Source organism: Plecotus auritus (genome assembly GCF_963455305.1).
Source record: "Plecotus auritus genome assembly, chromosome: 2".
NCBI lineage: Eukaryota > Metazoa > Chordata > Mammalia > Chiroptera > Vespertilionidae > Plecotus > Plecotus auritus.
This window is the reverse complement of record NC_137771.1, coordinates 217,993,419-218,065,507: the sequence shown is the minus strand read 5'-3', so window position 1 is coordinate 218,065,507 and position 72,089 is coordinate 217,993,419. Positions and strand designations below refer to the sequence as shown.

Below are 72,089 nucleotides of genomic sequence, written 5' to 3'. Positions count from 1 at the left end.
ACACGTATCCTTACAAGAGGGAGATGGAGAGAGATTTGACACAATCAGAAGAGAAGGCAAGGTAAGTAAGAAGGCGAGAGATGGGTGATGCAGCCGCAAAACAAGAAATGCTGACAACCACCAGAAGCTGGAGGAGACAATGACAGATGACCTCCTCATGTCCCCAGGGGAAACACAGCCACACTGACACCTGGATTTTGGCCTCGTTGTACTAATTTGGGACTTTCCTCCTTTAGAACTGGGAGGAAACAGTTCATTTGTTTTAAGCTATCAAGTTTGTGATTATTTGTTAAAGAAGCCACAGGAAACTAGTGTAGGTAGAGAGAAGAGTAAAATGAGGTTTCATCCAGAGAGTTTATCACAGTCTCAGGGGGGCAGAGACCTGTCATGAGTAATTATAAGCCTTGGCAACGACAGTTTATCTGAATAAGAAAAGTCCAACCCTGTAGTTTATTTGAACGAAGATGATGACATATGTCAGGGAACAAGATCTCAAATGCTCTGGAGAATAACCATTTGCAGTTTCTTTCAGGCATTTAAAATGAAGGAGGTAATGTAAGAAAGTTTACGAGAAGGTGGGAGAAGGTAAGGTGGGGATTGGGTTACAGGATGGTTAAGATTATGTGCTCCCTTGAGGGTGGTCACCCTTTCAAAGGAAATCTCTGAAAAGGGACATTTCAAAGGTGTGTTAACCTAGATGCACAAGAACAATGGACAGGGCTGGCTTACAAGCCTTTCACTAAGGCCTGGGTGTAACTGTCCACCATGGCCTGCCCGGTGAGGAACGTATGATTTATTAAAGCACCGCTTTATTGTCCACAGTAGGTAGGTTCACAATAGAAGAAAGGTCAGTTTCTCCTTGAGTCAAGGTACACATCACAAAGTGCTTGCTATAATTACAGGTTACATGCATATTGTCCGGATAAATAAAAGAAAGGGGGTCATTATACTAGCAGGGATAAGAAATAAAGGGTGTTTGGGAAAAGACAATAGTGTGGTGAAGGCCTGGGAGAGGCGGGTGCAGGGTGGAGGGGGTCAATGTGGAAAAAAAGGGGGGTGGGAGGGGATATTTGTAATGCTTTCAACAATAAAGTTAAATTTATTAAAGAAAAAAAAGAATGGAAGGAAATTCTATTTGACCAGCATCTGGAATGAATGAAAGAAAGGGTAGTAATAAAGGAGAAGTGATCTGGGACCTTGTTGTGCGGCCTAAAGATTATCGATTTATTCATGTAAGAAATGGGGAGCTCTCAATAGTTAATGTAGTATATTATCAAGGGTTCCTGAGACACGTATTTGTTTTTTTGTTTTTGTTTTTTACTGTATATGTATGTATTTTAATCTGTTCACCCTAGAAGCTATGGAGAAAACTAGGGTGGGGTGAGACAGAAAAGAGATCAGTTAAAAAAACAATGGCAACACCCCGGTGAGATAACATGACAAAAGTGAACAGGAAGGAGGGAGGAGACGGATTTAGAATTATTTTTTAGGTCCAATTGCCAAAACTTGCTGACCAAATAAATGTCAGGAATGAGGAAGAATCCACAGGGTTTTTTTCTGCAACAGATGAATGAATGCCAATGCCATTAACTGAAAACAAATGATAGGGGGGACTCCTGGTCTGTTGACACAATTCATTCATTCACCTAATAAATATTTACTCGTCCACCTACTTTGTCCAGGCTCTCGGGTAGTGATGTTCAGCTTGGGGTGATTCCAGGACCTTAAGAAGGTCAAGCAATACAAGAAGGGTGAGGAGGGAAGTAAGTCACACAGGGAGTGTTAATTCTATTTTATTTTGTTCTGTGTTTTTAGTGGCTTGGCAGAGTGGCAAGGGGAGATAGGAGAAGAGGTGTGGTTTGGGAGGGTGGTACATGTGCAAGTGAGGAATGTGAAGAGTCGTTAAAACAAGGAGTAAATCAGCTGTCAATAAGAATGTTCCTTCTCCTTGGATACAAACGAAAACTGGAAACTTTTCAATGATTGATTGACTTCGGCATGTTTTGGCTTTAAATATAAGTGATATGCCATATGCATCTCCTCCTCCTGCTATATATGCATTTTTTGGACTTTATCAATGTCTAAAAATGTACAGTGGTTCATTGACATGTACATTTCATTATATTTACAGCTGTAAGATAACCACTCAGTACTGCACTTCATTTAAATGTCAGGCTCAAACTTAACCTAGAAGTTAAAAAAAAACACACACACACACACAAAAAAAAACTCCTGCATTTTTAATTCAGTGATTCTTATACAGGACAAGCATTGCTATCTTTGTGTACTGTGAGATATTTATTACATTTATATGTCATCCAAACACAATTTAAAAAAATAACGGCCGAGGAAATAAACCAGAATAGTCTTTTTATTCCCACCTATGCTGCAATTGTATGAAAAGACAGGATACAATAAACAATGATTATTTTTCTTTTTTTGTTTGAAAGCCGGCATCATTCTTAGTTCATAGGCATGGTGATTCCTTTATATCCATTACTAGGCGCCCAGTGCACGAATTTGTGCACCTTAAAAGGAACTGTGGGCCGCGAGGCTGCGGTGGGCAAAGGGGCAGGTCTCAGCCCATCCTCCGTGCCCCCTCCTGGCCCCTCCTGCCACAGCACCTGGTCCCCTGTCTGCTGGCAGCCCTGCTCCACTGCCACCACTCCCACATGCTGACGCCAGCCCCGCTCGCACCAGCTGATGGCACGGAGTCATTGGGGCCAGCACCGTCAGCAGGTACGAGCGGTAGCTGCTGCCCCGATTGCCCCTCAGGAGCAGGGGGAGTGGAGAAGCCCTCAGGGGCGATAGGGGCCAGCAGCCACGGCTTGCACCTGCTGACAGCACCGAGCGATCAGGACCAGTGCCAGGCACCAGCAGCAGGTATGAATGGCAGCTCCAGTGCCAGCTGTGGGTGTGAGTGGGGGCCAGTGCCGGCAGCAGGTGCAAGCACCAGGTGGGAGCGCAGTGCATGGGAGCAAAGAATTTTCAGTAACCACCAGAGGCTCACCCCAATGACAGCAACCTGCCTTGGTCTGGCGCCCCTGCTTATCTGCTCCATCATCCCGCCGTGGCCGACACTCGCCATGTTCTGCACTCTGCTGCCTGCTGCCGATGCCCACCATATTCCACACATGCACCCTGGTGGTCAGTGCATGTCATAGCGACTGGTTGTTTGGTTGTTCCGCCATTCAGTATATTTGCATATTAAGGTATATATATATATATATATATATATATATATATATATATTAATGAACACCCATTAATAGGCCAATAAAGGTAGTGGCCACATGCAAACACCTCACAAACTTGATACCTTAGTTCAAAAGAAGATAAACCAAAATAATGGGAAACTTTCTGTAGCAAGAATTACATGGTATTTGGCCTCCTTCATGCACTGGGAATGCTTCATTTCATGGGTATAAAATGTTCCTGTTCTTAACCTGAGAGAAGTTTACACTTCACTATAACCTCTTGGAGAAGACTCTGCAGCATAGCTAATCTGTAATTCTGCAGCAAAGCTATTTCTAATAATTAAAGGCCTCCAAAGTACCCGGTACTATATAAAAAAGACTTCTACTCCACCCTACATTGCTGAAACGGCAATGTTATTGTAATAGATGTGGAAACTGGTCATTTTCTCACTTTAATAGATGAGGAAAATATTATTTGGGATATTTTATTGGATGAGGAAATTTACCTGGCAGAGTTGAGATTCAAACTAAACACGTGATTCTTCAACCCAAAAGCCATGCTATTTCTAGCACAGTCAGCTACCTCATAAAAACACTACTTAAGATCCCTAAATATTCAAAATATTTACTTTGGGGAGGTGGGTTTGAGCCAAATTTAGTTCTTTGGAGAAAACATAATTTTTCTATTATAAGTCAGCTTTAGCATACATATGGGTACTGCCTTTAGTTGGCTAGAAGGAGGTAAGTAGAGAACATGCTTACTTTAACTAGAGATGCCCCCACGTCTTTGGAATTCAATATATATTTATTTATAAACCAAGGTATACAATTTTCCCTAATCTTTAAGCCAACTGAAAGCTCACTGCATAGTCATATGCATTTTTAAAATAATAGACTCTATCCTTTTAAAAATTATTTCTGTTGTTCTTATAAGCATGCAAAATTGACAGCAAGAATTGATATCTTCACCTTACCTTCTCAAGAACACGCTGAAATGGAATGATTAACCAATTTATTCTCCTAATTTTCTAGATCGCTCTCTCATATTCTTCTCTCTCCTCTAACTTCCAACATCTTCTTCTTTTTCTTTACTCTCAGCCAACAAACTTGCTTCCTATATATTGGGGAAATAAAACCTTCACAAGCTACTGATTTTATCTAAAATTTTTGTTTAATCCTATTTGGCACATATAGGGAGAAAAAAATGGATAAGAGGGCTATATAAAAGATCAATCTTTAGCTAGCATGGGAAGTTATTGGGTAGTGATTAAAATTGGTAAGTCAAAAAAATAACATTGTCCTGGCCAGGTTGCTCAGCTGGTTGGAGTGTCGTCCCATACACCAAAAGGTTGTGGGTTCGATTCCCACATACCAGTCAGGGCACATACCTAGATTGCAGATTTGGTTGGGTCGGGTACAGGAGGCAACTGATCAGTGTTTCTCCCTCACATCAATGTTTCTCTCTCTCTTTCTCTCTGTTTCTTCCTTACTCTCTATAAAATCAATAAACATATAATCAGGTAAGGATTAAAAATATAATAATAACATTAACATACTATCTAGCAATATGGAAGTAAATATCAAAAGCAACAGCTAAATATTTTGAAAGAGTTGCTTCGGAGGACAAGAACTAGTGGGTCTGAAATCATAGCCATACTATTTTTAACTCTAAGCCTTTTTGCACTTAAAAAAAAAATCTATGTAATAAGAAATACAATTGATAAAATTATGAAATTAAAGACTGGAATAAGATACAGAAAAATTATAATTGCCTGACTGTTAAGATATTCTTTGGGGTGATAATTTCATCATGTTTTTCTCAACATTTTTAAATGTTGCATAATTCAAATAATTTACCATTACATCTTTATGAAGAATAATTTGGGGGTTTTTTGGTTTGTTTTTTTAAAATATGTTTTTATTGATTTCAGAGAGGAAGGGATAGGGAGAGAGGGATAGAAACATTAATGATGAGAGAGAATCATTGATCAGCTGCCTCCTGCATGCCCTACATTGGGAATCAAACCCTCAACCAGGACTTAGGCTATGACCAGAGGCCTAAGCCACCAGTCGGACATCCCCTGAGGGCTCCCAGGCTTCCAGAGGGATGTCTGACTGCCAGCTTAGGCCAGATCCCCTGTGGGGTCCTGGACTGCAAGAGGGCATAGGCCGGGCTGAGGGACCCCCCCCCACCCACCCGAGTGCACGAATTTTTGTGCACCCTGCCTCTAGTATTTTATAAGTAGGAATGAGATATGGATCAGAAAACTTGGATTAGTGCCAGCTCTGCCACATACTAGCTCTTTGGTTTTGCCTAAATTACACATTATTTCCAAAACTTTAATGTACGTATAAGCACACTACAACTTATATACAATTTATAACGTCCTTGTCATAAGATTGTTAAAGAATTAAATACAGTCATCTATCCAAAGTGACTACTCTAGTAACTGTCACATAGTAAGTGCTCAGTAGATATTTGGTTATTGGCCCCAACTGGTACAAAATGAAAGAATATATGCAGAAAAGGGAATAACAAGGACTTACGTATGTGTTCTACATTATTGTTATTAATTTTTGACAGGGAATGTTTGATTCTGAGAGCCAAAGAGAACCCCAGGCAGAGAGAGCTGTACAGGCTGCCAGGAAGCCATCTGAAGTCAAGGACCCAGGTGATAGGGTCCCAAGTATGCATGCATCTCTGAAAGTGGACAGGGCCAATGTGTGGCCTCCTGCCAGGACTCTGAGTCACTGGCAGAGCACTGAGCAAGTGAATCATTATAAGTCAAATTGCTGTAAGTGAGGAAACCACTTGTAGTTAAAACAAGTGCCTCATTGAATTTTTTTAGAGCATAAGAAAACTCAGGGAAAGAGTGATGTCTTTGATACAAAATATGTAGACCTCAACTCTGACTTGCAGTACTTTCTAGGAATTCCCTCTTGACACACCTATATCTGTTTAAAACATCTCTTCTAAGCTTTCTTTTGGAAGCTGGGATCTGAGGTCCCCATGTCACACACACACACACACACACACACACACACACACATATATGTGTGTGTGTGTATATATATATATGTATGTAGAGAGAGAGAGAGAGAGAGAGAGAGAGAGATTTTAAAAGGGAGTTATTTCCTTTTAGCATCATGTATGAACCTTCTTAGAAAGCCCCATCTTACTTACTTTGAGTTTTGGTCCACATAAACACACTCAAATTTTAATTCAGTTTCCTAAACCAAAACTTCATCACCATTCACAAAATCCGTTTATTTTCACTTTCCCTTCAGCTTTGCCAGAGCAATTTTCTCTTTTTAACATTAAAGTTAAGTCCTACCTGGATATTGCCACACATTAACTAATCTTCTGTCTCTTCTCTCTTCACTATTAAAGCTTCAGAAGCCCACTAGTCCGCTTCATCCCTCTAACTGGGCCCAAATCAACCTTCATTTTCTCTCATTTTTTTCCCTATACTTATATTTCTGTTTCACTATTGAGCCTTCTGGGCTGCTTAGAACTCCCCTTTCTTTCCTTTGCGCTCTATGTTCTTAGCAACATTAGTCCCCCGTTTTCCAAATGTGTTTTTCCAAATGTGGTTCACTGAGGTTGTAGGTGTTTGGAAGGAAGACTATGGAGATAAAAGATTAATCGTCATTCTCATCACATCACATCAAGGGTACATGTTACCAACATTACTTATCACTGGCATTGCTAACCTCGATCATCTGGCAGGGTAGTGTTTGTAGGATTTCTCTACTATCAAGGTATTTTCCCCCTCTCTAAACTCTATTCATTGGATTCAAGTCACACAGTGTATCACATACTCAAGGGATACAGAACTAAGCTTCATCTCGTTAAGGGAGAAAGTATTGACACATTATGTGAAATTCTATATGGAAATTTGCTCCATTGTATTTATTTATTCAATAATATAATTATATTAGTATATACTCTTAGATAATTATTATATGCTTTGAGTTATAATCCAATAATACTTTATTTATTTTGTTGCTCAAATTATTCCATCTTTGGCCACTGAGCACTCTTTCAGGTTGGCTTCTATATTAAAGTTATAGTAACCTCCCCCATTTTGTTATTTTAGACAAATGCTTTAGCAAAAAGCATGCAAAATGTTGTTTTTCATTTATGTTGAAATTCAAAATATTGATCAACATATCATATCAGTCTTGCATTCATTGTTTTATCTTGTATCCTAAGCCTTTCCTCTATGTTGCCCTTCCTTCTTGCTAATTTTCATTTTTTAACAGTTTGTATATAAGGGCCTGTTGGTTGATGGTAAAATTTCTTAGTCTTGGAAATTTTGTTTAAATATCTATTTTGACCTCATTCTTAGAAAATAATATAGCTGGGAATAAAATTCTAGGCTTACAATGATTTTCCCTCAGTTCTTTAAAAATATTAACCCAATATTTTCTGTTAATTTTTTTTTCTGACAAAATGTTTACTAACTCTGGGTTTGCCCCACTCTGGTGATCGTTAAGATAAACTAATATCCTTCATATTAGAAAGATTCAACCTGATTAATCTAAATTGAAATTATTTATAGTAAAGTTTTGATGTGATGAAGTCTGAAAACATATCAAATATTTTCTCTTCATAGAATTCTTTACCATTTTTTTTATTCACTATTCTCTTAGACCTTCCCTGACTAAAACTCACAACTCTCACCAGCTCTTTTATTTTGTCTCTCTGTGATGCTGCTATGGTCTGCATGAATGTGTCCTCCCCAAATTCATATGTGGAAGTCCTAATGCCCTACATGCTGATATTAGGAGATGGGGGTCTTTGGGAAGTGATTAGGTCATGAGGATGGAGCCCTAATAAATGGGATGTGCCCTAGTAAAAGATACCCCACAGATCTCCTTAGCACCTTCCAGCATATGAGGACACAATAAAAAGTCAGTGACTCAGAAGAGGGCCCTTATTCAACTATGCTGGCATGCTTTGGGTCAGCAGAACTGTGAGAAATAAGTGTTTGGTGTTTATAAGCCACCCAGTTTATGGTATCCTATCTAATAAAGAGGGAATATGCTAATTGACCCTCATGCCATCGCAAAGATGGAAGTGCCCACAGCCAATAAGGAGGGAATATGCTAATTGACTGCCACACCCTCAAATATGGCAGTGCCCATAGCCAATAAGGAGATAATATGCTAATTGACTGCCCTGCCCTCAAAGATGGCAGTGCCCACAACCAATAAGGAGAGAATATGCTAATTGATTGCCCCACCCTCAAAGACGGCGGTGCCCACAGCCAATAAGAAGAGAATATGCTAATTGACTGCCCCACCCTCAAAGATGGTGGCGCCCACAGCCAATAAGGAAGGAATATGCTAATTGACTGTCATGCCCTCAAAGATGGCGGTGCTCACAGCCACAAGATGGTGGCACCCAGTCCCCTCAGCTGCCCACAGTTGGCCCAAGGCACAGGCAAGCCTCGGATGGCAGCTGCCCAGCCGCCCAGGGCTGCCCAAGGCTCAGGTAACCAGGGCTGGCCGAGGCTTGCGCTGCCAGCAGTGGCTAGCAGCAGAGGTGTGATGGGGTGTCACCTTCCCCTGATCGCTGGGTCGCCTCCTGCCCCTGAGGGATCCTGGACTGTGAGAGGGGGCAGGCCAGGCTGAGGGACTCCCCCAACACCAGTGCATGAATTTTCATGCACCGGGCCTCTAGTCTATAATAATAAAAGGGTAATATGCTAATTAGACTAGACGTCTTCTGGATGTCATTCTGAACATCTTTTCTGATGAAGCCCAGGCCGGAGGGAAGCCAGCCTGGGTCCTGGGTGCCAGAGGGAAGCCGGTGCTGGCAGCCAGGGGAAGGAAGACCTACTCTTGCACAAATTTTCATACATTGGGCCTCTAGTTCTGTTATGATAGCCCAAATGAACCAAGACAGATGCTCTCTAGATAAATTCTTCAATACTTTCTTCCAAATTACTATCTCCAAATGTATGCATTTTATTGAATGTATTGCCTATATTTTTCATTTACTGTATATTATGATGTTTTGACATCTTAAAAAACCTTTCTGGTTGAGGAAAAACTGCTCCTTCCAGGGCTAGCCAATTCTTGAAGCTATAAAGGGATTCAGCTGGGAACATGCCTTTAACATGCAAACTAGCCAACCCAAAGCCATACCGCCTCTGTCTGTCCTACGCACCACAGATGACAATATTCCTCTTCCTTACTCATTCCAGGGCCGGATGTGAGGCAACTAGGAACCACATCTACATCCCTAAATCCACCAAAATTATTCAAACTAGACAGTCCTAAACTGTTTACCCCACACTGTCTTGCCTCTTTCCTGTAAATAGCCCAATAAAAGCCAGGGCCTTCGCTTCCAGCTGTGCCTCTGCTTCCTGACTGGAACCTATGTTCCTCCTGTGGACCAATGATGTCATTTCTAGGGGACCTGTGAGTGAATCAAACATTTTTGTTCAATGGCAGTGACCTTTCTGTGACATCACTTATTCCCCTTTATTAATTAAGACCAAAGCATAGAACAATAGAATTAATTAAAATAGTTTTATATTTTAAAAATAGTTTTATTTTTATGATTTCTAATTTCTCAGTAATCTACTGCCTACATTAACATGTAAAAGATTATGATTACCAAATAAATAAATATTTATTTTTGAGTTCTATTTTTCTATTAGGGTAGCTATCAATATATATGGTCACATATTGAGGACCCCACATAAACCAGAGTTTTTTGGCATCCTCACTAATTTTTAAAGGGATAAACATATCGCAACATATTTGTATAGAGGACGAAAGTTTATTTTTACTGTTTCAGCAGAAACATGAAGAAAAAGTATAAAGTGTTCTACCCTCTATAGATGTCAAGAAAACATTGACAACCCACACATTTTAAAATATCATCTTAGCACAAAGTATTTGCGAACATTTTTTAAAGAAAAAATAAAAGAATTGGCCATGCCTCATATTCTTTTTAATGGAATGTCAATAAACATTAAAGGAGTTCTTATTCAAGCTCCTTAATGTTCGGAAATGACAGAACAGAAAAACAAGTGAGTCTTAATCCCAAAATGTGCTACATTGCCACAAAAGTAGATGAGTCAGTTTATCCTTGGCCTCCTTAAATCCTCATGTTTGCTTACCCATCTCATGGATGAATGAATATTTTGGAAGGCATTTTCATTTATTGAGCATGTTATTTCCCCTCTATGAACTTCATTTCTTCAAGAGAACTCTTCTGAAGCAATGAGCCAAATAATGCATTTGTTGACTTCCCTTGTGTCAAAAAATAAAATGCTCTGGATATTCCAAACCAACATTTGCTCCATGCATGCTCAGTCCAACTGCCTCTCCTTGCCTTCACTGCCTATAGCTTTGTAGAAATGTTTGCACTCTTGACTTTCTCTTCAACCTAATGTCCATGGGAATTCACAGTTGGTGCTTTTTGTGTGTAACAGCACATTTCATCATCTTGCAACTTTTCCAAACGTTTATCTCTTTGGTGAGCAAGCTCTGCACTGCATGAACCACTTGGAGTCGCCATCCCTTTTACCTCCTTTTCTCATACCTCTGGGCAGCATAAGTAAAATGGTCCACATGGTAGATCTGCGCCATCACTGAGTTCCCTTTTGAAATATATCCAATTTCTTTTCTGCCTTAAAATACAAGTGTCATACACTTTCACTTCTACACCAACAAAATACTTACCTACTCTGCAGAAATGTCTCTTTTAAAGAAGAAGAAAAAAAACTTTAGCTTTATGGGTTTTATTGTATGGCTCAAAACCTCAGAAATTCATTCTCTCATATCTTGGAGGCCAAAAGCCCGAAAGCAACGTGTCACTAAGGTTGCACTCCCTCCGAGGGCACCAGGGAAGGATCCTTTCTTGTCTCTTCTAGAGTCTGGTGGCTGCCAGCAATCCTTGGCCTTCCTTGGTTTACAGCCGCTGCATTGCTCAGATCTCCATCTTCACGTGCCCATCTCCTGCGTGTGTGCATGTGTGCGTGTGTGCGTGAGTGCGTGTGTGTATCTGTCTTGTAAGGCCACCAGTTATTGAATTTAGGGCCCACCCTAATCCTGGATGACCTCATCTTAACTAAACACATCTGCAACAAGCCTGTTTCCAAATAAGGTCATATTCTGTGGTTTGTGATGGTCTCTTTTAAAGAAACAAAGAATTGTGATTTTAGGTTTTGCTTAATCTCTTTATCTTAGCTGCTTGTTATGTGATAATGGGTATTCAAAACAAAACAAAACAAACAGAACCCAGAACCAGAAATGCCAGGCAACTGCGCAGGCAGACACATTTCAAATTACACATTGCTGTGTCCTATACGTCTAAGTTCTTCAGGAGCCACCCAACAACTGGCAATGGGGATTGGACCATACCCACTAATCCTGAGGGCTGAATATCTTACATCATGTGGTTGGAAAGATAAGAGTTACTGAGTCTTCAAGTGCCAACAACCAATATCTTATCACCACCTGAATTCTCTTCTTGACATGGGCCTCTAGAATACAAAAGTTTCTATCAAGCAGTTACAGATAGTCATGATTACTGTCATAAGCCAGAATTCTTTCTCATTTTCTTCAATTCAGACCAAGATCATAAAAAATAAACAGAAATTGAATAGTTTTTGTTTTGTCTCTCCTCACCCTAAACTTCTGAGATTAGAGGAAGTTGATTTAATTGGAATTAATTAAGCAAAGTTTTGTTGTGAGGCAGTGCCCTCGGCGGTCCCAGATCTGTCTCCTGCTTCAAAAGTGTTGGGACGGAACAGACCCAGGGGCGCCCCTTCTCCCAGCCTCCGGCCTCCCTCCTGCGTCTCATCCAGTCACCACCTGCAGAACCACCTCAGGGACCAGCCAACACACTGGCTTCTTTTCTACCTTAACTCCTCATTGCTGAACAACCATGAGCTCCCAAATTCATCAGAATTATTCCACCGAGGTGGAGGCTGCGGCCAACCGCCTGTCCCCCCTGCCTCTGCAGGCTCCACACCTACCTCCCTCGGGGCTTCTATTGTGACCATGAAGATGTGGCTCTCGAGGGGATGGGCCACTTCTTCTGTGAGTTGGCGGAGAAGAAGTGGAAGGCACTGAGTGTCTCTTAAAGTTGCAAAACCAGCGCGGTGGCCGCATCCCCTTCCAGGACGTGCTGAAGCCTCCCAAGGTGAGTGGGCAGAACTCAGGGCCCATGGACGCCGCCCTGGCCTTGGAGGGGAACCTCACCCAGGCCCTCTTGGAGCTGCAGGCCCTGGGTTCTACCCGCAGGCCCTCAGCTCTGGGACTTCCTGGAGAACCACTTCCGGGGTGAAGAGGTGAAACTCATTAAGAACATGGGCGACACCTGACTCACCTCCGCAGGCTGCCGGCCCCAGGCTGGGCTGGGCGATTATCTCTTCCAAAGGCTCAGCCTCAAGCTCAGCTAGGAGCCTTTGGAGCCCAGAGGCCTTTGAGGGGCCCCGCTGCATCCCCCTGGTGTGTGGCTTTTGCCTGAGCCTCTCCCCGAACTACTAGCCATTCTTTTAACCACCCTGAAGCCCTCTCCCATGCATTGGACCAAATGAAACAATAAAGCTTTTTGCAGCAAAAAAATTTTTGTTGTTGTTGCAAGACCATAAGATCTGATGTGCTGGATGCTGGAGGCCTGTGCGGAAGCAGGTAGAGTCCTCACACTCTGCGATAGCAGGAGGGAGAAAAAGACAAACACATAAATGACTTTACTTCTACCCGGGAGTATAAGCACCAGAGGACATGACTGGGACAAATAAAATGGTTTTTAACATTCCTCTTTACCGTTCACATAGACATCAGAGGTTATGACCATTAGAAGGTGCATCTCTCTAAACCCTTTTGAAGTTTCTACTTTGCATCAAGCTTCTCTCCAACTTTAGCATCTGGGATGTCTCAAATATCTTTATTCTTCACAGCCGGAGTGATTCTCTTTCTAAACCTCCTATCAGAACAAAGTCCAAGATACACTCTTCGAGCCAAAATATAAGTGGACATGAAAGAGTTAAAATGAAGTCTTCGGCTGCTAACATGGAATCATCATCATCATCATCATCATCACCATCATCATTGTAATAACACATTTGTTATTTCTTTGCTAAGTACCAAGCACTTCATACATATTTAAACTCATAATCTTAATAAAAACCCTACTGGGTATGAGAGGCCAACCCTACTAATCTGACCAGTAAGGTAGGTGTTACAATTGTCACTCTTTTGCAGATGAGGATACGGGTGCACAAAGGGTCTACATAACTTCCTCAGGATTACAGACAGTAGTAGGTCGGTGTATAAACTTGGGCATTTTGATTTGTTGCCATGACTGTTCTTGGATGGGTGTGCCCAACCAGATAAGAAGTTAGCACAATGTGCATCTTTTGCTCCTCTCATGCCTTCCTGTTTGGTGGGCGGGTTTTGTTATAATGTTCGGCTCTGGCTGTCTGCTTTAGCTACTAAGAGCTATGTGATCAGCATCTTTGTGCCCCGCTGGGTTAGGCCCAGAGAGGAGGCAGGTGAGCCACTTTTCTCCTCAGAGCACCCTGGAAAGTTGTTATGTCCCAGAATTTCACATATTTGTGGTATTTAATTTAATAAGATTAAACAAACTCAGAATAACAAATACAATGGAAATCTCCGTTTTAACTGATCATAAATATAAAAATTCTGTTATAAGTACATCAACTCAGAGAAAACGTGTTGGCAATTTTGATATAAACCAGCATGAGACATGCACAGGTGAGGCACATAGAACAAAATAACAGAATATGCAATAATATTTGGTGTGCATTTATTAATTACTTGAGAATAAAATTTTTAGGAAAAATGTATGAGATAAGCTTATTAGCTAATATCAGACCAACATATTAATAATGAGTATTTTTATAATCTTTGATTCAAAAATTTTTTTTAGCCTGGCCAGGGTGGCTCAGTTGGTTGAGCATTGTCCCATGCCTCAGGAGGTTGCTGGTTCAGTTCCGGGTCAGACACATACCCAGGTTGTGGGCTCTATCCCCAGTGGGGAGCATGCAGGTGGCAGCCCACTGATGTTTCTCCCTCAAAGATGTTTCTCTCTCTGTCCCTTCCTCTCTCTGAAATCAATATTTTTTTAAAAAATTATTTAGACTATCTACCATATGCAAAGCATCGAGCTTGAGACTAGACATAATATGGCAAACGCAACAGGAATGTGTTCATCCAAATCCTATCCATTTTTGCTGACAAAACTCCTAATTAAACCAGCATAAACAAAAATGAGGATTTTATTGACATTGCTGACTCAAGAGTTTTAATGGTGTTCTCTCTCTTTATTTGTTCTTTTTTTCTTTCTCCCTCTTCCTTACTTTCTCCCTCTTGTTCTCTTTCTCACCACTGCTTGGCTTTGCTCTTAGTCTTTTTTCTATTTGGTGACATCACTAAGGTAAATAAATGGTAATCAGCAGAGACTAATGAGGTGGGGTTTTTTATCCCCCTTTTCTTCTTGAGCTAACATCTGTTCTGCATTCCCCAGATGCCTACCTACACCTTGCATCTTGGTGGGGCCATTTGGCTAGGTTAGCCAATGGGCTGCAAACAGAAATGAAGTATGCCACTTGTAGAATGAGGCAAGTAAGAGAAGGTGACTAGTCTACTTTCCCTTTCTAAGTCTGCCTTCGAGGAAACAGGTAGAGGATGGAGTAGGACCACAGAATGAAACAAGCTTGAATTCCTGAATGATTGCATAGAGTGCTATCACCCCACAAAGAAGTGTAATATGAGCAAAGAATAAAATTTGATTATGTAAAGCCACTGAGAATTTCATGGTGTTTATTACAGCAATTAACAAAACTTCGGTTGTGTGAGATCTTTGAGGATTTACGGGTGTTTATTATAGCAGTTAGATTTCTGTTTTAATGCATGGTCATATATCTGCTGATCATGGAGAAAGAGTACCTTTGGCTATTGACTTGGGGAAATGTCCCAAGTGGGACTCCAGTGGGCAGAGCTTTTCCTGGAAACAACAGCCATGGCCAAATCTATGGGACATTCGGGGTTGCCAGGTTTGGTATCAAGTGCCCAGACTTATGGGAAGGGGAAAGGAATGGAATCAGCTTTATTCAAATCCGTGGGTTGGATTTCCCTGAAGAGGTATGGCTTTCTTATTAGAGAAAGAGTGGTTAAGAGTGACAAATATCAACAAACTTTAAAAAAAAAAAATTAACCTAAATGTTTTACCTTCTATTTGCCAATTACTGAGCTGGAAACTGGAGCTACACTGGTGACAAAGACAAGCATTGTTGCTGTTCTCCACCTGGGGCATGAATTCTGGTGGGAAGAACAGATATAAAAGAAAGGGAGAGGGAGGAGAATAAAAAAAGAGTGTGGAAAGAAGGAAGAGAGGGAGGCCAAGGATAATTCTGAAACATTATTTTGAGCATGCAAAAAGTTTACCTGTGTAGGAGGAACCCAACCATTAGACTTGTCAATGACCAAAACAAAAACAAAGTTTATGATGAAGAGAGAAAAGGGAACAAAAAAAACACCTCATAATCCCAAGACATTGTTTTGCATTTGGGGGATGGTAAATTGTTTGGCTGGAAGCTAGTAAAGAGTCCAATTGGTATAGTCTTCCCTTTCATCCTCCGACTACCAATATTTTTTTAAAAGTTATTTTCGGATTCTCTGAAAGTTCTGTAGAGTTAGGTGTGTGATCCCCTTGAGACTATCCCTGACAGTTTCCCTCTGTTAATGCCTCTACCTTCTTTAGTGTCAATCTGCACCTCATTTGATTTTTCTAAAAGAAAAGCATCTCATCAGCATATAGATGAACAAAATAATGAGCTGTTTGGTTAACACTTTGGCAGAAATGAGTTGGGAGCTGAGATGCTTAAAAACAGGCTAAACATGATATAGCTAATTATGGCTAGTAATTAACAATTAGCTATTGGTAATTAATTCTAAAGTCGGGAGTTAAAAGAATTATTCCAGATCTCATTCAACATTCACCTAAAACATTTGGGCCCTAACAGACATGAGCTAGCAAGGGTCTGATCAACTTTGTGGGCAGGTGCAGTGAGGGAGGACTCCTTCTGTGATAGAACCACATCCTCATGCTTTCCGACCCACCTCTGTTCTTGAAAGAATTTGTAGCCCCCTAGCCCATGCCTGAAGGGCAATGGGAAATCTTGTTTCTTGTTTCAACATAGACTGGAAAGGGTGTTGAAAAGTTTCCCAAAATGAGAAAGAGAGGTGCAGAATTGAGAGTCCGGCTTCTGGGCAGAATAGAGGAAACTGTGGACCAAGATTAGTTCCTTGAACCGTACCTTGGTCAAGTCCCACTTCCTACTGGCTTCCTGCTGCCTCACGCTCATCTTCCCCTATCTTCAGGGGTCAGAGGTGGCAACCTTGTTGGGACTCTGGGGCACTTCAGCAGCGGTGAAAGCGGCGTTCCTGATGATTGCCCTGTAAGGGGTTCCTTTCTGGGACTTAGAATCAAATCTTCATTCATTCCATCTGTAACGGTGGCCTTGTCCCTTCCTGTTTCCCACATGATTCAGGGGTTGGGAAGAGGATTATAAGAAGAGTGACACCTCCTACATAAAAGAAAGAAAAACTGCAATGCCTTTCCCTGAACCTCCATCCTCATGTAGGAACATAACCTGGATGACTGTTTTTCCACCAGCTAGTACCTGATTAGGGAAGTGTATATTGGAGAGATATAATAGTCCGTGGGCAGTCATGGACAAAGAATACTGTGTGTCTTTTTTTTTTTTTTTTTTTTTTTTTTGAGCCATGTAAGCAACTTGCAGTGACCCCGTGTCATGGGTGGGAGGTAACCTTATTGATTAGGCCGATACCGTTTTCATTTTCTTACCCGCAGGGGTAAATGAGGTAGTCACCAACGAGGTTACTTCACTGATCAGAATAAGTGGAATGCAGTTCATAGGGAAAGATTGGATAGTTTCAAGGAAGACTGCGGTACTCCGGAGTTAAGAACCTAATTTTAGGGCTGCGAACCAAGAGTTCTTACCTGCTACAATTATAACTATGGCTACTACTCATTCAGTAATCTGAAATCTTTGCTTGAATTTGCCTTCATGTAGGAAAAAATAAAAACCTCAAACGTTTCGAATTACTCTAGGCTGGAAATTCCTGATTTTCCATGTGTTTCCAGTAAGGTTTGATTTTGAGATGATTTCTGGAAAATAAAGGAAAAAAGCAGAACTGGGGCAACTCATAAAAGCAAGTAATATGCACATAATTGCGTGAGAAAAGCTAAAACAACATTTCACAGCTGGTCAGCATAAAACTGACTAGTCGGTTTTGCTTTACCAAGAGCACCTGTATGTCTTAAATAATACACATGTACATTATTCATTCAAAGACTTTTAGACAGTATAAAATGCCTGTGTATAAGAAAAATGAAAATGTAGCTTTTCCAAAATTTTCTTTTCTTTTATTAGGTAAAACTGATTCCGAAGCATATGTTATCCATCACCACAGATTGATTGCTCCTAAACAGATAGCAGGTAAAATGTTCTGAGTTTTATCAGAAATGCAGGAATGGTCCCTGGAAAAATAAAATCTCCACACTACAGGTCCCAAGACAGTTTTGTTTGCAAGGGTCAAGGTAGATTTGGTAAAATCCTCTTTCCTGTTATCTCAGGTTTGATCAGGACTTTCTACCCACCAGTCAGTGCAGGCTAGAGGGGAAACTGAGTTTGGATGAGTGTGTGTGAGCACATCCATACTGATATGCCTGGTGTGTCTAATGTGTGGGAGATTGTTCACGTGCACCCGAGTGTCAAGATCAAGATCCATGTTAGGCCCAGCCAGTGTGGCTTAGTGGTTGAGCATTGATCTATGAACCAGGGGGTGATGGTTTGATTCGCAGTCAGGGCACCTGCCCCGGTTGTGGGCTCAATTCCCAGTGTGGAGCGTGCAGGAGGCAGCCAATTAATGATTCTCTCTCATCATTGATGTTTCTATCTCTCTCTCCTTCCCCCTTCCTCTCTGAAATATATATATCAAAGATGCATGTTAGACCACTGAGGAACTTAAGAGGAGACACAGATGGAGGTAAAAGGCTAGAAAAGAAGAGAAGGGCTGTTCAGATATAGTTTCACTCTTTAAAACATCCGGATTCGTATCAAAGCTAGCATAGTTCATCCACTTCCTTTCCTTATTCCCAAAGTGTTACATTTGGTTTGGTTTGGTTTTGTAGTAAGAACCAAACACAAAAATCTACCCTTAGTAGTGTTTGAAGTGTACAATATAGTGCTGTTAACTGCAGGCACGATGTTGTACAGATCTCGACAACTTATTCTTCTGGCAAAACTCAAAATGTATACTCATTGAATGACAACTCCTCCCTTTCCCTGCCCCTAGCCACTGGCAACCGTCATTCTACTCTCTGCCTCTGTGAGTTTGACTATTTTGTGTGTGATGACATGGCGAACCTGCAAGATGTTGTAAGTGAAAAATAAGCCAGTCACAGAACAAATACTGCTTGATTGCATTTACATGAGGCCCCTAAAATAACCTGTGGTTTTGAGGACAGTCTTATGAAAACTAGAATTGGCAAGGCTAAGTGACATTGGAGGAAAGGTTGGCCCAAGGTCTCTTGGGTGGCTTGCCTGGATGGCCTCAAGCAGTGGTGGAGTGCTTGATTCCCAGCTTCTCCAATCCTCCCGCGGAGGAAGATGATGTTAACGGAGCTGAAAGTACTGCGAGGTCCAGGGTAGAGAAAAAAACAAGGTAGGGATCTTGAGAGACTACAATTCTCCTACAGGGGAGGTAAGGAGCAGGTGTTGTTCAGAGGGGAATGTTTTATTGTCTGTTACTTCCTCACTCTTCCCATTAAAATCTTAGATGCGGGAGAGGAAGGAAATGATACTTTGGCAAATGGAAATTTGAGAAAATACAACACACAAGGATGCACAAATCCTGTGGCGTGAAGCTGTACTGGAAACACACGTCTTGGAGAACCTGCAGGAGCCATTTTCTTGCTTTCTTCCCTCTATACTTGTAGCTTCCGGCTCATATTCCAAGTATCTCTTGGTATAATTGGCTCCATTTCTGGAGCTGTGAGCTGTTCTGAACATTAATCATGGCTTATTCATCTTTATACGCCTTCAGAGACCGTCACGGAGCACTTTGCAGCAGTCCCTGGATGGATATTTGTGGAACTGGATAGATTTTAAGAGGTGTTGTAGACTGAGCACCAATCAAGGGAGTAAGGGATTTAGGTTTCGAAGGAGCTGGCCGCTCACGGGCTTTTTAACCACTTCGGTCTCTACGCTCAGTTTCTCACTGGTATGTGGAGGGAGTTGCCTTAAATAACCTCCAAGATAACTTCCCACTGTAACAGTCTGCAGTAGGAAGTCTCTCTTCCTTTTGGGAAATGTAAAATTATGTATCAGGTTTGATCAGACACTCTGTAAACCCAGTGGGAATTCCTCATTAAATATGCACAAGTAAAACTGCTACCCGGAATAATGAAATAATAGCCTAGCAATTTGTCCACTTGAGCATGATTGCTAATATATTTGGTCGTTCTACTGTGAAAATAAATAAATAATTGCAAGCTACTTTCATTCAGTGCAAATTACTTCCTTGGACTGAAAGGCATGCATTCTTTTTGGAACATAGCAGTTCATCCTAACCCACTAGGGTTATATTTTAAAAGTATCACCAAATGTACTTCGGAAAGTATCCAAATTAACAAAAAATGAAGTTAAATTCTAGTAGAAATTATCTGAATATGTAAGAATTTCTCATTATATTTGTAAACTGGAAGAATTCCTTTCCTTATGGATATATGATTCTATAAATATTTAGTTCTTGATGTTCACATTTGGAGTTTTATCTGCTTTTATCATTTTCTTCGATGTAATTCTAAACATTTAAATAATCTGTTTGAGTACAAATGTCATTATTAAATTAAATTTAGAGTTAGGCATAAAATTCAGAGACATGATTCACGTGAGAAATGTAGTGTTTTAGAAACAATGGGAAAATGTTCACTAAGAAGAAAATTCAGTTAGAATTTCTTTACATGCTAAATAATCTCTTATCTGTGAATGCAAATAATTGTAATTAATAAATGTAAACCACTGTCATCTAAACTGCCAACCAAAATGATCCTTTGAGTAACAATGATGAAATTGTTACAATGACTGAAATTGTTTTAGAGATGGTGTTAGTGCCAAATATCGGACTACTTTGCACTGGAATTGGCAGGAGGGACATTGCTTTCTCTAGGCACAAACCCACAACACTTGAAGGCTATTGGCGGCACAGAGAAGCCTGCTGAAACCTAGGTTCTCCTTTCTATACTTATCCTGAATGTCTGTTTCCTCAAAATATTCAGCTGGTAGTATTGGCCATGGGCAAGTCACTGAGGGAGGAGACACTGAGGGGTTGGGGGGCTAAAAGACAACGGCCTTCAGCAATAGCAACTTCCTCCCAGTTCTGGGGGTATTTCAGAATCCACTAGGGGTTGTTGGGTAAACCCAGTGATCACTTCAATTATAAACGTGAACTAAATCTCCGGACACGTTTCACTCCCATGCCACCCAGATGCTCCAGAGGGTGCACCAGGCACAGGCCATGAACCACAGCTGGGCACTTCCAGGATTCCATCCTGGGGTTCATAACTGGCTGCCTCCTGCACGCTCCACACTGGGGAGTGAGCCCACAACCTGGGCATGTGCCCTGACTGGGAATCAAACCATCACCCCCTGGTTCATAGATCAATGTTCAACCACTAAGCCACACTGGCTGGGCCTAACATGGATCTTGATCTTGACACTCTGGTGCACGTGAACAATCTCCCACACATTAGACACACCAGGCATATCAGGCATACTCTGAGGACCTCCCATCAGCCCAGGACCCCCTTCAGCCGTGGGCAAACTACGGCCGTTGGGCTGTTCGGAGCTGAAAGAGCGGAGGGTTCTCTTGCTCTCCCCTCCGCTCCTTTACTTTGAATTTATATTAGTTCACACAAACACTCCATCCATGCTTTTGTTCCGGCCCTCCGGTCCAGTTTAAGAACCCATTGTGGCCCTCGAGTCAAAAAGTTTGCCCACCCCTGCCTAGATCCTCTCCGTGAAAAGCGATCAGATCGCTTACCAAGGATCTAGGAATACCACCAGCAGCTTGGGGTCCACTGAGGCCTCCACATCCCTGTACGTTAAGCACACACGGAAAGACAGAAGTGTGCTAATAATACCGGATCCGTTTGTCACGGGTGTATTCACTTATTTGTGTGAAGAAGAATGGGGCAGGAGAATGTTCCTGCCCCTACAGTAGACCTTCTGGCAGGGACCAGGCAATGGTTACAAAGTCACTGGGTTTTCTTTCTCTTCCTATTAGAGGACACTCAGAAGAAACAAAGAAGGGACAACCAAGGCACAGTGACAATACCACTGACCTGCGTCACCCTACAGCCCACCCCAAGTCTTCTTTCTCTCCTGAAAGGAATTTCTGAGAACGATAGCAAGTCAGGGCCTAGGGCGATGACTGGTTGTTGTAGGAGAGATAAATACAAATAGCAGTATTGATCACTTTATTATCACTGAGGCTGCCAGAAGAAAAGTGTGGGTACAAATGTTTTAAAAAATGAGCGCAATTCCCTTCAAGAGTTAACTCCTTCTGGCCCAGCCTTCTTTAAAGCAAAGCAAAAGAAGTTCCAGACATCCGGGATTAGGTGACAGATTGTGGGCACTGATGCAAAGCACGCTTGAGAAAGAGGGGAGCCCCGGACTCGCACACAAAGGCGCGGAGTTCCCAGGCCGAGGGCGGCCCAGCTGGGGGCACAGAAGCGCTCCGGGCGCAGCGACGCGCCAGGAAGCGCCTGCGGCCCTCGGGCTGCCCGGCCCCTCTGCTGGTGGCTGGGAGAAGTTAGTCACCCGGAGCCCTAACCCGGAGACTGGCGACTGTCGGAGCGCGCCGACCCGGGAATGGGGGTGGGGGTTGGGGCGTGGGAGAGGGGGGAGAAATTCGGGACCGGGACGGCTGGGAGGAGGCGAGTGGAGCGCGGGACCAGGGGGCGCACGGGAAGATGGGCTCCTGGGAAGCCGAAAGCCGTTTGCCGGTGGATGGAGTTGCAACGTTTAAGAGGCCGGCGTGCAAAGGGGAAAAACTTTCGTCAGGAACTTCCTACCCAAGGAAAGAAAAGCTGGAGAGAAGGAGGCAGGGAGAGACCTGAAATGTCTCAGTAACTTTAAACACACACCAAACACCCCTTCAGGAGATGAGGTAAGCCGAGGTTAGCCAACCCCAATTCGTTGTGAAATATCAGACAAATCCGGAGCTGCTGTGGCTTTAAATGAGGCCAAGGAAATCTTCTGTTTTTCTTACCCAAATACTTGCTCTCCCCCCGCTCCCCCCCCCCCCCGTCCTTGCTCCCTCCTTCCACCTCGCCGGGTTCCTTCCTCCTTCCTGGTCTCCCTTTCCTCGATCACCCCCCTCGCCCGCCCTCCCCCAGCTGATTAGGCGCGGGCCGGGAAGGGTGGGAGTGGTGGGGGAAGCTCTCCCTTTAAGAGGCAGCTTGCAGTGACGAATTGTTGAAATTGCCATTGCAGGATGGCATGCCGCTATAAATTCATTGTTCCACCTCCTCGCATCTTCACAGCGCGCGCGCTGCTCTCCGCGCTCGCAGCGGCCGACTGGGGATGACCGCGGCCAGGAGGACACCGCAGCCGAGGGGACACGGACGCGCCGCTTCACTGACTCGCTGCAGGCCGCCCCTGGCGTTTTTGTTTTAATTTTTTTTATGGCCTTTTTCTCTTTCTTTCTTCCTTTCCTCTTGGTTTCATTCGAGTCGAAGAAAGCCACCAAATAAGAAAGAAAGTGGGCTCCGGAGCGTGGAGCCCCCGCTGCCCACGGGTCCCGGGCAGCTGCACGGGGGCGGCAGGCGGCGCACATCAGTTGCCCGCCTGGTGCACCGCACCTTCCTTACTTTTCGTGGCTGCATTTGGGGAGGATTTGGGTCTCCCACCCCCACCCCCCCACTTTTCTCATATTTGCTGAATCTCCACAATCCGGCTTTTCTCCTTCCCCCCCCCCCCCCCTTCTTTCCGGAGCACGAATCCAAACATTTTCCAAACCAACAAAGAAAAGTTCGCACGCTGGCACGGCAGCCCGGACGGGCGGGCTGGCGCTGCTGCTGGGTCCCCCTCCCAGGACACTTGACTCAACTTGCAAGCGAGTGTGTGTGTGCCCCCACCTCCCGCCCCGGTACCTTCCAGAGCGAATAACAAATACCCATCAAGTCCCCGCGCGCAGCCCCTCCCCGCGGGCAGCGCACTATGCTGCTCAGGTGGGCGTCCCTGCTGCTGTGCGCGCTCCGCCTGCCCCTGCTCGCCGCCGGCCCCGCCGCGGCACCTGCCCAGGATAAAGCCGGGCAGCCTCGGGCTGCAGCAGCGGCCGCCCAGCCCCGCCAGCAGCAGGGGGAGGAGGCGCAGGAACGGGCCGAGCCTCCGGGCCACCCGCACCCCCTGGCGCCGCAGCGCAGGAGCCGCGGGCTGGTGCAGAACATCGACCAGATCTACTCCGGCGGCGGCAAGGTGGGCTACCTCGTCTACGTGGGCGGCCGGAGGTTCCTCCTGGACCTGGAGCGGGATGGTTCGGTGGGCGCAGCTGGCTTGGTGCCCTCAGGAGGCGGGCCGAGCGCCACCGCGCGCCACCGGGGCCACTGCTTCTACCGGGGCACGGTGGACGGCAGCCCCCGATCCCTGGCCGTCTTTGACCTCTGCGGCGGCCTGGACGGCTTCTTCGCCGTCAAGCACGCGCGCTACACCCTGAAGCCACTGCTGCGCGGGCCCTGGGCCGAGGCTGAGGTCGGGCGCGTGTACGGGGACGGGTCCACGCGGGTCCTGCACGCCTACACTCGCGAGGGCTTCAGCTTCGAGGCCCTGCCGCCGCGCGCGAGCTGCGAGACCCCCGCGTTCCCGACGGGACCCCTCGAGCGCCCCTCGCGGCGCAGCAGCCCAGACCGACGCTGGACGCTGGCTCCGCAGCTCCTGGACAGGTCGGCTCCGCCATCCGACGGGGACCAGGGACCACAGACCTGGTGGCGGCGGCGGCGCCGCCGTTCCATCTCCCGGGCCCGCCAGGTGGAGCTGCTGCTGGTGGCCGACGCGTCCATGGCGCGGCTGTACGGCCGGGGCCTGCAGCATTACTTGCTGACCTTGGCCTCCATCGCCAACCGGCTGTACAGCCACGCCAGCATCGAGAACCACATCCGCCTGGCCGTGGTGAAGGTGGTGGTGCTGGGCGACAAGGACAAGAGCCTGGAGGTGAGCAAGAACGCGGCCACCACGCTCAAGAACTTCTGCAAGTGGCAGCACCAGCACAACCAGCTGGGGGACGACCACGAGGAGCACTACGATGCCGCCATCCTCTTTACGCGCCAGGTAGGTCCAGCCGGGTAGACGGAGGTCGGAGGTCGGGCCGTGGGACAGCCATACTGAGTGCTGGCGTCTTCCGAAATCCACCGGCCACTCTGGATATGCTTACCTGCTTCTTGCAGGATACCCACTCAGCTTCTGTATTCAGGGTAACCCCAGCAGCAACGCCTGCCTTAAAGAACCAGAGCTGCTTAGACAATCAATCAATCAATCAATCAATCAATCATCAGGCAGGATGTCTCTAGTCCAAGATATGGTGTCATCGTTGCTTAAAAAAGGGTAAGAAGGGACTAGAATGCTGGGGAAATGAAGATAGCTAAGTGGGAAAGGGGAAAAGCAAGTTTGTCTTGGAAATCAGGGAAAATAGAACTTTGTCCAACTTAATGGAATGGGCTTGGTGGTCCATCCATTGTAGTCATTTTTATCCATCACCTTCCTTTGTGATGTTCATACATTCGTACTTAAGAGGCTTAAGTTGAGGGAAGAGTTTCTGAAGGAAGGACTCTGTGTTCAGTCTGGCTTCCGGATGAGGTTCTTGCATGTCCACCTTGTTGGAATCTCATTCCTGGGAAGGAAGGAATGCAGGAGGGTGAGGAGGATGTAGAAAACCAATCTTGTGAGGTTCCTCGGTTAGAAACCCCATCTTGTGAGGTTTCTCGGTAACGCCTTTGGCTTGGATGCCCAGTGCAGGGCCAACACTGCCTGCTCAGTGAAAGGTCACGTCCAGCTTACATTTTTGGGTTTGGGATGAATGTTTCTGAAGCCCCAAGTGTGGAAAGTTCTGGGCAAAGAGTGAAGACATGTGGAAGAATGTTTTCTCAGGATTTCCTCTTTTAAGGAAGACGGTTACAGAAAGGGAAAGACATTGATCTTTATAGGCCCAGGGGTTCTGGGGAGAACACAATCTCTATTTGCACAATCATTAGACACCATGTGAGTGTGACATTCAGACACAAAAGTCTGGGCTGGTTGTGAGCCTGGCTTGCTCAACGCTGAGCCTCAATTTTCACAACTCTTCTCTAACTGGTAGTTTTAAGTTGTGCCTCTCAGATATCTGGTAAGAAGCGACTTTTAAAGCTCCTTCTTTAAGTGTTTGAGATCCACCCGGTATAGACGAGGATTAGCAACTTTGAAAGAGTATGCAAAATCTTGGGTCGGAATGGAGCAACCAGAGCTAGGATAGGAAATTCAATGGTGGCTTGCAGGAGGTTTTAGAATCACGGAGCTCCACTACCAAATCCCCCCTTTTTTTTCACTAAGGTACCCCTGGCATGAAGAAAACGTGTTGATAAATTTGGAGTGGAGAAACACTTGTGGTTTATGGGGTAGACATAAATGTAAACCACAAGTAAACAAAGACAGCAGAGGGCAGCAGCTTAGGGAAAACCCAGCAGGACACAGTGCTATGCACCATGGAAAATCTGTCTCCTCGTGAACTGATCTCTGGAAACATCCTTTCATTTCTCGGCACAACATTCACCTTTGAAACGGAAGAACATTTGTTTTGCAGCCTTCAGTGTGAAGTTCTCCTGTAAAACTATTTCTTTCTTCTTTGGTTTCCAAGTTCTTTTTTTTTTTTTTTTGAGCAACTTTCCATGTCTGGATTTCTTGCTTTGCTACATCACAAGAGGCTGCCAAGAAGGAGGCTCCAGAGAGTTTATGGAAGGAAGTTCTGTAAAGACAAAGGGAAAAATACTTTTGTAGGCAAACTGCTCCAAAGAGTAGGTCATTTTAATGCTTCACTTTCCTTTTTAAATGCAAATGCACATTCCATAATTTTTTAAATAAATAAAAATGAATAGAAGACCATTACTTCTTACCTCCTGCCCCACAGTTTTCCTAATAGCTTCCCTGGAAAAGGGAAAACTAGTCAGTGATTCTAAATGATGTCTGTTGCTTTTTCTGGATTTGTTTTCAGTTTGGGTAGCTAACATTTCCTATTTTCCAAGCTCTGAAACCTACCAGTATATTTTAAATAGATGAACGCAAGGGAGAAATAAAGGAACAGTCTATCTTATTGTTAATAAGTATCATAATAACAGTTATTTCTTATTTGTTCCACACATGAAAAGTATTTTGCATGGGCTCTCTCCGACCTCTTCACCAAGCAGAATCACATTTTTAGTAAAGCAGTTGCCATTAAGTTTGGGGCTGGCCTTCTGGTATATACATCAAACTGGATGAGAACCAAATATCTGAAAAGCATGTGTGTTGTGCATACATGCACCGAATTTAAAAGAGTGCTATTAATTAAGGAGCTGAGAAAAATACTCTGAGACCCTTATGCAGCACGCACTTGAGAGTACTTCAAAAATGCAAAGTTAATCTCCACGTAATACTTCAGAATGTGGAAAACATATTCTGGGCTAGAGGAGAAATGATCTGAGCTCTCCTGTCCCGGGGAAATCAGATATCTTAAGACCTAGCAAAAAGTGTTCGCAGCTCTTTCTTTTCAATGGGAACTACCCAGAGTTGGCACCAGGATCCTACTTTTACAACTCTGTTTTGATGTCATAAATCCGTTGCTTAGCAGCCAGACGCCAGGCCATGAAATCCATGTTTTGATGGGCTCAGAGCTCTGTTCAAATTTTGTGTCCAGCTGTCTTCTGCTAAATTACTTGTTTTTCAGGCATGAAGCAACTGTGTGAGGATGTGTTTTCCACCCCTGTTTACTAGCCGGGGCCACCTTGAGCGCTGTGTCCAGCAGTCAGCAGGATAGTGCTAGTAACTCATTTATCACACAGACACGCTTCATCGTCAGGACTGTCCCCCAGCACTCAGTACTGTACTAATTAGAGAAACTTCAGCACCAGTCAGTTTTCTGGCACAAGGGTCATTTTTCATTCTGGAATGGCACTTCTGCTGGAATTCACACCACTTGTGCCATCAAACAGCCGAAACCCAATCTCCCCAGGATTTAATTGTACTTTCCAGAGTTCTTTCCTTCTTCTTAGCTTCTTTTATTTTAAAGTAGTTTATTTAAAGGTAAACTCTTAAGCCCATTTTGGAGACCATGCACTCTTCTTTAGAAGCAAAACCCCTCCCTGCTTGATAAGAAAATTGGCAGTGTTTAACATCCCCTAACGGGGACAGCACCAATGACAGCTTCACTCATCCGTGGATGGAAAGCATTGGATTGTAACGGAACCAGCTATGAGACTATGCAATATAAAAGGTTCATTCACTTTCACTATTAATTATCAGCGTGGCAGTTCAAAGGCAGTTGTCTCTCAGCTAACACCTCTCTTTATGTTGTGTTTTATAATGCTGAGGTAGGGACTCCGCTGATAGTGTGTCTCCTTTCCCATCTGGCTTCTTGTTAGGGTCAGACAATAGGGGGCCCTACAAGGAGACCAGATGCTTGGGGGAGGCAGAAGGATGTGCTTTTTCTTATTTACTTGCTGACTGGACTGGCAAAACCAACCTCATATTTGAGTTCAAATCCCATTTAAAGCCGAAATGAACCCTTAGCAAGGATTTATAGCTTATAGATGAACCACAATGAACAAAAGGCAAAATAACTCAAAAATGGGAAGACTGGAGCAGATTGAGCAGCTCTAGTTGACATTTGAAAAATGATGAATGAATTGAAAGTTGCTAAGAGTCTAGATCTTAAAAATTTTCATCACAAGAAAAAAAAAACTGTCATCATGTGGAAATGGATGTTAACTAGACTTACTGTGGTAATAATTTCATGATATGTGCATATATCAAATCATTATGTTGTACACTTGAAACTAATATAACATTACAAGTCAATTATATAGCAATTAAAAATGAAGAAATTTTGAAGAATATTTGGAAAAGTCTAGAATCTATTAGAGTCAATATAGCACAATACACAGAACCTATTTCATTATTGTCTTTCTCATAGAGTACATGCCAATAATGCAGATTGAAAATACCGGTTCCTTCCCACCAGGGCTTATAACCAGGAGGGGATGAAGCAGATACATGTATAAGTCACTCTAATGTTAGGAAACTCTGATCAATGCTACAACCGAGCTAAAAACAAAGTCTGCAAAAGGCGAGGGGAGGGAACAATCAGTTTTGTCTAGGGATCTTTATGCAGGCTTCATTGCACATGTACAATTGTATTGACCATTGAAGGATGGTTAGATATTTTTTGGAATCACCCAGCTTTCAATGAGCATTTTTTATATACTATCCATAACCATTAACAGTTTTACAATGAATCTTTCAACAATCTGCAACCTAGTATCATTGTTATAATTTGACAGAGAAGGACATTTATACAAAGAGAAATAGAGATAATCTTTTAAGAGTTACAGCTGACAAATGACAGAGAAGATTGTCTGGTCTATATCTAGTGTTCCATAACCTAAAAATGTTATAATAAAAATATGCAGATATTCAATATGTTCTTAATAGGCAGAGAGGGATTCAGAGGCTTAAAAAGTAGCCACTTTCCTAAGAATCCTTTCAAGGAAACAGACAAGGAAATTGGTCATTGTTGTACAGCATGATAACTTTTATAATAGATGAGATCATTAGATATCATGCAAGTGCATAAGAAGGTTGACTGACCCATCTGGTTCAATTTGGAAGAAAGAGTAGGAGTTAGCCAGACTCATAAGGAGGAGACAGGCATTGCAGACACACCAAACTACATGGCCCAGAGGCAATATGGTGATTCTGTGAAATGGAGGGGGTGATATGTGATAGGACAGACAATATCAGAGTAGAAGGGTGATAAGTTAATCTAGAGAAGACAATAACAATCAAATTATAGAGGGAGAATGAGAAGAACTCTAGTATCTCTTCGTTTAGGACACTAATCCTAATGGATCAGGGCCCCACCCTTATGTTCTCTTTTATTCTTAATTCTTAATTACCTCCTCAAGGGCCCTATCTCCAAATACAATCACACTGGGGATTTAAGGATTCAACATACAAATTTGGGGGGGAACTCAAGTCAGTTTATAACATTGTGCTAAAGAGTTCAAATTGTAAACTAAATTCAAAGAATATCTATGGAAGGAAACAGCAGTGACCAGAGGTGTGTTTTGGAAAAAACCTGTCTATGTGGCTGTGTGGATCCAGTAATCTTCAAGGGTAGACCCGGGGTGGTCTAAATGAAAGCAATGGCACCAGAAAATAGAGAAGCAGAGATCAAGTTAAGAAATGTTAAAGTAAGGTGGATATGAGTTAATTCATCCTTTTTGGCAGAAGGAATGTTGAGGCTAAGATTTGGGGCCAAAATTGATGAGATATGCAAGGAATAATGGACAAGATGGATCATGAAGGTGCAATTGAGGCTGACAGGAAGCTTGGGTTGCATTGTGCATGGATAAATGGAGGCTAAGATTGTGTCTTTTAAATTTTGGAGCAATGGAGGAATCTTATAAGATCCAGGGTCTATTGTATACATGTACCACAACCTTTTTATACACTCATCTACTGATGGGCACTTGGATTGCTTTCATATCTTGGCTATTGTAAATAGTGCTGTAACGAACAGAGGGGTGCATATATTCTTTTGAGTTAGTGTTTTGGAAATATCAGAGAACACTTTGTAAAGTATGTGATTGTCTAACCACTATGGTGTATGTACATATGAAACTAGTACAAAAGAATATTGAATGTAAATTGTAATTAAAAAATAAAATACATTAAAAAAAGATCTGGGGTCTAAGCATATAGGTAGGGAAGTTACAAGAGGCCATGGGACCAGCCTTGGCTGATAGTCTAGTCAGGAAGGAATAATGGGATGAATGAGAAAGAGAGGACAGTTACAGGAGACTTTTGGTAGATGGAGTTAGTGACTTACAGTGACCTATCAGATATGGCAGGTGAGAGAGAGAGGCAAGGTAATGATGTCATAGCTTTCTTATCCTGCACTTCTATATTCTTTCCTGGAACAATTTTGTGCACTTTGTATATTTAGTATGCCTCTAAATTATTGAGTTATACCAAACACAACATAGAGATAAAGACTATGCTGTATTATCTGTTGCAAAAAAGGAATTTGCATGACCAAGCACAATTTATGAATGTAAAAAATAAGAGTTATGTCAAGAATAACATATATGATGATCTAACAGTACCATGGCAAAGTAGGTTCAGGAATTGGAGTCTTTAGACATAGGTTAAATGTCAGCTTCACTAGTCTCAAGCTTCCCTCTTTGAACACTTTTTACCCCTGAGCTTTAATTTCTCCATCTATAAATTGAATGTTTTCATTGAATACCAACCATGTATAGCTGGAAAGACACAGAGATCGCCTGGTCCAAATTCCTTATGTTAATGATGAAGGAACTTAGTCTGAAAGTATATAAATGACTTACATAATGACTCTTACTAATAGAGTTAGAACTAAAAAGCAGTTGACCTTCCATTTGTTATCTCTAATTAGCTTCCATTCTGTTCTCCAAAATGACTCCTTCAAGCATCTACTCCCTTCAGTCCCCAACTTGTTCCATTCCTTCTTCCCCTTCTTCTGACTACACATTTATCAGAGAAAATTTCCTGTCTTGGAACTCTGGGTGGGCCCAGACTATTTTTCCAGCTTCCCCAAGTCCCCTGAATCTAACAAATCCTGTCTATTCCATCCCCAACAAACTTCCTGTCATTTCCAAAACAGACCCTGCCATTCACCATCTCCTGATGGACTCACCAATCTTTCCTTGTTAGATTGCCCTTCCTCTGAGACTGTCAGCCTTCTGTTTATCCTTCAAGATCCAATTACCTCCTTCCAGACACTTTATTGATTCCCCCAAATCCTCTTCTGCACTCCCTCAACAATCTATTCATAACAGCATGTCACAATCTGCTCCTCTCATAGCGTATCTGTTTTGCCACCAGATCCTCATGTTTCTTAAGGGTCAGGATCAGCTCTTATTTTATTGTGTACCACAGTGTCAGCACCTAGCACAGTGTCTGGCAGATTGTGGGCACACCATAAAATTGTTTGAGGAGTACATGCAGTTGGATCTCTTGGCCCCTAATCCAGCTGGGCTGTGTGTGTGTGTGTGTGTGTGTGTGTGTGTGTGTGTGTGTGTGTGTATGGTATTGCTTAGTTGTAGCAGAAGCATGGATAGAGATTGTATAAACATGGGTTATTGTAATGGATGGACCAACAGACACAATTAATGTAGTCTCTACTGAGATCCAAATCAAGACCTTTTTAATTGGGGTAGCCAGAAAGCCATATGACACATCAAGAATTGGATTCACAGGGATTGGGAATTGTGGTATGTAAGTGTATGTTTGTGTAATACTACGACTAAAATATGTTCTGCATCAGACTAATCTTCTATCACTAATCCCTCTTCATAGGAATTGGGTAGACAGACAGATAGACATCTGAGGCTAGTTGAACCTTTCTTTAGGCCCTCCCCTTGAGCTCCACACTTGCCCTTCCCAGGTGGTGATATACATAGAAACAGAAGCTGCTGTTATTTAACTCGAGTTTCTCTTCTACAAGGTATTCTTCCTTCATCTTGGCTGCTGTTGCTGCAGTTGTGATGATTTGTGCTCTTATCAGCATGTGTTTCCTTTTCTTAGCAGCACAGAGAGACCTATGTCCTGAGCAAGGCAAGAAATCTTACAACTCCTGTTATTTGTTTCACTTTGCATGTTCACACACCTGCTTGGTTCATTTTTCTCACCCAGTCCTGACCGCCAGGATTCCCCAAGTTGTACTGTCTTCTCGGCATCTGCTTGTCAAGGTTGTATACTTTGCTGGCTCCCTATCCTCAACTCCAACTGCAGGAATAGGTCTGGGGAACTAGTAGCTCTTCTAAATTCCATAAGTCACAGATATTGCCATATTCATAATGGCCAAACTATTGAATGGTCACCATGCCAATGACCTCCCTGTCAAATCTTCATCAGTCTTGCTGACCATTTCAGCTCTATTTCCCAGTTAGATACAATGTCCCAGACTTGTCTCCTGGCCAGTGCCACACCACAAGCCCACTGGTTAAATCTCTGCATACTCTTGCAACCCTCACTTTTTAGTTTTTACTAAATCTCCCATTGCATTGGTGTCCGTCTACAGCATGGTGATAAAATATTGATCCTGTATGAAAAGAACGTCTTTAACATAACAAAGATCTAACTTACCTTCATATCTACACTAATCAATCAGAAAAACTCTTGTTAGCACTTTTAATTCATTTATCTCATGTGAATACTGTATGTGACTCACATTTCTTCATTATCCCTTCCCCCAAATCCAGATAGATGGCTAGATAAATGCTATTGCCCCAACAGTATTCTTACTTCTACTGTGAATAATAATAATACAGATTCCTATAAATTTCAAATAAGAGTCTCACCTATAAATATTGCTATAAGTCACCACAAAAAATAGACATGAGTGTGATGTGATGCGCAAGTTTTAATACATTGGAATGAACATTGGATCACAAAGAAACACATGCATTTACTGTGAATCCCAAGACAGAAATCATAACGGGGCTGCCAGTGTTTGAAACTGTGTGAATTAAATGAAAAGGCTGCCAGTTTACATAATTATAGTTACAGAAATATAGAGAGTGTGACTATGTCATCATGGGGTTTAATCAGTGTTTTAAAAAAATAGCTGCTTCTGTACATAAATTTGTCACATGCACACATTTCCATGGCAAAGGGCCAAATGCATTTAATGCAATTCAAGGATGACAAGGAGGACTGATGGCCTCTAATGAGCAATTCATTACTAGCAAACATATAGAAATTAAAAATCCAGATTAAACTTTGTTTAAACAGGAAGACCATTTCTATTTGCTGTGGCTCTTCAAACTTGTTAATGAAGTAAGGGGCAAGAAGGGGAAACAATATTGAATTTTAATATTTTACTTGAAGATAAGGAACCCCAAGTTGTGAAGATGAACACAAGTCTTGGTTTAAAAAAGTATTTGTGTGTAGAAATAAACTTAGAGTATCTAGCAATTCGCTTAGACCATGATCTGGATCTTTGGTCTTAAAGCTACTAAAAGGATTGGGGGGAAAATGGATTAAAAAATGTATTATACTATACTATTAAATCTAAGACTTATTATTATGCAAAAGTGTGTTCCAATTTCAATTTTAAAAACTACTAATTTGTTCTCAACGGCTGTAATTTGAGATCCCACAGGATGACATATAAGGACACACAGGAAACTTTGGTAGGCTACTGTTGGTTTGGTGATTTGATTCACCAAGCCTCCGTGGCCGAGATTTCCATAGTGGTATAATAAGATGGCAGCCACAGTGTAATTCATCACAGTTGGGATTTCATAATGCATGGAACATAGTAAGAACCTGAAAATGTACTAGAGAGATCATAGGATATATCATTTAAACATTTTTTTTACTGTGGTTGGATTTTTGTGCAGCAAAATAGAGAAGAGTTAGAAGAATATGTTGACAGTGAGGAGGTGGCATAGTTATGTAGTAATAACATCTTGTGCTGGCTTCCAGAAGTCCATTGAGGTCTTACTAGCTTAGCTAGCATATAGCTTGTTAAAGGTGTGTAAGGTCTACATTGTGTCTGACTGTACATCACAATTCACCTCAATTAAGCAAATGTTTGTTGAGCTCCTTTCATAGGTCAAACACTGTGGTATGGGGATACTAAGATGATAGCTGTAATAGAAACTGTGCATGTTATTTCAACTAGTACATTGTCATTTTTCATAGTAATTATTTTTTATAAAATCTTTTCATTCTAGTTATTTAACTATGGCTTACTAGGATACTATCTTGCTTTTTCAGATATAAATGTGCACACTGTCGATTAATTTTTATTGAAAACTATAGGCAAGCACAAGAAATTCTAATGTATATTAATACTTAAATAGCATTTAAAGGAAAGTTTATCATGATATATCTATCATGCAAAAAGAATTGGCTTATATTTTCTCTTTACACTTCTCCATTTTAAATTGTCTGTTGATGTCTCTTTTATCTAAATCTGTAACTTGTAACCATTAGTGGGGCATGATCATGTTCCCCTTTATGAATCTCTTAACATACAACTTCTCACCCCTTTATGAATCTCTTAACATACAACTTCTCACCAGAAAAATGCATACACTCACTTATATAAACACAATATATAACATGTATTTTCTGAGTGCTGATCTGATTGAGAAATACTTCATTAAATGCATACATTTCTGAAGACATGACGTGTGAAATTACAACTCAATTTGGAAATTAAGAGATGGTTAAGGAATCATGCTTTAGATTAAAATTTAGTTTCCTATCCAAATTACTGATAAATTGATATTCTGCCACAAATATGTGGTTGCAGTTTGCCCCTGTGATGGAAAATAAATTATTAGGCCCGGCTTCTGATAAAGTTAGCATGCATTTAGGTCAGACTATTAAGGCTTTCCTAAGCATGACCATATGTGAAAGTGGTCCATGACATATGTGTCTGCATACATGGGCTACAGCTTGGTGAAGGCTCCAGCTGTTACTATAATGGACAAGCTCCAATCCTCCGATATCTTTTTTAATGTAATTGAGTCCCCTCATCCTTCTGTGCCTCTGGGGCCCAGAGAAGCTTCGAAGAGTTGATGCCATTGGTTTGTCTTTGGAACATTTCCAGAGCCGAACAGGTGATACCATAAACATACCCCAGTGTTGCCTTTTGCAGTGAGCAAGTGGTTTTCCAAGGTGGACCCTTCTGGATGGTAATTGATTTTAATGATTTCTTTCTTTCTCCTGGGAAGGATTTATGTGGGCATCATTCATGTGACACCCTGGGAATGGCAGACGTTGGGACCATATGTTCTCCGGAGCGCAGCTGTGCTGTGATTGAAGACGATGGCCTCCACGCAGCTTTCACTGTGGCTCACGAAATTGGTATGCAGCGCCCTTTCTCTTCCCTCGCCAAATCAAACACTTGTAACAGCTGCAGCAGGAACTGAAATACTTGGCAATGAATTCCAGATTTCTCCTGGTTCAGATGCGGCCTTAGGGATTAAATTTGTTTGTATTTGCACTTTTAGGGTTAACTAATAAGGGAGACGGAAGGCAAAGTCAGGCACACAGTAGATGTTTCCTGTCTGACACTTGTCATTTAAAAGCATAAGAGAAATTTGCTACTGCCACTGTCTTTTAAGCATCCTTAAATGACTCTTAGAGGAGATTTGTCACAGTTGGCTAGGAATGCAGAGATGTTCCTCTTAGGGGTTACTCAAGACTCTATTGACTCATCCAGGGCTAAGCGGTTTGCACACAGATTTATCATGTTTTCTTTCACTGTGGCTGATAATACTTTGGTCCTGTCAAAGGTAATCAATAGCTTATGGTAAACATGCCTGTCTTGTTTTTAATAGCAAAGCCAAGCTCAGTGGTCAACAGAGTTTGTTTTAAAATGTCACTTCACTGGTGTATTTGTCATATGAAACACATCTAAATTCTAAAACTAGAAGTTTAGGGCTGAGTTAGTTGTTGAAAAATATCCCAGCAGTTAGGATTATGTGTTTTCTAACATTGATATAGGCTACTAGGTAGGTATATGAGAGGTTAGTTCAGTAGTTAGGATTAGATGTTAGAATTAGACATGCCTGGGCTCAATTCTTGCTAAAGTACCTTCTATCTCTGTCACATTGGTCTTACTGTTTAAACTCTCTAAGCTTTAGTTTTTATATCTGAAGTATAGGAACAACATTGCCTATTTCATGGAGTTCTTTTCAGGACCAAATTGGTTAAATCATAGGTATCAGCTGTTATTGTTATCCACATAATCATCTGTTTTGCTTTTAAATTGAATAGTTCATTTCCATTTTTAAATGTATGTATCACCTTTTAGCATCATTTTTTTTGGAAGGGCAGGGTATGATTTGATAATTATTGTTATTTTTTGCTGTATTTTACTAAATAGATTTTGTTTTTAAGCTAAAACCCTAATTTTTAAATAGAAATTATTTTTTTCATATCCCCAGTAGGCAAAGAATATTCCACAAGGTGTTGATTTCTTGTTTCTATGTGTTCTTTAAATACTTCAAATCAAAGGTGTAATTAATTGCATGCATCAGTGTATCGCAGCAGTAAAATAGAGATCTGTAGTTAAATTTCAATTCTTATGTGTTAATCATGACTTTAATTTTCTTAACTGACACTCTTCTTAGCATCTAAGCAAAAAAAACAACAAACATAAAATATTTGTTGCCTAAATAACCACTCAAAGGCACTGCTGATAATAATTCAATATAACATCTCATGAATTGAGCATCTGTAGCTTCAGGAACCCATGATCTGAGATGAAATCCCAGCTCTGTCTTAGGATTCTGTGTTTTATGTCAGGTGAGTCATTTAGACACTCTCAAAATCCATGGCTCTCTGTTGTGCTGGGCTAGAAAGTATTTTTAAGATCCATATGCCATTTGAGCTTCAGGGATGGGATTATGTCTTCACCTGTCTCTCACTCATGCATATTAAAGTAACTAATTAAAACTACAGCCTCGTCTTGGCTGGGTGACTTGGTTGGTTGGAGTGTTGTCCTATGCACCAAAAGTTTGCAGGTTCAAGCCCCAGTAGGGTCGGGTCGGGTATACCAGTCAACCTATCAATGCTTTCTCTCTCTGTCTCTCTTTCTCTCTCTCTCTCCTTCCCTTCCTTTCACCCTCTCTTCGTCTTTCTCTCTCTCTAAAATCAATGAAAACATATCCTTGGGTGAGGATTAAAAAAAGAAAAACGAAACTATAGCCACATATAGATCCTAACTCAATATTTATCACGTCTCTGTGTTCATGAGTGAGTAAGAGGCAGAAACATGAAAGCTGCCCAGGAATTGGCAACCTTCCAATTCCGCATCAAGAGAGATTAGTCCAAATACTCAAGAGGATTGTAATTAAACAGAAGATTTAAAAAGTAACACCAGTAATTAATCACCATTATGCAGAGTGAGAGAAGTCCCATAAGATTCTAAATCCCTTGCCCTAACCGGTTTGGCTCAGTGGATTGAGCGTCGGCCTGTGGACTGAAGGGTCCCAGGTTCGATTCCGGTCAAGGGCATGTACCTTGGTTGCGGGCACATCCCCAGTGGGAGGTGTGCAGGAGGCAGCTGATCGATGTTTCTCTCTCATCGATGTTTCCAACTCTCTCTCCTTCTCCCTTCCTCTCTGTAAAAAATCAATAAAATATATTTAAAAAAAAAAAAAAGATTCTAAATCCCTGGGAAGGCAGGGGGTGGTTCTTCTCTGTCTGGGTAAAGGGATGGTGAGGAATAAGGAACAGAGCTGAATTTTGGCATCACCCATCTATAAGATTATGAGCCAAATCCTGATTTTCCCAAGAAGAGATTACAAATTCCTTGAAGGAAGGGCTATTACTTCCTTCAATCCTATACTGATGCCTTTTCACATTTGGACAGCATCTGGGAGACTTCCCTGGAAGAGTTCCCTGCAGTAGTACGTGCATCTTCTTTAGGGCTGCAATGACTCTCAAGCCAAGTGGGCTGGAATGAAGAAGCTCCCAGCGTCACCTTTCCCAGCCCTCCTGAATCCCAAACCAAGGGTCTTGGGTCACACAGACAGATGCAACAGTCGGAAAGGGAAGAAGCCAAATACCAATGAGAACAAGTGTTTTATTAAAACTAAATGTGTGCAATACAAACTTTTCTTAATAGGACAAGAATATTGAGCATCATTTTACAAGACAACATTGTAGGAGAAATGTGGGTGTCTATGTGAAAAATCAAACCTGAATTGTTGACATATGACAACACCCTTCAGTCCCCTTTAATTTCTTGGTTGAATCACCTCTATTTACGTCTTTAAACCTCTCTATAATTTGTTCTCCAATCAAACTCTGCCTACTTAATTTCCCTTTTTGCAGGACATATGGCCCAATCTGAGACATTTAAGATCTGGGCATAAAGGAATATGGATTTAATTCCCATTTCATAAAGGGATCTGGCTTTCATTCATTTTTTAATTGCTTTATTATTCTTTAATTTCACTTTTTGCCTTAAAAAATTGTGAACATGTGTTATAAAGTCTGAGCCTTACGAAACTTAGAGAAGATAATCTTACAAAATATTTCCTAATCATCTGTATGTGATTACAGTCTCCCCTCCGCAGCCAGTATGTTCTTGAGTCTGTTTCCAGTGCTTCATTTTTAGGTTGTTGCATGAGGCCATGTAACGAGCTATTCATGCTCTAGATTCTAATTCTACTCCATCCTTCTCATGTGATTTCCTCCCTTCCCTTTTATTAGACATATACTACCTCCCAGATTTGGAGGTTAACGATACGGGCTCTGTCTGGTGATGAAAGTGACCTTGTGAGACCCCACTTTTGCTAGCGTCTTTTGAATTTCCTTGAGCCTATTTCAGAATGTGCAGTTTGCTTCATGTGCACAGACTGTAAATATGTTACTAGCTTAAAACATAAGCTGTGGAGAAAACGTCCAGGCTGTTTGCATATTTTTTCTTTTTTATTTCTTCTATAAGCTCTAAAGGATATACTTTGTTAAGAATAACACTTTCATGAACAGACTTAAATTTTCTCATGGAATGCCCCACTGCATCCTCTTTTTATACATAGTAGTTTTTTTCATTTTGTTTTGTTTTTATTGATTTTTTACAGAGAGGAAGAGAGAGGGATAGAAAGTTAGAAACATCGATGAGAGAGAGACATCGATCAGCTGCCTCCTGCACGCCCCCCACTGGGGATGTGCCCGCAAACCAGGTACATGCCCTTGACCGGAATCGAACCTAGGATCCTTCAGTCCACAGGCCGACGCTCTATCCACTGAGCCAAACCAGTTAGGGCTATACATAGTAGTTTTAAACACAAAGCCATTGTCCTTGAATGAAAATTTTCTCTGTTCTTCTCCCTCCTCCATCTGAAAATTTTTTGTAATGAGAATTAACAGGAAAGATAAAGAGTCCGCCTGAAGTGCCTTTTGGCACCTGTTCAATCCATGGTGTTGAAGTCAGAAAGAAGTGGGTTAAGTGAACAATTGGGAAAGTGACTCTTTTCATGCCCTGCATGTTAACTGGAATACTTTTCTTTCCCTGCTAATTCTTTCTAAGAAAGAGCTAGATGTTGGAGGTACCTACTCAACTGGTGCCCAGACAGGCTTCTGGAAAGTAAATTTTGATGACCTTAGATTCTCCATAAGCAGCAAGTCTTTGCCATCCTCCTGTCTATGTTATGTGCATGTAAACACTGACTAAATCTTGAGAACATTTATGAAAGTCACTTTAAACCATCAAGAACCCAGTCCCCACCTTTGTTCCTTGAGTGGAGGCAAGAATGTGGTTACAGCCATTTTACAATCCAAATGTGAACTGGACAAAGTTTCAAGTCAATGTAAGTTTATATTTTGAGTTTATATTTTTAACTTGTCAAATTTTTTATTATCGGCTTGTAATAATAAAGATTTCACCTGCTGCACACATGGTTGCTCAAAATAATAATTTTATTGATGTTGGGCCAGCTTCTAATACAGCAGAAGGAACAATCTGACTTTATTTAGACTAATGAAATCCATGATTTGCAAACTTGCCGAAGCTTTGCTTCATGGTAGTTAATTATTAAATGTGCTAAGTGACTCTCTTCACCATGAAAGATTCCAAAATGCTTCCTCAGCTGAAAGCAGGCAACTGAAAAAGCTGAAGCCAAATGTTTGGCTGGAGACCTAGGAAGTGGTTGAGACACAACAGCATAGCTGCCCGCATTTTGCTGTGGTTAGAGTGCGTTCTCTGGTTTGCTGATCTGCGTGGGACTGCGCTCCCATAGATGATTAGGTTAAACAAGGCCGTGTTCTTAAAGGCTGCAGAGGCCCCGGAAACACCATAGACCAACGCCAAGTGCACAGAATCAGATGTCAGGACTGGCTGTGAGATGTGAAATGAAAGGAAGCTAGGACTAAATTTGGTATTTCCCCCCAAAACCATAGCTTTAATCAACACAAACTGAGCATTTTTTCTATCCAGTTTGGGCCAGTGCCACACTGTGTCTTTCTTGGCCCCCAGATGGAAGGTGGCAATAGGTCTTTGTTGTATGTCTGGCAGCATTGAGAGATTTAGTGTTTAGCATCAGTTGTTTGTTTTACAAATCAAATCTCAATTAATATTTCTTTAGGGGAGGCTTATACTAGTAGATTGTCTGCCATATGTGGAAACCCAACCAGTTGAAGGTGGCCTAAAAAGTAAATATCTCATGTACTTAATGCATGATTTTTTTCTCTCCTTATGATAAGAAATGTCCCCTTCTTTCCCAAATCAAAAGTGTCTAGAAATGTCAAAATTTATCAAAATGACTGAAGATAAAAAAAATGACTGAAGATTGGAATACTCATAAGTAAAAGTATAATAAGCCCAGGATGTCAATGAGAACAACAAAGTACTAACAATTACTGGGCAATAGATATTTGTCAGGCCTGTATTCTGAGCACTTTGCATCTTTTATATCATTGAATCCTCACAAAACACTATGAAGTAAGCACTTTTAATGGGTCACCCAAGAGACAGGAAACTGACATACAGAGAAATTTCTAAACTTGGCTAAGGTCAACAGCTAGTATACTGGTAAAATTCTAACCCATTTCATCTGGCCGCAGACCCCAAGATTTTGATACCATCCTCTAATGGCTTGTTGGTGCTCATTTTGAAGGAGATAATCTTGAATTTGATTCAGAAGGATATTGACACAGCTAGTTATAAAGTAAAAAAAAAATAATTAAGTTTTGTTTCTTCCAATTGATGCAATATTTGCCATTTATGTTTACTGTTTTGAAATGGGAGTTCTAGAGTTTTATTATTTTTACATAAAACTGCATTTGAATGCACATGAACTCTCCTGCTATCGGAGCTCCTGGATCTCTTCTTCAAGGATTCTGGATTCTGATCCCATGTGAGCTATTGACTCACTTTTCAACCCCTTGGCATGACCTTCTTGCACCTCAATAATCCCAGCTGGAAAATTAGGTAAAATAAAAACATGATTTCATTAAAAGACAGATGCTTCATTTGACCAGTGCTTTCTTAAGTAAACACATTACAGAATTGTGTGACACATTTTTAGGAGCTTGCTGTATCCCCTTGTCCATTGGTCACTCTGGGGTCAAGAGCCTGAAATTCTGTTTAACTTGCAGACCAAAGTTTAGAAAAACAACCAATTTCCTTTCTGAGGTTAATGTTATAAGTCAGCCCTGGTTGTACAGTAATACCTGCGTGGAATAAGAAGCTGAACTAACATTTTCCTTTAAAGTAACATGTCTTCATCCAGGTGAACAATATCTCAGGTTTTCTAACAGCAGATTCACTTGTGAATTTAGGAAGGCAAGGTGATTTAAAAATCTATATTTTGAATATTATAGATGAAATTTATTTAATACAATCACACCCACTTGCCAATTTTAAAAGACAGTTATCATACTAGAGAAAGTATCATGTGACTAATTGTTTGCTATCTGAACTAACAATATAATTCAAACTCTTACCCCGTAGTCTTTGCTTTGACATAATCTACCATGAAATGCATTTCCGTAGCCTAATAGAAATAAACTTCTTCTTGATGGGTGATGGGCACTTAATAGCATGACTTTTGTATTTATGATGTGCTTTAGTGTCTATTAAGAATAGATCAGTATTTTCTCCAAAAGCACTTACAGATTACACCTTGATTTTAAACAGCATGATACAGTTCTGGTGGCCGCCTCACTTGGGAAAAGACCAATCAGACAGTTATATGATTCTCTAAATTTTACTCTGACCTCTCTAATGCCTTTTCTTCCTTATTTAGTGTATAAATACAAATGCTATTAACAAGTGCACCCATTATGCAAGTGTATTTGGTCCTTAATTGCCTCAGGATTTTAGGTGAGAAGTTTGCAATTACATCAATTGAGAATGAGAGATTCACTAATAAAAATAGTAATGTAAACAAGATTACTTAACTTAGTTCAAGCAAATGAACTTCTTCAATCTTTTGCAATCTACTAATTATACATGGTTGCAAATACAAATACTAATTTTTCCATAAATCAAGACTTAGGACCTCAACTCGAAACCCTGATAGTGAATTGTTGCCCTAAATCCACTAGGAGTTTTCACATCCTGTTTTACTGCAGGAACTTGGTTAAGCTTTCTCTAATATCTTCTTTTACCCTCCAAAATTGCTTTGAGACCTCTTTTTCTTTCTTTTCCTATACTTTGACTTGAGAAAGATGTATCTCTCTCTCTTTCCAAGGGTAACAATGGCTCTTCTGTGACTTTCTGGAATCATCCCCCTGCCTCCTCCAAGACCTTACCCCTCAAATAACTTTGCTCTGTGCATTCTAAAAACTCATCATAAAATACATATTTGATGAAAACAACAATGAATCACTTTAGGAGTTGTAAACGATTTCTCCAATATTTTCTTACATTGGCTGTTTTACTCTCTGGGGCACATGTATGAATATCATCCATGCTAAGCCTGCTGGAGGCAGCTAGTCGGAGAAATGCTTAATCGCCCATCCACATCTGTAATTTTAAAAATCTCTGTGAGTGATTTATGAGCAAACTCTCACTGGAGAAGGCAATGTCCTAGGTAGTCAATGACATCATGATATATTCTGATTTCCCTTCACAACATGTACTTGAAATATATTGTTTTCAGCTGGGACATTGCTTTTTAAAATTTCCTAGATTCTGTATTTTTCTCTTTGAGACAGCTTTTAGTATTCTTGTGTGTTGTCTTTACTGAGAATGTCCTTTTAAAATAGGTTATGCTGCCCTGGCAGGTTTTGTTCAGTGGTTAGAGCATCAGCCCACGACTGAAGGGTCTCGGGTTCGATTCTGGTAAAGGGCACGTACCTCAGTTGCAGGCTCAATCCTGGTAGGAATGTGTGCAGGAGGCAACCGATCAATGTGTCTCTCTCACATCAATGTTTCTCTCTATCCCCCGCCCTTCCACTCTGTCTGAAAAAAAAAATCTACGGAAAAAATATCATCGGCTGAGGATATGCTTTTATGCGTACCTTGCCATTTTAGGGCTCAAAGATATTGCAAATATCATGCCTGGCATTGGACATCTTAGCATAATGATTGGAGGATCCCATTTGCAAATTGCCACTTTTCCTACTCACAGCCTTTGCTATGTGTGTCACGTCTTTCCTGAAGGGAATCCAACATCCCTCACATTGATCTTCCATTTTCATTCCTGTCCAGCTCCTGCGGGGAAGTCACATGGGTTTCTCTCACTGTGTCCTGGCTCCAGCTACTGTGCCACTGGCTGCCTGTTTCTCTGGGCGCCTAAAAGTTCTTCCGATTGCCCAGGACTCTCAACTGCCCTTGAGAGAGCATGCCTGTCCCAGCCAGCTGACATACTTTTTCATGGAGGAGGGACCATTCATCTGCATTCCGAAGAGTCCATGTCTCTTTTAATGGATGCTCAAGCAAGTTCACTCCTGACCATCTCTTGGGGATCTTACAAAATTCACATCTCCTTTTAGCTCTTGCTGAAGTGGGACTCAGATTCGTTCATGCTCAGAGTGGCAATATTTTCTGAGGGCCAAATAAGAATTTCTTATCTGTATCTTCAGCAGAAGTGAAGTTAGTGCTAAATTAGTAAATGTAGGAAGCATACAAGTCACAATAGTATGCCAAATAGCATGCCAAATATTCATAAAATTATACCAAATAATTTTAAAATAAACTGCTTTGCTTATATAACCGAAATTTTTTAAATGATATGCTTTACCACTATGTGAAAGAAAAAAAGTTGAGGTACTCTCCCAGGCCCCTCAAAGTTATTTTGGTATCTACCATGTGGCCTGCATTTTAAATCAGAAACCTAAAACCTACCCTCCAAATGAAGTGACAATCCCTTAATAAAAATGCATATGGCAAGTGCTATTTACCTAGGTAGATCTGGAGGGGGAAAAAACGCTCTTAGTCCTTTAAATAAATATGATTATTTTATGAAATAGAATGCAAAAAATACGTGCATTTTAAAATATGAAATAAATATCATGTTGCAGAGGTCTCTTTAAGCCATTTCCCCTCTCGTTTATGCCAGGGGGAAAAACTCAAGTGTGAAATTTTCCTACAAATCCCAGTGTTACCTGATAAACATTCCGCCTTGGAAAAACTCAAGCAGCACAGAGTGTATTCTCAACCCGTGTTTGATGTACTAAGTAACTTTAAGCCATGTTAAATAGGGCATGAATGAAAGAGCTGAACTGTAGGTTCCCTGAAAAACTCAACATACCACCCCAAAACTGGAAGAACCCCTCCAATCTCCTGTTGCATGTTATTTGGAGTGTACTTTGCAGACTGTGATGCACTTTCATGTTATCAAATGAAACGTGACTGCTGGTGGGAAGTTTTCCCTAAGAAAACGTGCTAGCCTAGTAAACGCTATTGAAGTAAATAACTGCTTAAATAGCATGAAAATGTTGAGCCTCGGAAGGTCACCAAGCCCTAGCTACTTTATTTCAGCCACAACAGCAACCAGCTGCTCAGTGGACAACTTTGTAATGAGGTGTTGGTGATTTCACAAGCTGGCCAAAAGTAGTTGGAATGATGAACAGTAGACTTCATCCCTGTTGGGTTTTACTGGTACACACTGGACTTTTTTGGTGGAGTGGTCCAAGTTCTTGCCTTTGGCATTCAGAAACCCACAGAAAAATGCAGTAATCATTTTTCTATAGGATTTCCTGCATTCCTGTGTAGTGGTTTGTGTATGATTCTATAAACTTTTGCAAAAATGCTACCAGGAGTATTTATTTCCTACTTTTCAGAGTTTCTACACTGCTGCCCCGAATTTACTTTTGCAGAACATTTTAGATTTATTGAACAATGACTCTTTATCCTTAGACTATGTAAAAATTAATCTTACGTGATAAACAATTCCATTGGATTACAAGACCGTGGTTATGAACTCTGTGATATAATACCTAGCTTGTAGAATGGAGATGGCAGTGGGAGCCGGGGAAACATGGCTGAGAGGGATAAGTAGAAGCATCACCTAACTGAGTGATTTTAGACAATCACTTACCTTCCCAATATTTTTCTTTTCTCTTTAAGCTCTAACACTCCATAATGAGCATCTTAGTATTTAGGGCTTTTCTTAAATGTAAATGAAACTGTGCCATTTATGTGTGAGAGTAGTAAACATTCATAACTCACTAAATAACAAAAAGAAATGAAAGAGTCAGACAAGCTTACGTTTACATGCAACCAGAAAGTTACTCATTTCACTTCTCTTTCTTTCCCACCCCACCCCCCAGTCATCTCATATAGCTACTTGGCTAAGGAAATAGAAGCCATCTACTAAGTGTTTACAACTTGCAAACATTGAGTTAAATACAGAGAATTCAACAGTCAATGGAGGGAAATGTTCTCTGATCTCATGGGAAATTTGATTGACCAGAGAAGGTGGAAAATTAGACAAATAATCACAATAATATGTAGTGAGGGCTATGACATAATCCCACAGTTGTCTTGCAAATTCTTGATTCTAAATAAGGCCTCATTTCTACATATCATTGAGCATGTGTGATCCAGATGCATTATGGGAACATTTACTCCTTAGTGTCCTTTTCAGATTTCCCCTAAATGTTTACCAAAAGTGACTGCTTCTAACTATATGCAGCTTTAATTTCCCTGGGGGTCCGGTCTCTGCGTGAGAAAGCCAGTTAAAATGAACTCATGTACAACTGTGGAGGGAAAACCAAGTGCTAGTGTAATTGTCACCGAAAAGTAGAATTGCAAAATCACTCTGATTCGCACTTCCTGTAATCTCTCCTGTAGGACATCTCCTTGGCCTCTCCCATGACGATTCCAAATTCTGTGAAGAGAACTTTGGCTCCACAGAAGATAAGCGCTTAATGTCTTCCATCCTAACCAGCATCGATGCATCCAAGCCTTGGTCCAAATGTGCCTCAGCCACCATCACAGAATTCCTGGACGATGGCCACGGTAAGTATTGTCAAGGACAACAGAGGCTCAAAAACAAAATTTAGGATTATTACGAGTTTTCCTTCATTATATCCTCATGACATTCACCTTGCCCTCTAAGACAATGGTTGTTTAGATGGTGTGAAGAAAAAAAAAGCAGCAAAAGAATTGACTGTCTGTTGGTCTGTGATGCCAACATCCTTGGTGGCATTATAGCAATGATATTTTTGCTTTTGAATTGAAAAATTCAAAAGAGAAGCAATGTGGGAGACCACACAGAAGGCCTAGCTCGTGGCCTGAAAGCCTGGCTTTTATTCCGTCTTTCACCACTGGCTTCCTGTGAGAATGCTGGCAGACATCTTATATCCCTGCTATTAATACAACTCGCAGAATTACTTGTTACATGCCTATTATAGGGGTGTGGTTCAGGTGTAGGTGACAATTCTGTCAGATTCTCTTTATGGCAACAGAAAGCCAGGGAAGGAAGCACTTTAGATTTGCATTCACTGGACGAATTTGATTTCATCCTCATGGCAGATTCTCCTGAAAGTGGAGTGAAAACTGAAGAACGGATATAGAAAATCAATCTGAATGGTGGGAAAATACTTCAAGAACTTCAAACGAAAATCTTTGGCTTTCTCATTCAGATACAGTTCAAGAGCACAGCATGCTTTATTAAATTCTGTAAACCTAGGATTAGTGAATTTTAATAAAACACTAAGGAAGTAACAGTTTTTAGAAATAAGTTCTGACCCATAAATAATCTTTGAAACAAGAAGTTGCAAATTTCCTAGCATTCCTTATTATTTTAAAATACTAGAAACACTGGAGAATAGGCTCATTAGAGTTGAAAGAGAACTTCAGAGACCACTTAATCAAATTTCTCATATTACAAAAAAAGAACATATTCTCATTTCTTGTGGGTTTTATTTTCTCTTAAAATTTGTCTCTTTGTAAAACTCATGGTTGAATTGAATATGACAGAAATTGTTGAGCATAATGATTGTCCATAAATTTAACTTATAATGATTGCTTCAAAGTTGGATAAAGAGAATCTGTAATAACTGCTTTTTCCTAGTTCCACAAAGTTAGGGTTTAATACTTTTGTAATTTCTTAGTGAGCTCACCATCTTCAGCTTGGACTCCATAATGTCAAAACAATTAAAAATTTAGGTTTTTTTTTCAGACAAAAATAAATTCTATTCCATAGTTCTTTGGTGGCTTGTAGGCAAAATCTGTTCATTAACTCATTTTTTGCTCTGTTAGTGGAAATGCTTTATCCACTTGGGAATTTTAAATTTTCCTATTTCTGAATATAATCCATGCTCAACTTGGTTTAAAGTTTCCTCAATACAAAATACCTGTTCTTTGTTCATTGAAAGGACATCTCAATATCTCAAAGATTTGAGGTAATACTGAGAATCAATGAACTAGGCTTTTCCTTTAGACTAATAATAAAGTAGTAATTTTCTGTTTAGCTCAGTTTACAATGTTGATTAAATATTGATAAACTTCCAAAATTAATGTTTATTTAGTTATCTGCCTGTCTACGTGGATCAAGTGAATGTGTAGTGAAGTCCCTTTTGGGTGGAATCGCACTCTCCCCTCCTTCCTTCCCTTCCTTCTTTCTTTCCTTCCCTCCTTCCTTCCTTCCTTCCTTCCTTCCTTCCTTCCTTCCTTCCTTCCTTCCTTCCTCCCTCCCTCCCTCCCTCCTTCCCTCTTCCTTCCTTCCTTCCTTCCTTCCTTCCTTTCTTCCTTCCTTCCTCTCTCTCTCTCTCTTTCTTTCTTAAAGCAAATGCCTTTTTTAAAAATATTTTTTTATTGATCTCAGAGAGGAAGAAAGAGAGAGAAATATCAATGATGAAAGAGAATCATTGATTGGCTGCCTCCTGCATGCCCCACACTGGGGTTAGAGCCTGCAACTCAGGCATGTGCCCTGACTGGGAAACGAACTGTGTGACCTCTTGGTCCATAGCTCGACACTCAACCTCTGAGCCATGCCAGCCGGGCATGTATTCTCTACTCTTACTATTGCTTTTGCTCGGATTTTTTTTCTCAGGCTTTCTGAAAATGAAATCACATTAATATTTTATTTCAGCATCACACGTTACACATTCCAAAATGTTGAGTTAAACTTTGAGTCACTAAATGGGTGGATTTAGTTGCTAAGGCAGCAAATACTTATGGCTAAAATGGGACCAAATTTTTTTCCCTGTGCAAGTATTAGGTCAGTTAATTACAATGCTGTGCAGAATTTTATTTCTTAATACCATAATTTTGGAATGATTCATTTATTTCACATTTGTGGAATCCATGATCTTATTTTCTGTGCAGTAAATATGCTTTTAGTATTATCTTCATTTTCTAATATTACTTCTATATTTAAGAGTCCATGCTCAGATTTGTTAGATTTTTTGCAACTAATTTACATGTTTTATATATCTCTATGTCTATTCCAAAGGATCTCATGGTATGTAACAACCAAGAACATATTTTTAGTGAAAACAGACCTAATTCACTTGCAGTGATAAAGTGTTATCTGAGTTTCTCATTTATATGTTAAATAACTAAATTCAATTCCCTAAATTGAATTTTGACAGCAAATTCTCTTAGTTGATTTATTCATTTCATGAAATTTAGACACTCACTTTCAAATATATTGGTTAGGCAGTCTTGCGTTTTAACAACACAACAACAAAGCCTTTTTCAGTAGCCTATAATGAATCAAGAAATTTCAGAATAAGGAAAAAAAAAGGAAAGGCCCTATGATACAATGGCAAAGCTTTCAGTTATGTGCATTTCAAAATAGTGCTCTCTGTAAATGTGGATTCAAATAATATAATAACTCTTAAATTGCAACCTGGAAAACTGACTTAAGTGAAAGTGTGGCAGTTGGAACTAGTAAATGCAATTTCCAGATGATTGAGGTTCTGACATTTCCACTTCAGAGCTTAGGAGAGAACCAAGAAGAAAGTCGAAGTCCAAGACAATGGAAAAACAAATAAACAAACACATCTTTGTCAGAAGGCTGAACTGATATAATGAAATCATATCATAAAATTCTTTCACTTTACTTATAGGGAGCTACTCAGACTTCCCATCGGAGCCCACTTATTTATATTTAGTAGAAATAATCTATTTTTTCTCTTTTTATTTTTTTAAAAATATATGGTTTTTATTGATTTCTGAGAGGAAGGGAGAAGGAGAGAGAAAGAAACATCAATGATGAGAGGGAATCAGTGATCACCTGCCTCCTGCACACTCCCCAGCAGGGATCATGTCACAATCCAGCCATGTGCACTGACCAGGAATCAAACCATGACCACCTCATTCATAGGTCGACACTCAACCACTGAGCCACGCCGGCTAGGCTACTATTTTTTGTTCTAATTTTCTGGGCCACCAACAATTTTAAGCAATAAAGAATCATGGCGGGGGTGGGGTGCACTTCAGACAGGTAAACTGAAAGCAAGAAACGATGTCATTTGACAATAAGGAAGAAACCAGAAAAGCCATAAGATGTGGTCCTAAAACACTTAAAGCTTAGAGATCTGGCACCATTTTGCCAAAAGTAAAAAAACCCTATCCTACCAGCATGATCCGTGAAGGTACCTCTATATTTCAGCATGATACAAAAATTGATACGCCTTTATTTTAGGAAGATTAAATTGTGACACCAATATAAGGGCAGCAAAGCAACTGCTGTTTTAAATAGATACTCTCACAAAATTTATATAATTTTTAGATGGTACCTAAGGGATTTATTATCTGGAAAATCTATTTATGGGTAAAAAAAAAATAACTCACCTGTTTCCCTCCCACCTCCAGCAATGCTGGAGAAATGAGGTCTTAGAGTATGATTACATTCAAATCATTTGCTTTGTTTTTAAAATTATTAGCCATAAATAGTCAGACATTTATAGCACTCAACCATTGCCAAATTAAAATTCATTAATACTGAGTGTTTCCTGATTTAGTTCCAACAAGAACTATGTAGCAATTAGGTTATGGTCGAAAGTCAGTATGCACACTCGAAAATAACTGTGCCTGCAGATTTGTGATTCAGAAAAGCAGAAGCCATATCTCATGGGGATCCCCAGCCCCCACCAACCTGGCTGAAATACTTGTAGACATTCTGCTGTGTTTATACAAGTTAGCTCCAGGCAAGCTGGCTAGGAGTGTGATCCTTAAAAATAAAGGGAAGCACTAGCAGAGAAATTGTGCAGTGAAAGCAGGTTATTGAATTTCCTTTCCTAAATGCTCTGTAACCTTGAAGCCAGGAACAATACTCAACCCCCACTGTATCCCTAAGTCTCCATGTCAGGTGATGAGAAAGGCCGCCACCTAAGTAGCCACAGCTCAAGTACTACACCCATGGCACAGGCTGCCCAGGAAAACCGATAGACAGCTTTGAAACATTAACATGGAGCATATGTGAAGGTCTCATTTACAGTCACTTACTGAACCACAGACGTTTGGAGATAAAATGGTATTAGAAAATCAATTGTAGAAATCCCTTGTAACTATAGACGAGCAAGGTAGTAATATGATCTTAACGCTCAATTTCTTTTCATCTTGATCCAAATGTATTGGCAAAAAGTTGTTCATAACATCCTCATTATGTTTTTAATATCTAGTGCATTTGTACTTATATCCTGTTATTTGTTTGTTTGTTTGTTTCAAAGTTCTTTTTTTTTAATGTTTTTATTAATTTTAGAGAGGCAGGGAGAGAGAGATACAAAAAGCGATGGGAGAGAAACATCATCAATGGGCTGCCTTCCACATGCCCCCTACTGGAGACTGAGAGAAACCTCGGCATGTGCCCTGCCCCCTGACCAGGAATGGAACCAGTGACTTACTGGTTCATGGGTCAGCATTAAACCACTGAGCAACACAAGCCAGGCTAGGCTCCTTTTTTAATTTAAATATAGTTGCTATACAATATTATGTTAGTTTCAGGTGTACAATATAATGATTCAACATTCATATACTTTACAGTGTGATCACCCTCTAAGTCTACTTAGAATTAACGTTCAGTTTTTAAGGTAGTCCTCATCAGTTCAAAGGCCATTATGGTAGTATCTTAATTTTCATCATAAATGTAGTCTTTACTAGAGTCTGCAAATAAGACATCTATTTTAAGTCCATGGTGACTTATATGTTTAAAAAGCTAGGCTTTATCCTTTAACATGGATAATTTTTAATCTCATCTCCGTGGCATTACATCTGTTAAACAGTGTACCTCATGTTTCCAGAAGTTTCACAGACAGAGCCCTTGAGTTACTTTTGGTCAGCAACCACTGTCTGTGCTTCCTCAATGCCCCCGTCAGTTTACCTGTCACCGAGCCCATAATGCATCAGTTTCTCTGTTGATGTTAAACATTCAAATGAAGACTAAAAGGGGAGTTGCAGGGCCAGGGAGATGAGGATAAGAAGTAAAGAGAAGAGTGTGCATTATTGTTAGGCTCCTTTGATTGAGTTTTATTAGGAATATTAATGAATGTCTCCTAGGCCATAGATATTTGGGCCAATGCTTAATTTCATATCTGCATACCACAAAGGAAAATAAAATAACTACAGTGTTAGAAATAGGGAAGAAAAAATGAAAAGAATAAGGGGCCACTAACCTGAGTCCAATAATTGTCATTAATCATTAATATGAAAGACAAATAGATATAACAAAACCAAAGTTTTTTCTGTTCTATTTCTTTGAGGCATGGCACACTTCCCATAACCCCTTAGTGTACCTTGTGGCCATGGAGAGATGACTTTTTCTTTTATTTGTCCATCTCAAATCACTGCATTTTACTCTCTAATTTTTCACCTTACTTGCAGCATTTAACTTAACATGGAGAGTAAAAACAAATAAAAAATATAGTTGCTATATAATATCATGTTAGTTTCAAGTATACAGTATAATGATTCGGCCTTCATATACCCTTTAGAAACCATCATTTATAGGCACCAAATGTTAAAACAAAAGAAAGGAAGAAAGGAGGGAGGGAGAAATGGAAAAGCAACTTGGCAGTTTATGGAACACAGCAAACAGACCAGTGTGGGCAGCCAAGCCCAGATAGGATTTCAGACAAAGGCAAATTAAAAAACGCAGTAAGTAAATGTAAGAGTGGCTGAGAATAAAAAAAGAGCAAGAAAAGTCAACAGGAGACTGAAATGAATGACACCAAAAGTTTGATCAATTCCTCTTTCATCCCTCCCCCAAAATGCATACAATTTTTTTTAAATATATTTTATTGATATTTTACAGAGAGGAAGGGAGAGGGATAGAGAGCTAGAAACATCGATGAGAGAGAAACATCGATCAGCTGCCTCCTGCACACCTCCCACTGGGGATGTGCCCGCAACCAAGGTACATGCCCTTGACCGGAATCGAACCCGGGACCCTTGAGTCTGCAGGCCGACGCTCTATCCACTGAGCCAAACCGGTTTCGGCTGCATACAATTTTTAAGATGGAAAATCTATATTCAATCCACTATTACTGAGATTTTAAATATTTTATACTGTGAGATTCAGAATAAGGCTTTTTACTTTTTTATTGTTCTGTGGCACAGTCTGCCATTTGGAAGAGATGCCTGTACCTATTTTATAGCTCAAGGTCATAATTCAACACATAGATGAAATCGACAGATTGAATATTTCAGAGTAAAAAGAAAGGAAGGCAGCATCAAACCCTAATGTTGAGAACATCAGAGTAATACATTAATGGCAATTCTGAAATAAATCACTTGAAGCAAGTCAAGGTCATCCCCATGTGACCTCTACCTAAAAACCATGCAGCAGAGATACCACATTTTTCATAGCAAAACAAATGTGTTGTTCATTTTCAAAAATTTATACTTTGGTATTAAGCGTTATAAAGAGATGTCACCTCTTGAACTTGCCTTTCTGTAAGCTGATTTCAAACTGTTTGCATTATACATTTCTTTTCACTCATCATCTACCAGTGAGGTAGAAAGGAGGTCGCTGACTGCATGTCCACAGAGAGGTGGGGAGTTATTTTGGCTGGAGCCATACCAGGTAGACTGTTGCCACATGCACCCACACATGTAAAGACTTCCCAGCTAATATTTAGTTACCCAATCTTATGGTCTGTGCTTTTTAGTAAAATTAAAATGTGTTTTTTTTTAAAGCAGTACTTTTGAAGAATTGGAAAGCATTCTTGCTGTCTCAGAGATCCGTGCACAGTCTCCTAACGTCAGCAATCTGTTGAACTTTTCCTGGTTTACACAATGCGCTTTTTATGTAGCAATGAAGATAGGCTTTCCATGGGGTTCCAAAGTGCCCCGTCTTCCTCTGTCTCCTAAACAAAGCTTCGTGGGGTTTTACTATCATTCTTTCCTATTGACTTGGTGTTGATGTTTTTCTTTTAACTCGATGTTTTTCTCCCCAAGTTCTCTTTGGCTGGGTACTTATTTTTTAATGCTTTTTCTGGCTTGCCTTAAGAAGTTTTACCTCTTCAAACGTTCTGGCCCAGAAGTTAAATAGGAACTTTGCTCTTTATTCATTTTCATATAATGCCTCCATCACAGATTGACACATTCTAAGGCATTCACTTTGAAGAAATGTGAATGTAATAGTTGTAAAAACATTTGCAGTATATTTAAAATGTGCTGAATATTTAATTTCTCGCTGGAAAGTAGGATTTAAATATCTTACTTTTGTTGAATAAAAAAAAATAACTCAAATATATCTAAATGGTTGCTATATATGTTGGACATAATAGCAACTACCATTGTTTTGTATTTTTCTGGTGGTCTCTTATATCTCTTTTAGCTAATTTTACCCTTGTGGTGTCACAGTGAAAAGAGAAGCATTTCACAGAGCTTGAAAATAAATTAGGGAGAGGTTAACTAAGTTGGCCAAGAACACTCAGCCCTTAGTTTTATGCCAGAGTTAGACTTTAGACCCGGTGTTTCTACCAGGAGGCGCAATACCCACCATTTAAAGGTTCCCTATCCGTGCTTGCCCTTCAGCAGTAAAATCAGAAAAATCTATCCACGTGCAAAGCAGAGGTGAGATGGTAAATGATGAGGAGGGCAGACTCTGAGCTTAAAACCCTAATAGCTATGTGACCCTGGGTAAGTGGTCTGTCTCTATGTTCCTCAGCTTCCTTATCTGTAAAATAAAGGAAGCAATAGTCTGCTTGGCCGAGTTCTCGTGAGGATTAAGTAAACTAATATATTTAAGTAGCTGGGAATGGTGTAAATGTGTAATAAATCTTTGTTATTTTTAGTGCTCTTACTAATCAGCAAGTAAATTCTAAAATCAAGTAAATAAAAAAATACAGGAAATGGTGGGCAATGTGCCTGCACCCAAATCATGGGAGATAATCGATGATATTACTCACTGAGCAGGGATTCTTAGGGAAGCTTGTTGCAGGTAGGTTTCAGCTTCTGAGATTGCATCATTCACATGGAGTGCTGGCTTCTATCGACCCCCAGCTCACTCTAAACTCCCCATATTACTCTGTAATAAGGGCACCAACTCGTTGGGGGCAGATGCACACCAAACAACAAATACGAATTACATTAGTAAAACTGACACAAAGGGGAGAAAAGGGAGGAGAAGAGTAAAAGTTGGGTCTCGGCCCAAATCATCAAAGATTATTTCTCGATTTCTCCCATTCCTCCTTTATTCTGTGACTCTGGAAAGCTCTTCATTCAAAGTCTTATCAGTCTGGGAGAAACACTTTATTTAGTCTATCTCTTTCACTTTATTGGGAGGCCTTGAGGGCTGGATCTGGGTTATTTTTCTGTTTTCCTAATATCTAGTGTGTTTACTAGGACGTCGTAGGTGCTAACCAAATACGTTGGGCATCATACCCATTATCATTGTTTTCAGTGAGTGCAAGAATGAAGGAGGTATCCGCTTGTTTATTATTTATGGAGTCAATGAGAAGGGACAAGGGCAGGCACATGAGGAAGAGATAAGTTGAAAGTGGACAATGGGGTATAAATAGAGTGCCAAGGGCACACCATTTCTTACTGTTGTAAATGTTTATAGGTTGTTGTTGCTGTTATGTCCATTATTTTATTTCCTCTAGATCTATCCCAGTTTCTTTTTTTTTAAAAAAAGAATATATTTTTATTGATTTCAGAGAGGAAGGGAGAAAGAGAGAGAGATAGAAACATCAATGATGAGAGAGAATTATTGATTGGCTGCCCCCCCCCCCCCCCACACACACACACACACTGGAGATCGAGTCTACAACCCAGCCCCCTGGTTCATAGGTTGACGCTCAACCACTGAGCCATGCCAGCTGGCCGGGCAATCCCAGTTTCTTTTAGTCTCTTAGCACAATGGCTATTTTCACAACTAATTATTACAAACTGCGTTTATTCAATCACGCCACTGCCATCATTATAGATACCCCAGAGTCAATACATTACACGGAGGCACCCAGCCTCACCCCCACAGAGTCCCTTCCTGGGAGCATCACACTGCAGATCTATGGGTGCATCATGTTTCAACATCAACTGGAGCACATTATCTTTTAAATATATTTTTATTGATTTCAAAGAGAAAGGGAGAGGGAGAGAGAGAGAGAAATATCAACGATGAGAGAGAATCCGCTGCCTCCTGCACACCCTCTACTGGGGAATGAGCCCGCAACCAGGGCATGTGCCCTTGACTGGAATCAAACCCAGGACTCCCCAGTCCGCAGGCCAATGTTCTATCCATTGAGCCAAACCTGCTAGGGCTGGAGCACTTCATCTTTAGATCTGTGACTTCAGTGGTTTAAACCCTACACATGGAACAGTGGTCAATCTTGGTTATTCTTTCAGGTAACTGTTTGCTAGACCTGCCTCGCAAGCAGATCCTGGGCCCCGAAGAGCTCCCAGGACAGACCTACGATGCCACCCAGCAGTGCAACCTGACCTTCGGGCCAGAGTACTCGGTGTGCCCGGGCATGGACGTCTGCGCCCGCCTCTGGTGCGCCGTGGTGCGCCAGGGCCAGATGGTGTGTCTGACCAAGAAGCTGCCCGCCGTGGAAGGGACCCCGTGTGGGAAAGGGAGGATCTGCCTGCAGGGCAAGTGTGTGGACAAAACCAAGAAAAAATATTATTCGGTAAGTGGTTTTCCTGCCGCACAATGCCTGGAGACCCAAGACCTGGAGTACGTTCCCCTGACGTGTGGGGCTGTCAGCAGGAGGCTTCATTTCCTAGTTGAACTAGGTTTCCTTGAGAGAGCTATGTCCTGCGTCCTTCTCTAACCGCAGGCGTCAGGTCCAGCCATGGGAAAGCTGGAGGCAATGCAGGCCACAGGTGCTCTTCCCAGGTTTTGTCCGGTGACAAGTAAGGGTGCCGCCCAGATTCTACCTGCCTGAGACCCAGTAGGGCCCACTTTGGGGAAGTTTACTTTCAGACTTCTCTTAGCAGTGTTATGAGACTGCATCTTTTGAATTCATTAAGGAAATAGCAATAGACCTAACACATGGTCCTCACACATACTCGGGGAGAGCCAAAATTGTCCTGCTTCCCCTGCTTAGCAAGTTCATCGAACTTTAGCAGCTAAAGTAGCCCACACCTGCTCCGGGGGTACGCCCGCCCCGCCCTGTCCATAGTCCACCTTTATGTCAGCAACTTCCACCTTCATTTTTTTAAAGAGGAAACTCTCCTATTGCCTTCCCCATGTATATATATATATATTATTGATTTCAGAGAGGAAGGGAGAGGGAGAGATAGAAACATCACTGATGAGAGAGAGAGAATCATTGATCAGCTGCCTCCTGCATGCCGCAGACTGGGGATTGAGCCCGCAACCCGAGCATGTGCCTTGAATGGGAATCGAACTGTTACCTCCTGGTTCATAGGTCGACACTCAACCCCTGAGCCACACCGGCCGGGCTGCCAACTTCATTTTTAAGGCCCAAAGTTTCTGTTGATACCCACAAAATGTTCTAAGTCCCTAGAACAGCGATTTTCAACCTTTTTCATCTCCTGGCACATATACTAGTACACTAATTATTAAACTTCCGTGCACAACATATATTTTCTCTATCTGACCAAAAAAAAGCAAATTAAAAGGTATAATTTTTTCCTGTTCTTAAATTTTACTTTATTTATTTTTCATTGTTAACACTATTACATATGTCCCCCATTCCCTGCACTTTGTCCACCTTCACTCATCCCCTGCCTGCCTCATTTGGCCTTCACCACACTGTTGACTGTGTCCATGAACTATGCATATATGTTCTTTGGTTAATCCCTTCACCTTCTTTCATCCAGTCCCTCCCAACACCCTCCCCTCTGACAACTGTCAATCTGTTCCCTGTATCCATGTCTCATACCAGATGGCTATTATTGTGTTGGCTGTTGCCATTTTTTATTTGACAATCTAAGGCAGTGGTCGGCAAACCGCGGCTCACGAGCCACATGCGGCTCTTTGGCCCCTTGAGTGTGGCTCTTCCACAAAATACCATGGCCTGGGCGAGTCTATTTTGAAGAAGTGGCGTTAGAAGAAGTTTAAGTTTAAAAAATTTGGCTCTCAAAGGAAATTTCAATCATTGTACTGTTGATATTTGGCTCTATTGACTAATGAGTTTGCCGACCACTGATCTAAGGGAAAAGAGGTCACCCCTGACTAAATAGTCAGGTGTTGCATGTTTTAAAAATTCTTACAGCATACCAGTTGCAGATTGCTGCCCTAGAAGAATGTTGCCATATGCATGTTGCCTGTATCTTCAAAAGCTAACACCGTCTCAGAGCCCCTGACACAGGCAGCCCGTGGATGTTCTTCACAAGTTCCCTCCACAAAGGAGTTGGTAATAGTCTTCCTTTAAGAGTCGCAGTTTCCTTGCTGCAATGTTTCCAGAGTAATAGGCCTGGGGTGTCATGATAGGGCTCTTTGTTTCCCACGGTGTGTGTGCATGTGGTGTGGGTGCACCTCAATATCCGCCACATTTCCTCTCTAAGCCCTGAGACTCTCATCTAGTTAGGAATTAAGCCACCCCAGGTCAAGCACATGGATGCATGTGGCAGAGGGTCTGTCACAGACGGGTGCGTGATGCCAGAGGCACTGCAGAACTTTCTTGCGAAAGAGGGAGAACAGATACAAGAATGATGAACTCACACCCGGTGCCATGCAAAATCTTTAGCATCATACATTTTGTTAAAGGTGCAAGATCAGAGTGGACACAAAGTCAACCAGGCTTCAGTGGTGATTGATAGAAATGTGCAATGTCGGGATGCATCCGTTAAAATGGCCAGAGAAACCAGGAGGTCATTCTTGCAGTGCGCTAAGTGCTTAGGGTGAAGCATTCAGAACCTCTAGTTCCAGAGAGAGGGGAAGCAGAGAAGATGAACTGCTTAGAATCAGAAACACATTGTAATTCCAGAACATTCACTGAAAATGTAACTCTAAATGAAGTGTCCATTGTCACATATGCAAGTGATGTCCAAATGTGCATCTGAATGTTTTCTTCCCTTCTGAGTTAACGCGTCTTCTATTTTCTATTTCAGACATCAAGCCATGGCAACTGGGGGTCCTGGGGGTCCTGGGGCCAGTGTTCTCGCTCATGTGGGGGAGGAGTACAATTTGCCTATCGCCACTGCAATAACCCAGCACCCAGAAACAGTGGCCGCTACTGCACAGGAAAGAGGGCCCTCTACCGATCCTGCAGTGTTACGCCCTGCCCCACGAATGGTACGCCGCTCCCAGGTGTCAGCAACCGCCACGTGTCACCTGCAAATTCTATTCTAGCAGTAATGGATAGGGCGGGCCGGTGAAATAGCCTATTCATCTTGTACTTCATCGTTCTACCAGTGTGCAAATCAGTAACAACTACATGAGTGATTTTTTTAATTATTATTATAAACATTTGAGTATTCGGGAAGTTGAAAGAAAATAATGGCTATTTTCAACTCCACGTATAGAAAAAAAGTCTTTCGACACTGGTATGTAGAGAGGCTCTGAAAGAAAACAGCCCCTTCTTAAAATGATTTAAGTGCACAAGAATGTATGTAAGTTTCAGAACAGTAGAGTAATGATGTGACATGTTTGTTTTTTAGGTAAATCTTTTCGTCATGAGCAGTGTGAGGCCAAAAATGGATATCAATCTGATGCGAAAGGAGTCAAAACATTTGTGGAATGGGTTCCCAAGTACGCCGGCGTCCTGCCGGGGGATGTGTGCAAGCTGACCTGCAGGGCCAAGGGGACCGGCTACTATGTGGTGTTTTCTCCAAAGGTAAGTAACTGTCCAGACATAATAGGCATCGACGGTGGGAATCATTTGGTAGAAGGAAGCCTACAGATACCAACTGCAGACAGTCATTATTTTGGGGGTGGCTAGATTTAGAAGGACTTTATTTTCATCTCTATAATTTCTATTATCAAACTTTATACAACGAATAAAAAATTTTTGTAAGCAGAACAAGTCAATGTTTTAAAAGCTGTTTTTGAAAAGGGTAACTCATCAAGTCAGGTCAGATGCGACCTTAAGTTCAAAATAGCCCTGAAATCAGCTGGTATTTCCAAGGCACATTTGTAAAGGGGACTGTGTAGCAAGAAAGCTTTTCTATCCCTTTATCATTTACTTAAGAATTTTGTTAGTGATTCGTGAAGATAGATTTCAAGATCGTTGTCTCGGAACTAGGCTTTTAAATGCCTTGCACTCTTAGTATGAATCAATGTCCCTCTAGTTGTACACATAATATATGAGTGTAAATTTATCCCTTATTTTTCACTGAAGAACATTTTCTAAATTATTGCAGCTTTAACTTCTCACAATCAATATTATGCAGCAATTTATCTAATACTGTTTATCTAATTTGCAAACAGATGCTACCTTCATTATTTTTTAAATTTTTTTCTATTACAGTTAAATTAATATTATTTTGTATTAGTTGCAGGTATACATCATAGTGGTTTACAAAGTGTTTCCCCTCATATTTCCAGTACCCAGCTGGCACTATACATACATAGTTATTGACTATATTCCTTATGCCATATATCACATCCCCATGATCATTTTGAAACTACCAATCTGTACTTCTTCATCCCTTCACAGCAGGTGCTACATATAAATCCACTTCTGTACCTGACCTTCAGATATTTCTGACACATTATTGAAAAATAAGTTCATGTCTAACTAATGTAATTTAAAACTATATTTTTATTTTTTATTTCAAAATAACACACTTTCATTTTTTAAAAATAGTACAGGGAAATAAAAACAAAAACATCACCCGGAAATATAGCCATCTAGACAGCAGTTAACCTGCTGAAGTATACCCTACGTCAATATATACACGCTCACATACACACACACATATATGAAGACTTTTGTATATTCACAAATACAAAATATTTGTGTGTGTGTTTATATATATATATGACATGTTATTTTTCTACACTCACATGCACAAACCACAAGTAGTCCACGCACATCCTATTTTGTAACTAGCTTTATGAATATACTAGAGGCCTGGTGCACAAATTTGTGCATGGGTGGGGTCTGGCTGGCCCGCTCCTATGGGGGCCCATCAGGCTGGGCCAGCTTGGGGGAGGGGCTGTGTGTGATTGGCCGGCCGGCCACGCCCCTGATTGGGGAGGGGGAGATCGGAGATGGGGCTGGCCTGGGAGAGGGACCATGAGCGGTTGGCCAGCCAGCCTTGCCCCCAAGATCAGGGTATTGGGGGCTGATTGGGGTCCAGGCCGGGGGGGGGGGGTGAGCAATCGGGGCCTGGATCAGGCTGGTTGGCTGCTGCAGTGTGCATCATAACCACAGGTCATTCTGGCCATTCTGCCATTCCAGTCGCTGGGCTTTTATATATATAGATGTTAATTCATTTTCTTGAGTAAGTAGTTCTCAGTGACTTCCCCAGACTCCTTTTCCTACACTAATTTATTTGTCTCAATTTCAGCATCTGTCAGTTTGACACAACAGGGACTGCTTTCCAACCATTACATGGTTTTGAAGGCCAGGTTTAGGGTTTCAGATTTATTGCTGTATTAATAATTATGCGACAAAGAAAGATCTCCTGCTCATATTCTGCTCTTGAAGCAAGTGACAGTCCCACAGGCTAAGTGGAAAGATCACTTTGCTCAGGGTAATAAGGAGAGGCTATACAATAGGAACATGATATGCATAAAGAAATGGAGATGAATACCTTGGGTGTCTCAACACATTCAGAGTTAAGCTCAAGAGAGGAAGTGTATAACTGAGACTTATCTCAGGTCTTCTGCCAACATGTAAATGATTTTTCAGTTAGATGCTCCTGAAAACTATAGTTTTTTGGTTCTTCGTTTATTTCTCAATGTACTATCGATTCCAATCAAACTCAAATCTCACAAATTAGAATGTGGTCTTTTACCAAAGAAACCCAGTATGTGGGCACAAGTACTGCCCACTACTAACGTGCTTCTCACACGCAGGTGACCGATGGAACGGAATGTAGGCCCTACAGCAATTCTGTCTGCGTCCGGGGGAAGTGTGTGCGGACTGGCTGTGATGGCATCATTGGCTCAAAGCTGCAGTATGACAAGTGTGGAGTGTGTGGAGGAGACAACTCCAGTTGCACAAAGATTATTGGAACCTTCAACAAAAAAAGGTAATGTGATGGAACAGTTGCCCGTATGTGAATTGAATGAAGCTTTGGACTCTTGCAAAATTGATAAAGGAGGACTCATGTTACATCATAAACTATCTGTGGCAGGAGGGCTAGCAGGGCTCTAACACATTCTGAATATGAGAAGAGAAAAAGAGGAGATGAAAGAATTTCTCCCAAGTGGAAGCTCATGGCGCCTCTGGAAGCAGGTGAGCTGCGGTGGCCATGAGGTCAAGGTCTTGCAGTATGAAAACTGAAAGAAAAGGCAGGGACATTGCACTTGAGCCATATCTTTCACATCTGTCATTCCTGAAACATAATTTAGAGAAAGATGGCTGGTTTCCATCTCACCTTCTCTTCTTTTCTTTTTATAAGCCCATTCTCACTGGGCTGTATTTTTCTTGAGAAAACTTTTCTTATTGAAAAATGTTAAGTTAATTGCTGTGGTATAGACAACAGTCCCATTTTAACTTTCCTGGTTTCAACTGACTCGATAAAGAGTAATGTCTGCTTCCTGCTTCTTCTCGTGGTCCTTGATTACACTCTTGCTTTAAACATGTAAATTTTTAAAGTACCGATTTCCGGCATAAAATATTATGCTATCAGCGAGGATGGCTGCTGGATGCAGGTTTGTTTTTCTTCCTCCCCAGAACACTCTTATACTGAGTGCAATTGGGAAAGCATGCCTATTGTCTTCAGGTATGTGCTGTGTTGTCTTTAGAGAGTAATAGGCAAATAAATTAACAATAAGGTTTTATTAAAGCAATTGTATGCCATGTTGTTGTAAAAATTATCTTCAATATGATTAAAAATTTGTATGGCTGAAGAATTTATTCTGAATTAATATATGCATTGCTATTCCTATTTTCTGGTGATATAATTATTCATCTAATTTTGTTGGGCCATCTAGGTCAAAAAACCTGAAAGTCTAATTATATCCTGCATTTTCATACATTTCAAAGGTGCAAGACACCTTAAAAATGATCAAGTCTAACCCTTTGTTTTACAAATGAGGGAATTGGGACTCTGAAAATTGAGGATTTACCCAATTTTACATGGTTGGTGAATGCCCGAGTAGAGACTATAACTTAGGTCATAGGACGCGCAAGCCATTTGTCCAAAGGAAATTAAGAAGGAAGGAATAAAGGGAGGAAGGGAGAAAGAAAGGAAGGAAGGAAAGAAGGAAGGAAGGGAGAGAGAGAAATAAATTCAGGAACCAAATGAGAAATAAAATTTTTTAAATAGTACCTTATGTTCTATATGTTATATATTCTTCCTATATAAACTTAGAAACTACTTTTTGAATGCTAAGTTTAGTGTTTTAAGTTTTTTTGCAATGACAATCAATATCTGCATATTTGACGTAACATAAAAAGATGAAGTGTTTCATGATGCCAACATGTGAATGCAACATGACCACTTACAGATTGCTTTGACCAAGATGATATTATGTGATGTAAATGGCCTGTTTAAGTCTCCCAAATACATCATCTTGGCCTGGTGTGATTTATTAAAGAAACATTGCACTCAAGCTCTGGCTCAGTGACTCACTAGCAATGTGACCGTAGAAGAGTCACTTAATTTCTTTACTATAGAATTCCTGACCATAGAATGGAAATGATACTAATTATCTTGCAAATTAATACTGTTTTTGGGATCAAGTGAGGCAATGCATATTAAAATATTTCATCAAGCCAAAACCGGTTTGGCTCAGTGGATAGAGCGTCGGCCTGCGGACTGAAAGGTCCCAGGTTCGATTCCGGTCAAGGGCACGTGACTTGGTTGCGGGCACATCCCCAGTAGGAGGTGTGCAGGAGGCAGCTGATCGATGTTTCTCTCTCATTGATGTTTCTAACTCTCTATCCCTCTTCCTTCCTCTCTGTAAAATATCAATAAAATATATTTAAAAAAATATTTCATCAAGTTCAAACCTCTTCAGGAATATGATCCTACTCTTAATTCTACCCTCTTTAAGTTCTCCTCACATCAGCAAATGTCAACTCAATCCTTCTACTGCTTAGGTCCAAAAGTTTGAAGTCATCCTTTACTCCTCATTTTCTCTCTCACCCCACATTCATCCATCAGCGTGTCCTGTCAGCCCCACTTCCAACATATATCCAGAATTTGGTTGCCCCTCACCTCCACAAAGATCACTGCCACCCCAATCCAGTGATCACTGCCTCTTGCCTGGACCAATCCAGCAGTATTCCCACGGGTCTCCAGGCCCCTTGCCCTTCTAGCCTCTTCTTCACAGGGCAGAGAGAGCCTTCTTTTGTTACATGTCAGACCACGACATTCCTTGGCTCAACACCCTCCCATGGATTCCATTTCACTGTTTTGTAACTTACGGTCCTAAAAGTTTTGGCTCAGCCATGTTTTGCATCTCTTCTGTACCGTCCCCTTCTCTGGCTCTGCTCCACCCTCACTGGACTTCCTGAAGCTTCTCAAACATGGCAAGTGGATGAGTGTGCACTTTGTCCTCTGCCTGGAACCCATTTCCCCAATGAATGGCCATGCTTCTCCTAAGAAGTCCTGTAGATATCTGTCAGATGTCACCTCCCCAGGGAGTGGCTATCCCGAATGAAAACCTCCATCCCCATCATTACCTTCTTCCCTGCTCTGTGTTTCTTCACAGCTCTAATCAATAGATATTGTCACATATTTTGTTTGTGGGGAGGAGCCGGGGATATGACTGCCCCTTCTGGAATGTCACTGCCATGACAGCATGCCTAGAATGGAGGACGAATCTGTCCCCCTGTAACAGGCACTCTTCTGAGTGCTGTGGATCTAGCCCTGCACCAAACAAGAGTCCCTTGTCCTGCCTGCCATACTTCCTAATAGTTAAATGAAAACAACTGCATGCATTCATGGTAGCCAGGGGAGATGCTTGATGTCCAAAGTTAAATGATGTCCAGCACAGTGTAAAGAAAATGAAAGAGTACAGAGAGAATTATGTTTTCCTAAAGCACCAAGAAATCACGGCACTAATTCGTATACTTGTCTTGTGAGCTTAGTTTGAAAACCTCTTGCAATGCTGACAGTCCCCAGTGATTCTCATGAATATGACACAGGCTATAAAGAATGGGATTAAAAACCGACAAACTCTCATTCCTGATTCCCTTACCTTTCCCTCTTTATCTCCTTTACACTATGTTTGGTATCTGAATATAACCGGAACTTATTTTCATTTCATTGTTATAAAATATAAATGGCAGACGTAAAGGTTATATACATGGGAAGAAGATGAAAGGAGCACAGATTCAGGGTCAGGAGGCCTGGATTGTAAACCCAGCACTACCATGAAATTAGTGCTGGAGTGAAATTGTTCAAATGCTATAATATATGTGCACTTGCTATGCTTTTTACATAAGACAAGATATCTCCAGCAGCCCTCCTAGCTTTGTTTGAAGCCACTATAGGCTTACATATCATCTCTTGATATTAGATACTTCCAAAAAAGTCCTGTAATGAAGTATAATCCAAAGTGTATTACAGAAATAAAAATAATGGTTCAAGTTGAATGGACAAGCAACATCATCAGCATTGCATCTTCTGTCTTCAACACAGAAGCTCTGACACTTATTTGCCAGTCAATGTAGACCAGATGCCCAGGAGACTAGAGCTTCCCGGGGGAGGAGCCTCCTTTCCAATTCAGAAACAAATTCAGGGGGGAACACAGGTGGAGTCTTGGTGTCTGAATCAGTTGCCCCAACAATCTGAACTTGAGTAAGAATTTGAAAATAAATAATTAAATATTACACACATTAGTCAAACCGCACAAGCAATTTACTTATTTCTATTCAAATAACTAGGAAAGTAAAACAAAGGGACGCCTTGCTATGAAATTACTTATAGAGGCAAAGATTTGGACAATAGATGACTCCTTCTCTCTGGGATAGCTCCTTGTTGCTTAATTAGCATTTCTTTCTTAGCATCTGCCACTGGCTTTTGGGGATTAGCGACATTTATGCCTTTGCCCATTTCTCTGGACAGATAATGGATCTTGGGCGACCTATCTTTCTTGTCACCCACCATAAAGCCTTCCTCACTCTATCAGGATGCTTCATGGACACTAAGCATTTGGGGAAATTTGCTCAGGCATTAAAGATTCTTTTTTTTTCTTTTGATGATACTCATAAGCAGTGGTCACCCAGTTAATCCAGAGTTCTAGTAGAGATGGAAGCAGAGCCTCCACTCTGTCTCTAGTCTGTGAAACTCATTCCTCAACTAATCTGCACATTTGGAACAATGTGAGGAGCTCTAGGTTACTGGCTGCCTATGTCCTGTCCTGAAGGGCAGAGATTTAACTGGTCTGGGGCCTGGGGATTGACATTTTTTAAAAGATCCCCAAGTGATTCTTATGTGTAAACAGTTAATTTAAAGATTTTTAGGAGATTGAGGGCAGATTTTTGTTAGTTTGTGTTTACGTTTATCCCAGGTTGTTCCAGAAGAGATCCAGGAACTTTGTAAAGATGATAGGATTTAATAAGGATGTGTGATGTTTTGTAAATCTTTCAGTGAAGTGAGTATACATTTTTAAAACAAAGGCAGGTTGCTAACATTATCCTAATTTTGAACATCATAATAAAAATGTATATAAAAGTCTAACCGCAATTCTATTTTTTTAAGAAAATTAAATTTTATTTATTATTGTGTTAATCTTCACCAGAGGATATTTTTTCCATTGATTTTTAGAGAGAGTGGAAGGGAGGGGGAGAGAAAGAAACATCGATGTGAGAGAGACACATCCATTGGTTGCCTCCTGTTTGCACCCCAGCTGGGGCTGGGGATTGAACCTGCAACCCAGGTATATGCCCTTGACGAGAATCAAACCCAAGGCACTTCAGTTCATGGGCTGATGCTCTAATCACTGAGAAACACCAGCCAGGGCAACCAAAAATAATATTTTTTAATATATTTTATTGATTTTTTACAGAGAGGAAGGGAGAGGGATAGAGAGTTAGAAACATCAATGAGGGAGAAACATCGATCAGCTGCCTGCTGCACACCCCCTACTGAGGATGTGCCCACAACCAAGGTACATGCCCTTGACCAGAATTGAACCTGGGACCCTTCAGTCTGCAGGCTGACGCTCTATCCACTGAGCCAAACTGGTTAGGGCCAAAAATAATTTTTGAAACCAATTTTAAAGTCAACTCTTAAGTACATTGAAACTTGATGTTACCCTAAGATAAGACTTTTTAAGGTAAGACTTTTAGAGAATTTCTTTTGGTTTATTCATTTACTAAGTGTTTACTTCTTTTTCTCTCTTCCTCTCTCTTTCCGTCTCCCCTGTGGACATTCCTGCTTCCAGTAAGGGTTACACTGACGTTGTGAGGATCCCCGAAGGGGCAACGCACATAAAAGTCCGACAGTTCAAAGCCAAAGACCAGACTAGATTCACTGCCTACTTGGCCTTGAAGAAGAAAAACGGTGAGTACCTGATCAATGGAAAGTACATGATCTCCACTTCGGAAACCATCGTTGACCTCAATGGAACGGTCATGAACTACAGCGGCTGGAGCCACAGGGATGACTTCTTGCATGGGATGGGCTACGCCGCCACGAAGGAAATTCTCATAGTGCAGATTCTTGCGACAGACCCAACGAAAGCACTCGATGTCCGTTACAGCTTTTTCGTTCCCAAGAAGTCCACTCAGAAAGGAAACTCTGTGACTAGCCATGGCAGCAATAAGGTGGGGTCGCACACCCCACAGCTGCAGTGGGTGACAGGCCCGTGGCTCGCCTGTTCTAGGTCCTGTGACACGGGCTGGCACACCCGGACGGTGCAGTGCCAGGATGGGAACCGGAAATTAGCGAAGGGATGTCTTCTCTCTCAGAGGCCTTCCGCATTTAAGCAATGTTTGCTAAAGAAGTGCTAGCCTGTGGTCGTGCTCTGATGCAGAGCTAACCCATCAGTCATCACCGGTCAGTCGTGGTGGACCAGAGGTCCGCCTCAAGCACGGAAGGTCACGCTTCAAAATCATGGTCAACAGGAGTCCGATTATGGGCAGAATCTGCTCTCTGCGACAAACGAAGGTGTGCACCATTTCGTGTGACAGTGGTGACCCCGGAATACAGAAAAAACTGGGGTGTTGACAGACATCCCCTGGGCCTACGAGAACGAACAACCATGATGAATGTAGAATCAGGCGACATTTGAAGAAGGCAGAACAAGAGTCTCCCCCTTGTCACCTACCTCTTACAAAATGTCTTCAAAGGCATTGTAGTCATTTTCACCCACAATACACAGTAGCTTCTTTTTACTGTTTGTAAATACATTCTCCCTTGGTATGTCACTTTATATCACTTGGTTCTATTAAAAAATATATATGTACATATATATATATATATTTCTATAAAAAAAAAAGTGCTTGACCAAAGTAGGTCTGCAGCTATTTCAACTCCTTCCAGTTTCTGGAAAGAGCTGTGGATGTTTTACTGGAAATTTTAAGACCTTGCTGCTGTTTTAATAAGACTTAGTAAACTTTCAGACAACAGAAGATCTAATTTTAGTCAAAAAGTGTTTTGATGGCAAGCATCTTCTAGAAATTCTGAAAAGGAAAAGGATCTCAGTGTATCTAGTCATTTAAATACATACACGGGTCCATCTGCTTAAACATTTGATGGCCTGTATTTTTTCAGGCAGCCAGCCAAATTAATGCATAATTAGGTTGTAGAAATAGTGTTTGCGTGTGTGTGTGTGTGTTATTGGTATTCACGAGTCTAAAAATTAGTTCCCTCCTGTTAGAATTTAAAAGGGGGGGGGGGGGAATCACACTTCACCATATTTTCCATGTATATTTTCACAATTGCTTTCCCTTTCCTTAGCTCTCATCTGGTATCTCACAATGTGTAATATATATGAACACACACGGCAAAGAGTTTTCTAATCACATTCAACACTCTCACTACTGGTATGCCTCTTACCAGCAAGCCTTTAAAAATGTGTTTGTTTCTGTGTGTTTGTTTTGTTCAAAGGTTCTGTAAGATCTTCAAGGTTTTCTACTTCTTGTTGACTTAGTTTAATAGGAATATTAAAGATCACTTGGTAGTTAGCCACATCTAGAAGTGATTACCATTAATGTGGCTAGTGCAAAAAAAAAAAAAGTGGTTATTAATAAGACTGTTTCCACACCATATAGGCAATAATTTCTTGCATTTTTTAAAAATCCAAGTATACTGATACTGCACTTAAGATTTTTCCCAATTGGAAAGCATTTGGTTGTATAAGTATGTTGTTTAAGTGATGAAATATGATGATTTTTGAGAAGTTTGTTGCTTTTATTTTCATAGCCTGTCTAGATAGGTTGTAAGTTTTAATAGTTAGACATGGAAAATTTTTGCAATCAGATGCCAGAAATCTCTTTCTAGACAGTAAACTGTATCCCTCCACCCCATAGCTCAGAAAATCTAAAGTGTTTCATTTCATTGGGATTTTGTTTTCTTTGTGAAATATCACAAAGCCAATTGTTTTTATAAAATTGTATAATAATAATACCAAATGTGCCTATTGTGAAGATTTGCATATAAGGATATTAGGGGACCGTTGTTTGAGTTCCCTTAAGCTCATGAGAGTTTATTTTTATTATAAGATATTTTTAATATAAAATAATTATCAATTCATCTTGCTATTTCACATTCATTTCAGTGGGTCTCACAGTTTTAAGAATTTTCTTAAGAAATTATTTGGTAGAACAAATCATTATTTTATAAAACTGATCACCATCATTTGGATTTTTATAAACTGACTTTGCTTAAATGTGGTCATTTTTTTCTTAATAAATTATCAGTTGGAGAAATGAGGCCTATCCAAGCCAGGTAACCTACATTTGATAGAAGTCAACAGATATCAGGGACAGGGAACAAAACTATTCAGAATAGTCAGGAAAAAAATTAAAATCATACTGACCATTTAGCTGTGCAGAGAAAAATTATTAGAGAGACCAACATTATTTTTTACAAATTTCAACATAATTTTAATCAAGTAATTCAATGTTGACAAAGTTTGATTTTATCTTTTGTGGGTATATTGATGGCAATATTAAAAGATAATTGAAGAGCAAACATGATTGTCTCCTACTCTGCTTCTCTATACTGGATTCATAGATTTTTAATATGATTCATCAATGATTAATTTTCCCCCAAATAGTGAAGTTTTACACTTTTGATTTGAACAATCCTAGCAAGCTTAGAATGAATAAACCACTATTCCATGCTGTTAAGGAAGTTCCTTTTTTTTTTTTTTTTTGGTGTTTATTTTTTGTTGTTTTGTTTTCATATGAGTATCAATAGATTGACTAAGGAATGTATGTCTAAACTCCTGATATCAGTGATATAGACTGGAAACTGAAGTCAGATAAATTGAGTGTTTGATGAATATAAAGAATGATAAGCAAGGGAAAATCCTCTATAACACAACCTAGTTCAGTCCAGTTTGACTTAGGACTGTTCCTTTCACTTACGGTAGTTGCATATTGAATAAAGAATCTGGGATTCATGATGCTAGAGACTACTTCCTAAAAAAAAGTTTGTCTGAAAATGCTCAGGTTAGGAAGAATCTAACCTCACTCATAAAACTAAACAGTCCAGATTAAGTTTTATCAAATACAAAGGGAGCTCAGAAAAAAATAACACTTATTTCTTCTAGAACAATAAGGTCAAATTAAAGCCCTGCCTTGTTTTTTAGGGACTTAAGGGCATTGATTGAATTTATTCAACGAATTCAATTTACGTTGCCTTCCTGTGGAAACAGTTTTATCACATTAAACTAAGAATTAAGGGATTAATCACAAACAAACAAAGTTGCAGCACTGAGAAAAAAAGTAATTTATTGTTTTTGAAACTGGTATGTGAATTTGTGTGATAAAATTATTTATTCTTATTTAACAAAATATGTGCAAATTCTATATTTAAAATGTTTTGCTGTTGTCCTCTTTTTTAATTTATGCTTCATGTTTGTGTATAAAGTACACTTTGTGAGTTTACATAATATACAGCACTGTTTGCTTTTGTATTTTTTTTACAGAGAGCTTTCTGTGTGAAACAAGTGTATATGTATATATTCCTCATGCCTCTTTATTCTGATACTATAGTTTTCCTTTCTAAGAGCATTAATTTAATATTTCATGACCAGTAGTGGTCATTAGTTGTAGTTATATTACAAGTCTTTTGGGTTCCATAAATACTGATTTTCCAAGTCACAAATAAAAACAAATAAACACTTATTTAAGTAACTTTGGTCCAAGTTTTAAACTTGGATACATAGATAACCTGGAAGCTTCCCACCGAAGCTGAGACACAGTTAAGAATCAGGTCTATTCATTTCACTGATAAACTTGGACAAAGAGTTGTTGATGGGTTATATGAAAGTTGTATACACATAACCTCCAAGTAATATCAATGATAATAAAACCAAATATTGCCTTTTTCTGCTTTAAAAATTAATATCACCTAGTCTCTAGTATCTATAGAATTCTATAGATGAGAGTAAACAAATTGGATTTAATTGATTCCAATGTTAGTAGTCATAACTGGTTCTATAAATATGGTGTCTAAGTTGATAAAGGGTGACTTTTTACTACTACCAATGTCTCTCATGGAGTGATAATAGGGCTTGGGGCAGGCAGGGACCCCTCAGGTCACATCAGCTTACCCCTGACTATGATTTCACAGTCTGGTTACAGCAATAAGGCAAAGCATCCTTGGACACACATTTGACCAGATCATCCTCTGGCTCTAATGTTTTTCCCATTGACTTCTTCCATATTATCAGGGTCATTTGTCGTGGTTTAGATGAGGATAGCAGCCAATTTTTAAAAAGCTCAGGACTTGTGCCATATGACTTAGAGTTCACTGTTTGTGAAATAAGATTGAATGTGACAATGACCAAATTTTGCTGACAGTTTGTGGCTGAGTGTGAAATCTCATTGGCAGGATTGGTGAATACTACCATCCTATTTATAATTAAACTTGAGACCATAAGAATACCTTATATTTTTTAATATTTCAAAGCTACAAAATAAATGAATAACCATGAATACAGAAATGAGGATCCAA

At 40.8% G+C, this 72,089-nt stretch overlaps 1 protein-coding gene across 1 annotated transcript; it reads left to right on the top strand.

The window, feature by feature from the left end:
- Positions 1-23,500: 23,500 nt before the first annotated feature.
- Positions 23,501-68,368, top strand: ADAMTS5 (ADAM metallopeptidase with thrombospondin type 1 motif 5; the record flags this gene model as incomplete). The annotated part of the gene is made up of 8 exons (XM_080657933.1): positions 23,501-24,607; positions 35,293-35,425; positions 46,317-46,484; positions 56,268-56,551; positions 58,944-59,127; positions 59,493-59,668; positions 61,858-62,033; positions 67,345-68,368. The coding sequence occupies 8 exons, from the start codon at positions 23,501-23,503 to the stop codon at positions 67,910-67,912; spliced, it is 2,796 nt and encodes a 931-aa protein (XP_080514059.1). The 3' UTR covers positions 67,913-68,368.
- Between the last annotated feature and the right edge of the window lie 3,721 nt (positions 68,369-72,089).